The 72089-nt window shown below is 37.6% G+C and overlaps 2 protein-coding genes and 2 pseudogenes across 2 annotated transcripts; all 4 read left to right on the top strand.

Annotated features, from left to right (window-relative positions):
* Positions 1 to 15818: 15818 nt before the first annotated feature.
* LOC112579353 lies at positions 15819 to 19463 on the top strand (annotated as a pseudogene).
* A 9433-nt stretch (positions 19464 to 28896) lies between these two features.
* Positions 28897 to 29886, top strand: LOC112579352 (olfactory receptor 52A5-like). Its single transcript, XM_025265713.3, has one exon. It carries the CDS (start codon positions 28930 to 28932, stop codon positions 29884 to 29886), a length of 957 nt encoding a protein of 318 aa, XP_025121498.3. The 5' UTR covers positions 28897 to 28929.
* Positions 29887 to 35640: 5754 nt separating this feature from the next.
* On the top strand, positions 35641 to 37912 carry LOC112579479 (annotated as a pseudogene).
* A 12924-nt stretch (positions 37913 to 50836) lies between these two features.
* Positions 50837 to 51787, top strand: LOC112579478 (olfactory receptor 52A1-like). Its single transcript, XM_025265924.3, has one exon. It carries the CDS (start codon positions 50837 to 50839, stop codon positions 51785 to 51787), a length of 951 nt encoding a protein of 316 aa, XP_025121709.3.
* The last annotated feature ends 20302 nt before the right edge of the window (positions 51788 to 72089 follow it).

The following is a 72089-nucleotide window of genomic DNA, read 5'->3' as shown; positions in this document are numbered from 1 at the left end:
CTCACCAGGAATTTGTGAAAATGAATTGTCCAGGTACACCATGTACTATGAAATATTCATCTTTACTAGCTGAAGCAGCAAAAAGTTTCCTACTCTATTACTTCTATGGGTATTACCACAGGTGATAATTGGTAAGTCTTTGGGCTTGAAACTCTGCACTGAGTGTTGGGAAATGGAGAACACAAATACCATGTGATCCAATAAAATGCCAAGATGATTTTAAAGTATCTGTAGAATCTTACAGTTCAGTTGAGTGTTCAAACACTAGGAAGACTGAGTCTCCTGATTTCCAGAAGGTTTCTAAATCAGTTAATGACATAATGGGTGTTACATTTTAATGAGGTTGACAACTGGGAGGACCTCTAGAGAATATTCTGGGCAGATAAATGGATGAAAAGCTTATTTGTTAACAGGTTAGCAAATAATACCCATTTAGGCCAGGAAAGATTCATGGGGAATGAGGCCCTTGAAGTCATTCATGTGACATGCTCATCAGGTATATAAAGTTATGGGAAAGAGAGGATGAACTTCTATGGATTAACATCTGGCATTTAGTGACAGAAAAATACATTCTCCTATATATTTTAAAAATTATTTACATGAACTAAGTCATTGATTCCTTGTAATCACATTAGAATGTATTTCAATTTGTGAGCATTGTTTTAGCAACAAAAAAATGGAGACAATTTGAAGTTAAGTTCTATAACTGGATGTAGATTGTACAAAGTAAGTAGTGGCATCCAGGATTTAAACTCTCTTGACTAATTTCAGATCCCATTCAATAAATCATCATGATCCATGGTTGATGGTATTTTTTGGAAGATAGATTCTGGATTTTTATGAAAAATTAAGAAGGAGACATTTTGGTACTCAATGTAAAGACAGCCTATGTGATATTTGGAGTTCTTGCCACGTGTCAAGCTATCTCAGAAAACAGAGTTCTCTATCAGTGGAGGACGAGCTCAATGATGGAATGTCAGAGAATTCATAGAGGGAGAATATTTGTGAGGTGTTTGTAGTTTGGATTTGCTGCTGCTGCTAAGTCGCGTCCAACTCTGTGCAACCCCATAGATGGCAGCCCACCAGGCTCCCCAGTCCCTGGGATTCTCTAGGCAAGAACACTGGAGTGGGTTGCCATTTCCTTCTCCAATGCATGAAAGTGAAAAGTGAAAGTGAAGTCGCTCAGTCGTGTCCGACTCTTAGCGACCCAAGGACTGCAGCCCACCAGGCTCCTCTGTCCATGGGACTCTCCAGGAAAGAATACTGGAGTGTGTTGCCATTTCCTTCTCCAGGGGATCTTCCTGAACCAGGGATCGAACCCAGGTCTCCCACATTGTAGGCAGACTCTTTAAAGACTGAGCTACAAGGGAAGTATAACCCTAATCTAAAGTATGTTCAGCTAAAATAAATGAATTTCTCTCTAACAACATTTAAACCTGCATAGATAAGGAATGACAAAAAACAGCAGTTGATTCAAGATAAATTCCGAAGACCATGCCACACTTTAATATTGGTTGGGCCAAAAGAATCATTTAGTTTTTTCATCAGATTGTATGAAAAAATCCAAATGAACTTTTTAGCCAACCCAATATTTCAACATGTTGACCCAACACATAGCTGTAATTCTGGCCATGTCTCATTTTCTAATATCTACTTGTAAATCTATATTTTAAAAAAATTTAATCACATCTATTTATAGATATGTCTCTTTATAGATGCCTGCTTTTTATAAAATACTGATACACATAAAAATAATATAAAATCAATAATACCAATATCAGCAACATAAAAACTGTAAAATATTAAATAGAGTCTGTAAACATTGAATATTTTGGATACGAAAGATAGCAAAAAATTGATTAAAATTAATTAGGTCTATTCACAATTGTTGCTGTTGTTCAGTCGCTCAGTCATGTCTAACTCTTTGTGACCCCATGGACTGCAGCACACCAGACTTCCCTGTCCATCAGCAATTCCTGGAGTTTGCTCAAACTCATGTCCATCAAGTTGGTGATCCCACAAAAACATCTCATCCTCTGTCATCCCTTTCTCCTCTTGTCTTCAGGCTTTACCAGCAAAAGGCTCTTTTCTAATGAGTCAATTCTTCACATCAGAGGGACAAAGTATTGGAGGTTCAGTTTCTGAATCAGTTCTTCCAATGAATATTCAGGATTGATTTCTTCTAAAATTGACTGGCTTGATCTTCTTGCAGTCCAAGGGACTCTCAAGAGTCTTCTCCAACATCACAGTTCAAAAGCATCAATTCTTCAGTGCTTAGTCTTCTTTATGATCCAACTCTCACATCGATACATGACAAATGGGAAAACCATAGCTTTGACTATATGGATCTTTGCACAGTCATGTTTCTGCTTTTTAATACATCGTGTAGTTTGTCATAGCTTTTCCTCCAAAGAGCAAGTATCTTTTAATTTCACAGCTGCAGTCACCATCAGCAGTGATTTTGGAGTCCAAGAAAATAAAATATGAACTGTTTCCAATGTTTCCCCATCTATTTGCCATGAAATGATGGGACCAGGTGCCATGATCTTCATTTTTTGAATGTTGAGTTTTAAGCCAATATTTTCACTCTTCTTTTTCACTTTCATCAAGAGGCTCTTTAGTTCCTCTTTGCTTTCTGCCATAAAGGTGGTGTCATCTGCATATCTGAGATTATTGATATTTCTCCAGGCAATCTTAATTCTGGCTTGTGCTTCATCCAGCCTGGCATTTCACATGATGTACTCCGCATATAAGTTAAATAAGCAGGGTGACACCATACAGCCTTGATGTAGTCCTTTCCCTATTGGAACCAGTCCATTGTTCCATGTCTGATTCTAATAGTTGCTTCTTGACCTGCATACAGATTTCTCAGAAGGCAGGTCAGGTGGTCTGGTATTCCTGTATCCTTAAGAATTTGTACCGTTTGCTGTGATCCATGCAGTGAATGGCTTTAACATAGTCAATGAAGCAAAAGTAGGTGTTTTTCTGGAATTTCTTGCTTTTTCTATGATCCAGTGGCTATTGGCAAGTTGACCTCTAGTTCCTCTGCTTTTTCTAAATCCAGCTTGAACATCTGGAAATTCTTGGTTCATGTTCTGTGGAAGCCTAGCTTACAGAACTTTGAGAATTGCTTTGCTAGTGTGTGAAATGAGTGCAATTGTGTTTGAACATTCTTTGGCTTTGCCTTTCTTTGGGATTGGAATGAAAACTGATCTTTTCCAGTCCCATGGTCACTGCTGAGTCTTCCAAATTTGCTGGCATATTGAGTGCAGCACTTTAACTGCATCATCTTTTAAGATTTGAAATAGCTCAACTGGGATTCCACCACCTCCACTAGCTTTGTTTGTAGTGATCCTTTCTAAGGCCTACTTGACTCCACACTCTAGGATATCTGACTCTAGGTGAGTCATGGTTTTCTGGGTCATTATCTCATTTATATAGTTCTTCTGTGTATTCCTGCCACCTCTTCTTAATATCTTCTTCTTCTGTTAGGTCCATATAATTTCTGTCCTTTATTGTGCCCATCTTTGCATGGAATGTTTGCTGGGTATCTCTAATTTTCTTGAAGAGATTTCTAGTCTTTCCCATTCTATTGTTTTCCTCTATTTCTTTGCATTGATCACTTAAGAAGGCTTTCTTATCTCTCTTTGGTATTGTTTGGAACTCTGAATTCAGATAGCTTTATCTTTCCTTTTCTCCTTTGCCTTTGGCTTCTCTTCTTTTCTCAGCTATTAGTAAGTCCTCCTCAGAGAGCCATTTGCCTTGCAGTTCTTTTTCTTGGAAATGGTTTTGATCACTGCCTCCCATACAATGTTATGAACCTCCATCTATAGTTCTTCAGACACTCTGTCTATGAGATCTAATTTCTTGAATTGCTTTCTCACTTCCACTCTATAATCATAAGGAATTTTATTTTGGTCATACCTGAATGGCCTACTGTTTTTTCCCTACTTTCTTCAATTTAAGTCTGAGTTTAACAATTAGGAGTTCATGATCTGAGCTACATTGAGCTCCCACTCTTCTTTTGCTAACTGTATAGATTAAGAACAAAAACAGCATCCATAGTTAATTAGAACACACCCTTCCAGAGGAATATATTTTAATACTCTTACCCAGTTTGAGTTTTACCTATATTTGAATGTTTACTATAGAACTGAAAATATCAACAAATACATTCCACTGCATTTAAAAATCAGCTACTGCAAGTGTCTATAGGAAAGTAACCGTGTCTAATTTACACTTGTATTAATGATACATAGATTTCCCTGGTGGCTTAGCTGGCGAAGAATCTGTCTGCAATGCAGGAGACCAAGATTCCATCCCTGGGTTGGAAAGATCTGCTAGAGAAGGGAATTGCTCACTCTAGTATTCTTGCCTGGAGAATTTCATGAACAAAGGAGATTAACAGGTTGTAGTCCATGGGGTCACAAAGAATTGGAAATGACTGAGTGACTAACACTGATAATACATAGGATAATTCCTGAGACTTTCTAGAACTTCAGTAAAAATGGTATTGCATAATGAAAAATTTAAATATTTCTCTGGTGTTTATCAATGGTATTCAAGAGCAACTAACCTGGAGGCTTTAAAGCAACATGTAGCACCATCTTACAGAGAATCAGTGTACTAGAGAGTTTATTCCAATATTATTAATGTAAACAATGATGATTTGCTTCCCTGGTGGCAATAGTGGTAAAGAATCCACCTGCCAATGCAAGAGACTTAGAGCTGAGGGTTCAGTCCTTGGGTAGGGAAGATTCCTTGGAGAAGGGCATGACAACCTGCTCCAGTATTCTTGCCTGGAGAATCCCATGGACAGAGAAGTCCTGTGGGCTACAGTCCATGGGGTTGCAAAGAGTCAGACAAGACTGAAACAATTTAGCACGGTACAACATGGCAGACAATGATGGTGCTTGAATGAATCAGGATATCATCTTAAAATAAAGTATGGCCTTCAGTCAAAGCTGTCATGTGATAAACTGACTTCTAAAACAAAGACCAGATTTTTTTAATTTAATTTATTTTAATTGGAGGCTAATTACTTTACAATATTGTTGTGGTTTTTGCCTTCAGATGTTTTTTTCAGTCTCTGCTATTCCTCTGCCCACACAACTTCATATTCTCAGAATTTTGTCCCTGTAGAGATCTGGTTTAAATTTTCTTCAATCAACATTTAAGACTGAGGACTAAGAGTTTTTAAGAAAAACCTAGTACACAGGGAGAGATATCTGGTCTCTAATTTTAGTCTGATGTTTAATTCTCAAAAGAAATAATCCAAAAAAGAGCCCACTTTAATAAAAGGAAGAGAGCATATTATTAAAGATGGGTAGGTAGAATAAAATTTGGAATGACTTCTTATTAATTAACACGTAAATGGAAATGAACCATAATGTATTTGAGTTTAATAAAATTTTGTAACATGAACTATATGAAGCAAGACATGAAAATATACCACGTAAGAAGGAATAAAAAATGTATTAATGGATAATCAGACATACATAACAGATACATGACTAAATAAATAGCAAAAATTGACTATATGTTTTCTACTGTATTGTCATAGGATTTAAGATTTAAGAACACGCATAAGCTGAAAGTGAAGGCATAGAGGAAGAAATTTTATGCCAATGGTAAACAAAAGGAGGCAAGAGTGGGCATAATTTTATTAGTCAAAACAGGCTTTTAATTAAAACTGTCACTGAGAATTCCCTGGTGATACAATTGTTAGGACTCTGCACTTTCACTACCATGGACCTGGGTGTGATTCTTGTAGGGCAATGAAGATTCTGAAAATCTTGCAGGAAGATCAAAAAGAAAAAAAAAAGTCACAAAAAGCAAGTTAGTTAGTGTTACTTGCTCAGTTGTGTCTGAGTCTTTGAAACCCTTCAGGCTCCTCTGTCCATTGGAATTCTCCAGGCAAGAATACTGGAGTGGGTTGCAATTCCCTTCTCCAGGGGCTCTTCCCAATCCAAGGATTGAATCTGGGCCTCCTGCATTGCAGGCAGATTCTTTACCACCTGAGCCACCAAGGAAGCAAAACATCACATAATATTAGAAGAGTGAATTCATCTTGAAAATGCATTACATGTACTAGACAACCCAAATATATGAAGCAAACTAAAGGGAGACATAGACAGCAGTACATATATAGTAGGAGACTTTGATACCCCGTTTTAAGTAGTGGATGGGACTTGCAATTCATATCAGAATTTGCCTCATTGAAAGGAAATGTCACAGAATACTTACTTAAGTAGAATCCATTGGGGTAGAACATGTTTATATTTAAATAGACTTTTAGACTTATTTGCAAATGAGGGCAACAGAAATGGAACTCAGCCTAAAAAATAATGCTGTGTATAATCTCTGTATTTAGCGTGTGGAAAAAAGGAAAAGGAAGAATAAGGAGGTATAAGCAAGTTTTAGTAAAGACTTCAGGGAGGGTTACATGTAGATAACCCAAGCGGGTATAATTAAAAACTCCTGGACCTCTTGTAGTTTAGCTAGTGGCTAATAAGTCTCTTATTTCATGTTCATAACTCCTCCTTCTCCACAAATCCATTCAGTTCAGTTCAGTTCTGTCACTCAGTGGTGTCCGACTCTTTGCGACCCCATGAATTGCAGCACGCCAGGCCTCCCTGTACATCACCAACTCCCGGAGTTCACTCAAACTCATGTCCATCGAGTCAGTGATGCCATCCAGCCATCTCATCCTCTGTCTTTCCCTTCTCCTCCTGTCCCCAATCCCTCCCAGCCTCAGGGTCTTTTTCAATGAGTCAACTCTTTGCATGAGGTGGCCAAAGTACTGGAGTTTCAGCTTTAGTATCAGTCTTTCCACTGAACACTCAGGACTGATCTCCTTTAGAATGGACTGATTGGATCTCCTTGCAGTCCAAGAGACTCTCAAGAGTCTTCTCCAATGCTACAGTTCAAAGGCATCAATTCTTCGGTGCTTAGCTTTTTTCACAGTCCAACTCTCACATCCATACATGACCACTGGAAAAACCATAGCCTTGACTAGATGGACCTTTGTTGGCAAAGTAATGTCTCTGCTTTTGAATATGCTATCTAGGTTGGTCATAACTTTCCTTCCAAGAAGTAAGCGTCTTTTAATTTCATGGCTGCAATCACCATCTGCAGTGATTTTGGAGCCCCCAAAAATAAAGTCTGCCACTGTTTCTACTGTTTCCCCATCTATTTCCCATGAAGTGATGGGACCAGATGCCATGATCTTTGTTTTCTGAATGTTGAGCTTTAAGCCAACTTTTTCACTCTCCTCTTTCACTTTCATAAAGAGGCTCTTTAGTTCCTCTTCACTTTCTGCCATAAGACTGGTGTCATCTGCATATCTGAGGTTATTGATATTTCTCCCAGCAATCTTGATTCCAGCTTGTGTTTTTTCCAGCCCAGCGTTTCTCATGATGTACCCTTAGGAAACATTAAAATTGGTGACTAAAAGCTTTCTTCTTCTAGTCAAGCTTGATAAATTGATGTCATGCCCCAGAATAACACAGATCTTGTTTTGGGTTTTGTTGGAGAATGAACACAGAAACATGATCTCAGACAACCTGATAAAAGATGAAGAGTATCTGTACTGCAGAAACAACAGAAAAGTATGAAAGATTGTCCCAGAGAGGTGAACTCATTGCAGATGGCCCCAACCACCACATGGATTAGAGTTCCTGACATTGATTAGGTGCTCTTACAGAGGGTGCAGATGCAAAGAAGAGGCATTGTAGGCCAGAATGTAAAGGAATGAGACTGCAATCTCAGGAGAAGGAACGAGTTGATTAGCAATGAGAAATAGTTATATGAAGAACTGGTATTACTTTTCAGATATCAGGCAAGAACAGCCATGGCTCCCCACAGCAATTGACAAGTAAGTCCTACTTACTAGTAATGAATTCCTAAGTTTACCCCATATTAATTGCCAACTTTTTCAGTAATAATCACTCCATCCCATCAGTCCTGTACTCACTTATGTATATCCACCTGCCATCCTATTGTCTATGCTGTCATCTGATGCTAACATGCCAGCTTCTTATCTTTGAATAAGTCAGATACTATGTTCATACTTAAAGGAGTCCTATTCTCATTCTGATCTTTTCTAAAAAAAAAAACTTTGCCCTTATTAGAAGGAGTCAGCCATCTATGGATTAGAGAGTCACTGAACTAAGCATTGGGGATCAAACATGCCAAAATCAAACTAGCTAATTCTATTCACTGACTGAGTCTATTCTAACTATATGTCAGCTGATACAGGGTTCCTATCATGAAATGGTCTAGCTGACTTCATTTTTTCACTTGATGTTTATCAGCATAAATCATGGCTGTCCCTGCATTTCTGGTATGTTTGCTAATATTCAATATTGTTGATAGTTCAGTATCCTGTTAACTGATAGAACTTGCTGATATAAAGTAACTAGTTCTATATTTGACTCCTTTTCAGAAACCTGTTCTTTCATTGTTTATTTTCTTACTAATCTAATCTCTTATCCTTGAGCTTAAAAAATGATTCATCTTCCAAACTATGTATATTTCATTAAGAATTAATGAGCTCAAATTGGACTAATTTCAATATCATGGGGGTTATGACCAATGTAAACCAAGAAATTAGCCTCAATTTGCCCAAGTTACTCATGTACTCATTTTCCCATATCCAGTAGTTATCAAGAATGAGTCCTCCTGTCCTTATTATTTCTGCTGCTGATTTTTTTAAATCCTAGACATTCCTCCTTTTGTACTAATATGTGTTTCAGAATTGCAACTACTTTGAGAATACAACCATTTTTAAGATTTCAGGTGAATAAATATAGGCAGACCAAGAAACTTTGACCCAGGTTTGCCAAAAATATGTCCACTTGAATGACCTTTTCTTGCTCTTATTTTACATTTTTTTGAAAAGTCATCCAGTTTTATACAGAAGAAAAACATAAATAAATATGTAAGTATATTATTCTCATTGATGACAAATGTATCTTTTCCTCTATTTTCTTTCATGGGGAGCCTACATTAAATTATTCATCAGAGTCTGAGAACCTACTGGTCCAAACTGATTGTATCTGATTTAAAGACAAACTCTTGCCTAGAAAATTCCATGGATGGAGGAGCCTGGTGGGCTACAGTCCATGGGGTCACGAAGAGTCAGACATGACTGAGCTGACTTCATGACAAAGAATTAACAGAGTCTTGAACAGTAGCTAAAGGATACTCTATGGAGGGATTCATCAAACTCTGATAAAAATACAATTTACAAGCAAAATAAACAAGTCTAATTGATTTGATGTTACAGAACTCCCTAAATACTTTAAAAGTGTAGGTTCTTGTAATCAGGCTAAGTAGAACTGGAGTCATAAGTAACACTAGTGTTTCAGGGTTTATGCTGCGCATGAGGTAATGTGGTTTCCACAGCCTATGAATTCAAAAAAGGAAGCTATTTGTCAACTGGCTATCTTATTGAATTTTTAACAGGGAGAAGGGCTGTTTTGCCACCTGAGATTTTGAAATTATTTGATTTAAAATAGTACCTTTATGTCCATTGAATTGGTGATGCCATCCAACCATCTCATCCTCTGTCATACCCTTCTCTTGCCCTCAATCTTTCCCAGCATCAGGGTCTTTTCCAATGAGTTGGCTCTTTGCATCAGCTAGCCAAAGTATTGGATCTTCAGCTTCAGCATCAGTCCTTCCAATGAATATCCAGGTACTTTTTCTGAAATATATATATATATATATGATATAAAATCAACATATATACATATGATATAAAATCAATAATACCACATATCATCAACATAAAAGCTATATGATATAAACTAAAGTCTGTAAACATTGAACTTTTTGAGGAAGAAATATAGCACAAAATAGGACTGATGAAAATAAATTAGGCTTATTCAGAAATAAATATTTTTAAGGAAATAAAATTATCATCAGTACTTAAATAGAACACACACTTCAAAAGGCACACATATTAATACTTCTTCCAGTTTGAGCTTTGTCCATATTTGAACATTTAAGTTATAGAATTGAAAACATAGACAAATAAATTCTACTGCATTTAGAAATCACCTACTGCAAGTATCTAGAGGACAATAATTGTGTCTTATTTACACTTTTATTAACAATACAAAGGATAATGCATCAGACTTCTTAGAACTTCAGTAAAAATTGCATTGTATGATAAACAATTTAAACATTTCTCTGGTGTTTATCAATGGTATTAAAGAGTAACTAATCTGGAGACTTTAAAGTAACATGTAATGTTATCTTACACAAAATCAGCATACTAGAGGGCTTGTTCCAATAGTATTAATGTAAACAAAGATGGTGCTTTGAATGAATCAGTATATCATCTTAAAACAAACTATGGCCCTCAGTCAAACCTGCCATGTGAGAAATTGACTGCTAAACAAATACTTCAAATATTTCTTCACTCTTTGCTGTTCCTCTGTCCATGCACTTTAATCTTCACCCAGGATGCTGTACCAGTAGTGATCAGGTTTAAATTTTCTTCAATCAAACTTTAACACTGAGGACTCATAACAATTTTTAAGAAAAACCAAGTACACAGGGAAAGAATTTGGTCTGTAATTTTAGACTGGTGCACAGTTCAAGAAAGAAGTTACCCAAGAAAACATCCCATTACAATAAAACAAAGAGAGCACAATATTAAAGATTCAGAGGTAGAAAAAAAATTGGAATGGTATTTTGTTAAATAATGCAGAAATAAATTTGAGCCACAATGTATTTGATTTTAGTAAAGTTTTGCAAACATGAATTACGTTGAGTGACAGAATTTATTTTCTTGGGCTCCAAAATCACTGAAGATGTTTCTGCAGCCATGAAATTAAAAGATGCTTGCTCCTTGGAAGAAAAGCTATGACAAACCTAAACAGTGTGTTAAAAAGCAGAGACATTACTCTGCTGACAAACATATATATAGTCGAAGCTATGGTGTTTCCAGGAGTAATGTATGGATGTGAGAAAGTGAAAGTGAAGTCACTCAGTTGTGTCCGACTCTTAGCGACCCCATGGACTGCAGCCTACCAGGCTCCTCCGCCCATGGGATTTTCCAGGCAAGAGTACTGGCGTGGGTTGCCATTGCCATGTGAGAGTTGGACCATAAAGAAGACTGAGTGCCAAAGAATTGATACTTTTGAACTGTGGAGTTGGATAAGACTCTTGTGCATCCCTTGGACAGCAAGAAGATCAAACTAGTAAATCCTAAAGGAAATCAGTCCTGAATATTCATTGGAAGAACTGATGCTGAAGCTGAAGCTCCAATACTTTGGCCACCAGATGCAAAGAGCCGGTTCATTAGAAAAGACCCTGATGCTGGGAAAGATTGAAGCCAAGAGGAGTAGGAGACAACAGAGGATGAGATGGTTGGATGGCAGCACTGACTCCATGGGCATGAGTTTGAGCAAGCTCTGGAAGATGGTGAAGGACAGGGAAGCCTGGTGTTCTGCAGCCCATGGGGTTGCAAAGAGTAGGACACGACTGAGCGACTGAACAACAACAGCAAAAGACATGAAAAAATCCAGTGAGAGAATGAATAATAGTAATAATAAAAACTTTTAAAGGATAATGAGTCATATGTAAAAAATATAAGTAACTAAATGAAAATTAAAGTATATGTTGTCTATAAGAATGCCATAGGATTTAAGACTTAAAACACATGTAGAGGCTGAAAGTGAAGAAATAGAAGAAGAAATTTCAAGCCAATGGTAAACCAAAGAGGGAGTAGTGGATGTAGTTTTTTAAGTCAAATAGGCTTTTAATTAAACTGTCACTGGGAATTCCCTGGCAGGTCAGGGGTTAGGACTCAGTGTTTTCACTGCTGTGGGTCAGGTCAGGACACTAGGATTCTGCAAGCCCCATGATGTTGCAAAAAAAAAAAAAGTTGTTACAGAAAGCAAAGATATCATGCAATATTTAAGGTTGAATTCACATGAAAATATATTATAAACCTTAGAGTGTCAAATATATGAAGCAAACATTAATGTTACTAAAAGGAGAAATAAATAGCAACACAAAAATAATAGGGGTGTTCAATACCCCAGTTTTAATAGCAGATAGAACATATCAGAATTGCCTCATTGAAAGGAAGGATCATGGGATATTTATTTAATAGAATTTATTGGCACTGGAGCATATTTACATTTAAGTAGACTTTTGATTTATTTGCCAATGAGAACAGAAGAAGGGGAACTCAGTCTTTAAAAAAAAAAATCAGTGTACATAATTATTTCCATATTTAGCCTGTGGAAAAACAAAACAAAACAAAAGAACAAGGAAATTGTACTAAGGATTTCAGGGATATTAATATGGATGAACCCAAGTGGGTATCATCAAAACTTGCAGGACCCCTTGTGGTTTAGCTAGTATCTAATAAATCCCCATTTTGTGTTCATAACTTCTCCACAAATCCATCAGGAAACATTAAAATTGGTGGCTGGCAACTTTCTTCTATTTAAGGTGAATAAATTGAGGCTATGCTCCAGAATAATACAGATCTTATTTTGAGTTTTGTTAGAGAATGAACACAAAAGCATGATCTCACATAGACTTATAAAAGATGAAGAACATCTGTAATGCACAGACAACAGAAAGGCATGAAAGATTTATCTCACTGATATCCATCCATTGCAGATGGCCCAGCACCATATGATTTAGAGTTCCTGACACTGACTGGGTGCTGTTACAGAAGGTGCAGATAGAAACAAGGGGCATTTCAGGACTCATAATGGAAAATAATAGGAAGAATTAAGAATTCTAAACCATAGGTGATAGTGATATGAAGCTGACTGCATGCTTCAGGCATCTGGTAAGAGCAGAACCAGCTCCCAACAATTGTCAAGTGAGTCTCACTGTTCTCAAGTTTATCTCCATAACTTTTCAATACCAGTTTTTAAAATAAGAATCACCACATCTCATCAACCTTTACTCACTCATGTACTTCCCACCTGACACCCAACTCTTTATACATGTCTGATCATGCTCAAATGTTGCTCCTTCCTCTTGAAAAAGTCAGACACAGTGTTTGTTCTCAAAGGACTCCTATTCTAATTCTGATTATCCTTTTTGTCTGATTATCCACGAAAGAAAATTTGATTTCTATTAGAGTCAGTGATGTAAAGCTTGGTCATAAAATTAGTCATTGGGGAGCAAACCTATGGGTATTCAACAGCTTACTTTAATGACTAGTCTATTCTAAATATGAAAACAGATACAGGGATTCTACATTAAAATTATCTCTTCATTCTTTTACTTGAGATTTAGCATCATGAATCACAACTTCTGCCTGCATTACAGTCCTATCTGTTGACTTTCAATATAGGATTATTTTATCATGAGATTACTGATTTACAGAAACTTTAGAGGAGAATCTCTGAGACATTACCTGAGTTTATATTTACAGAATTACGAACATGCCTCTAATGTATTGTTTTGAGAATTTCCTGGTTCTAATTACATAATATTTAACAACTGATACTTTCAATTGGAAAAAAACATTAACATAAGGCATGAACCCAGGTTCTCAGAAAAATTAGTTCTCAGTGAATTGAGAAATAATGAAAATTTTCTCAGTTTCTCTGTAGCCTCTGTTGAGTTACCTCTGGTGCCCCAACACCACCCCTCTGCCTTCCATTTCTAATTCTATGTTTAACTCCTTTCGAGGAACATATTCACCCCTTCAGTCTTTCACCCCTTCACTGTTAATTTCTTATGTCTGGGTTCACAAAAAAAAGTGATGCAAGAATTCCAGATTATCTATTTCATTAAGAGTTGATGAGGCTAAATTAGCCAGATCATATGGCAATGGTAGCTGTGAATAAAGAAAAAACAAGGCTTTATTCCAATCAAGTAACACATTTACCCATGTTCCTATATTCTTTAGTTGTTAAAAATGATAGGTGACAAAGGTTTAGATAAATGATAAATGATCATAAAATGACAAATAGTAAAGGTTTAGCTAAATATGTAACAATACTATCCCCACCACTGCAGAGGAAGACATTCATTTTCTACTGCTTAGTTTTATGTTTGCCTTTTCTTATCAACTTTGTAGACTATCAGCTGATCATATAGATGTGGGTATTCTTCCAAGAGTTCCATTCTGAATCACTAATCTAACCTTATATCCATGATGATCCCAAAATGTCTTGATTATTATGGTTTTATATTGAGTACTAATTGAAGATATTGTAATAACTCAAAACTTATACTTTTCTAAAGATTACTTTGGATCTGTCACCTTGAGTTTCCTTATAAAATATAGAATCAGTTTCTGAATTATTGGCAAAATATGTGTTAGGATTCTTATAGGATAAATTGAAAGGAACTGACATCTTAACAATATTCCAAGATATATATAGGTGACATAGCTCTCTGTTGCTTTAGTTCTTGTCTACTGTCTCTCAACAATGTTTGTAATTTTCAGTACAGAATTTTGTATTTGTACACAGAATTGTATTTTAATGTAACATGTTTTTATTCTCTATTACTAATTATTATTTTTTGCTTTCCAGTTATTTTCTCCAGTAACAAGAATTATTATATAAAAATTATATGATACAAAACACTTTTCATATGAACCTTATATTTATAACCTTGTTAATATCACTTATGACAAAGGCCATACTTTTATTAATATACTCTTTAAGACTTTTCAAATTAAAAATTGTGCCCATTACAAATAAAGTATAAATTTGGCATCATGTGTGTCAGCCTTGCACACAAATTAAAATATTACCATTCTCTGATCCAATGTTCTATTCTTCTGGGAGTTATGAACCCATTCCAGTATTTTTGCTGGAGAAATCCCATGGACAGAGTCTAAGACTGGTGAGCTACAATCCTTGGGGTCACAAACAGTTGGACATGACTTAGCTCTGAGTACATCAATTCATAAAATAAGAGTTATAACTATTTATCAGAACCTTATCATAACTTTTAATTTCTAATTGAGTTCTTTTAAACCACTGGATTAGTGAAGATTCTCCAAAGTAGCAGAGCCAATAGGATGTAGATGGATAGACAGATTTATTGATGGATTTAGAGACACAGAGAGATTGATTGGGCTTCCCTGTTGGTTCAGCAGTAAAGTATCTGCCAGCAATGCAGAAGATGGGGGTTTATTCCTTGGGTGGGTAAGATCTCCTGGAGGAGGGCATGGCAACTCACTCCCGTATTCTTGCCTGTAGAACTTCACGTACAGAGGGGACTGGTGGGTTACAGTCCATAATATCTCAAAGTGTAGGATACGACTGTTAGCATGCATGTACACATGTAATAAAAGAACATTACAGGTTCAGATTTTTCTTTCCAGAATTCTTCATTGAAAGGAAGAGTCAAATATTTAAAATATTTATTTAAGAAAAATTAAAAACATTCATTTTGATTACATTTAATTAAAAACATTTAAAAACTGAATTCATTGGCAAAGGAGCATGTCTATATTTAGCTAGACTTTAGACTTTTTTTGTTAATGAAAACAGTAGAAAAGGAACTCTGTATGAAGAAAACTTGTATATATAAATATCTCTTATTTAGCTTTTTAGGAAAGAGAAGAGTAAGGAGGTGTCTGCAAGTTGTGGTAATGATTTCAGGGATAATAGGTGTGGGTGAACCCAAGATGACATAACTAAAATCTGCTCGGTCTCCTGTGGTTTGACTGCTGGCTAACAAATCCCTCACTTAAGGGTTATAAACTGTCTTTCTCCACACATTCATTAAGGATATTAAAATTGATAGCTAGCAGCTTTCTTCTTCAATTCAAACTGAATAAATTGATGTTATGCCTCCAAATAATACAGATCATGGTTTTATTGGAGGAAGAACACAAAAACATGATGTCAGACAAACGTATAGAAGATGAAGAAGATCTCTGTATTACAGAGATAAGAGAAAAGCATGAAAGACTGTCCCTGAGATGTCCACCCATTGTGGATGGTTCCAGCACCAAATGGATGTGGGATGTTGACATTGGCCAGGTGCTGCTACAGATGGTCCAGATAGAAAGCACTGCAGGATATATAATACAAAAATATTAAGAAGAATTGGTGTTTGATAAGAGTTTAGTGCAGTTGATATGAAGGACAGTGCTCTTCAGATATCTGGTGAGAGTAGAATCAGTTTCTAACTTTTGACAAGTAAGCTCACTATTCCCAAGTTTACCTCAGTAACGTTTCGTTACCAGCTATAATCACTCCATCCTATCAACCCTGTACTCACTTATGTACTTCCCACCTGCCATCCCACTATCTGTACTTGTTAGACCATGCTCAAATGTTGCCTCTTCCTCTTGAAAAAGTGACACCCTGATCGTTCTTAAAGGATTCCTATTCTATCCCTGATTATCTTTGAGACAGAAAAACTTTACTACTTTTAGAGTCAATGATGTATGAACTGACCATAAAATGAGTCATTGGGGTGCTAACCCACAGGTATCCAACAGCTTAGTTTAGTCACCAATCTATCCTAAAATGCACGGCAACTGATACAGACTTCCTGCATTAAAGTGATTCTGGCTGACTTGTTTCTTTCACTTGAGGTTAAAGCACCACCAACCACAGCTGCTTCCTGCATTACTGCCCTATTTGTTGACACTCAGTATAGTGTTAGCTGATCATGAGTTTACTGACACAAACCAATTTTACTGAAAAGTCTATGAAAGAATGAAATAACCTAATCTTAGTTTAACAGCTTTACTAATATTTCTCTAATATATGGTTTGAGAACTTCTTGATTCAAAATATATAATCGTTAACAGGTAATGATTTTGATCAGATAACTTTCATATAACACATAAGATCAAAAGCTTTCAGAAAAAAATCCAATTATCAGTGAATTGAGTATGATTAAATTTCTTGCTTATTTTAAATTTATCTTCTTAAACATTTTCCCTCTCAGCTCTCTGTCTTCCATTTATAGTTCTATATTTAATTTCTTTTAAGGAACATGTCCCTCCAAGCCTTCATTTTCTATCAACTTCTTATGCCTGAGCCCACAAAAATGACCCATGTTCCAGATTATCTATTTCTCATTAAGAGTTAATGAGCCTAAATTAATCAAGTCTCATGGAAATGATAGCTCTGGAAAGTTTAAATGCAAGAACAAAGTCTCTATTCTGATTAATTTACCCATTTACTGATGTTCTTTGGCTTCCCTGGTGGCTGGGACATCAAGAATCTGCCTCCAATATGAGAGACCTGGGTTCAATCCCCGGATCAGGAAGATCCCCTGGAGAAGGGAATGGCAAACCACTCTAGTATTTTTGCCTGGAGAATCCCATGGACAGAGGAGCTTGGTGGGCTACAGTCCATGGGGTCACAAAGAGTCGGACATGACTGAACAACTAGCACACACACAACAGATGTTCCTATATCCTTTAGTTATAAAGGATGAGTCCCTCCTTACCTCTACATTTGTCTGCTCTTCTCTTGCTTCAAGGTCCCTCCACTCTAATTACCTTGTTATGTGTATTACAGAATTTATTTTATATATTTTAGCCACAGAAATTTAAGTATTTCCACTATTAGAAACATAGCAAAAACTTACCACAGTTTTATTAGAAAAGTAAAAACGTAGCAAGAAATCTTGACCCAGATTCTACAAATGTACACAGATTTGAATGACCTTTCCTAAAACTCTTCCTCACATTCTCCTGAAAAGACATCTCATCTGACACAGAGGCAGAAAACATACATCCATACATAGACAAAAACAGTTTGCTTTTAAGTAACAAAATGTATGTTTACTCTCTTTCATAGAGAGCATTCTGCAGTAATGTAACAGTTGAACTCTTACTAGCCCAGACCAGCTGTTTTCCACTGAGAGACAACTGAGAATAACAGAATGCTAATGGCAGCCCACTCCAGTACTCTTGCCTGGAAAATACCATGGATGGAGGAGCCTGGTAGGCTGCAGTTCATGGGGTGGCTGGGAGTCAGACACGACTGAGCGACTTCACTTTCACTTTTCACTTTCATGCATTGGAGAAGGAAATGGCAACCCTCTCCAGTGTTCTTGCCTGAAGAATCCCAGGGACAGGGGAGCCTGGTGGGCTTCCGCGTATCGGGTTGCACAGAGTTGGACATGACTGAAGTGACTTAGCAGCAGCAGCAGCAGAAGCAGTAACTGGAATGTGAAATATGGAGAGAATCACCAACCTCTGATTAAAACATAATTGCCAAGTAAAATAAACAAGTATACTTTTTTGGTCCAAAGTTCTGAAATGAAATAACAGACAAGACAGCAGTTGATTCCCTTACTTAGGAATTTAGCCGGTTCTATGTAACACAGTTGCACATCATATTTTTTGGTCTTGTGGATGCCTTTCCTAAAAAAAAAAGATGTGTCTTTATGGATCTTTCTTTTACCTTCTATATATGAATGAGGTGGATGATGTGTTCTGAGCTCTACCAAAATCATATACACTCAGTACGATGACTTTGGATGAAAATAGGAAGTAGCAGAGGGAGTAGCACTAAGAGAGAAACGTTTTTTGTTTGCGTCAGGAGACCCAAGGACACTGCCTGTTTCCAACATCATAGTCTTCATGCCCTCTGTGTTGACACTAATAGGGATCCCAGGCCTAAGTCTGTGCAGTGTTGGATTGGGACTCCATTCTTTGTCCTGTATCTCATTGCTATGTTCAGAAATGCCTTGCTTCTGATCATCATCAAATGAGATCCCAGCCTCCATGAGCCCAAGTACATGTTCTCAGGCATGCTAGCAGTCACAGATATTGTACTTCTTCCCAGTATTGTGCCCAACATGTCATGTACCAGAAATATATTTTGATTCTTGCCTGCTTCAAATGTGGCTCATTCACACATTTCAGGGCATAGAATCAGACATCTTGCTGGCCATGGCCCTGGACCACTATGTAGTCATCTGTTATCCACTCAGAAATGCTGCCATCTTACCCACTTTCTAGTCACCCAAATAGCAGCCGCAGTAACACTCAGGACTGCCATTCTTGTAACGCCATCCATAGTACTGCCATAGTACTGATAAAGCTCCAGTTTCAGTTTTATTATAGAGAAGTCATCTCCCACTCCTACTGTGAGCATATAGCCATTGTGAAACTTGCTGCAGAAAATATCAGGGTCAACAAAATCTATGGTATGTTTGTGGCTTTCAACATCGCAGTGTTTGATCCCACATTCATTACATTGTCCTACCTGCAGATGTTTATCACAGTTTTTTGATTTCCCCAAAAGGAGGCCAGGTTGAAAGCATTCAATACTTGCAACGCTCACATCTGTGTCTTTCTCCAGTTCCACCTCCTTGGTTTCTTCTCCTTCTTTGCACATAGATTTAGTTCTCACATCCCATCTTATATTCATATCCTCTTTCCTAGCACTTATCTGTTGGTCCCTCCATTTCTCAATCCACTTGTCTATGGTGCAAAGACCGAGAAGATCTGTATCCATAGGGTAAAAATGTTCTGTTTATAAAGTTTACCATGAATAATACTTTCAGGCTTTTCCTTTTGTGCAATAGTAACAATCTTTCAAAACAAAACAACAAAAATCCGTGTTATTTGTGAATCCAGAATATTCTAATTGTTATTTTTTACTGTTGTTATTTTTAATCTCCCAGCATGTAAGCTGGTTTCCAGATTCTATTTGCCCATGACAATTTCTGTCAGAAGGATTGTGGACTCTACTTGGTTAATGAGAATAAGAAACATAAAACAATACAATAGTGAATGTGTGCCTTTTCCTTTTCTTGCAGAAATTATGATGCAATGAAAAATTCAGGACGGGGTTTGTAGGTGCAAATAGTGTTATATTACTCAAATGGATTGTTACATATTTATGCTTATATTGTGTAAAATTATTTAAGCTTTAAAACAAATGATTTGTGTACATGTGTTAGACTTCAACATAAAGCTTTAAAATAGCAAGAAAATAAATCCTTAGAAATGAAAACAAAACATAGAAGAAAGTCTGAGGAATTCCTGTAGGTTAAAGAAGTCTAAAGAGATATGAATATTAAATGCACTGTGTTGATCCTGAATCAGATTTTGGACAGTTAGACTATTTGTCTGCAGAAGGAAATGGCAACCTCCTCCAGTACTGATGCCTAGAAAATTCCATGGACAAAGGAGCCTGGTAGGCTGTAGTCCATGGGGTCACAGAAGGACTGAGCAACAAACATGTCACTTTTCCTCTCTCAATCTTATGAAAAATAAAATGGTTTCTTTCTCATCTTCCATTTGCTTGGGTTTTTTGTTGCTTAGTCACTACGTTATGTCCAACTGTTTGCGACAACATGGACTGTAGCCCATCAAGCTCCTCTGTCCATGAGATTTCCCAGGCAAGAATACTGGAGTGGGTTGCCATTTCCTTCTCCATGGGAATCCTGACCCAGGAGCTGAATATCCATTTCCTGTGTGTCTCCTGCATTGTAAGAGGATTCTTTACTGTTGAGTCACCACAAAAGCACCTGGCATTTTCATATAAACACTGTTGTATTTTCAACATAAAGTATAAAATTTGTTGATTCTATACCTTATTCCTAATATTACATATGAAAATGTGCATCTCCCCCACCCCCCCCCCCACCGCTTGACTGCTTTCTTGCTTTTAGATTCTACTTAGGCATTTCCTTTAAGGAGTTTAGCCATTTTCCTTGTTTTTTCTCTACCCCTCCTAGTAGCACTCATGCTGTGTATAATATAGATCACTCTAATTTATTTGTATATTCATGACCTACACATACACGACACACTTTAATTATGAATAAATGCATAATGAATGGAACATTCAGAAAATACATGCATAAAAATGCTACAAAATTTTCATAATAAGCATTTATTCTCAGAACAGTAATAATAATAATGACAATAATTTACATGATTTCCTAATGAGGGAATGTAGAGGAAGAGGTGTTCCAAACTCAAAAAACTTATTTTCACAGCTATAAAATGATATTCCCTGCTTTTTAATTGTTTTTAATTTATTTAAAATTAACAGTTTTAGGTGTTTACCAAAAAGTTGAGTAGAATGCCAAATTCCAATATAAACTTTTTCCCCAGGATAAATATTTAACAACTATATTTGAGCTTAGCTGCCATCTTGATCATTAAATCACATCACCACAATTATTTTATGTATTCTAAATTTAAAAGCATATATCTAATAATTTTTTTAGTATGGTTTCTGCATACTATAATGAATCAATTTTTTTTTTAATTTATTGAGATATAATTTACATACCATGTAGCACAATCTTTTAAGAGTATACAACTCTGGTTTTTGAATGTCCAAAAAATTGGACATTCATCACAATTATCAAATCCCTGAACATTTTCATCATCCCAATAAAGATATTCCATCCCCCTTTAGCAGCCACTCCCCATTCTCTTGCCCCCATTTCATGGCACACATTAATTGACTTTCTGTATCTGTGATTTCACTTCTCTGGACATCTCATATAAGTGAAATGAAACAATATTTGGCCTTTTATGACTGGCTGCTTTCACTTAGACTAATGTTCCCAAGGTTCATTTGGATTGTAGCATAAATAAGAGTTTCATTTATCTTCATATTTGAATGATATTATAATGCATGAGATACCTGAGTCTACTCTTGCACCAAGGAAACAGAGCTCTGCCGGGGTCCAGCCCCAGTGGATCCAGGGAATTCTAAGGGGAGATGGCTTCGGTGATCAGGATATGATAGAATTAAAGATATAAAGAGTGATCAAATAAGGATAGCTCTGTGAGAAAATTCAGTGGAGCAAAGAGGCTGAATAACTTGGTTTACGTGGAAAGCTAATAAAATTCCAAAATAAGGAATTTGTCTCACCTACGTAGGCCGCAGGCATCCTCCTGTTCTCCCGAAGGAGAAGAGACACTAAGGCCTCCCTGGTCAGATCTTAGAAGCCCAGGCACAATTAGTAGGCTTGATGAGCCTCCACGTTCCAGATGGGAATTCAGCCAGAAGGTGAGAGAAAGAAGACATGGGGAGACCAAACTTCGGTGAACAAGGACCGCACTTTATTTTCCAAAGTAGTTTTTATACCTTAAGTTGTGCATAGAGGATAATGGGGGAAGGTCAGCAGTCCTTGATCCTTATCAAAGCCAGGCTTTCAAACTTATCATATGCAAAAGTTTAGGTGATTTACATCATCTTCTGGCCAGGGGGCCTGTCAACATTTTAAGATCCTTTCTTCAGAAAACTTATTTTTCTCTAAAGGTGATTATTCTAAAGTCAGGCGCCACCCTCCAAAAGCATTAGATAAAGTTGCATTCCTATAGGGCAAAGGTGTGGTGGGCTATAACAAGAAAAGAATTAACTCAAGGGTCCAAGGTTACAAACATTAAAGCTACTACTTACATTGCTATACACCAATTATATTAATCAATACACTGCCAAGGACACAGTAGGTAAGGGATATGGAAACTTAGCAGCAAACATTGGCCCAACAAGTGAAAACCCTTCAAAACAATTTCTAATCAATCTTTTAACTGCTCAAAGGAATCTGTATTTAGACAGTTTAGAACATCTCATATCTCTCACGGTTGGGAGGCTCTGAACAATCACATGTAGCTGGAAGAACCTGTTCAGGCAGGCTAGAGGACTTCTAAAGGAGTTTGTAGGTTGAAACACTCTTGTCACACCCAGGAATTTTATTAACTGGAACTGTAAGTTAACTCTTTTTCAGAGAGAGGTGGTGGGGGACAGCCCCCCCCCCATAAAGTCAGAGGTGTAGGTGAGAGCACAAAGCAGTAAAGTAGGCAGACTCTGGTTTTGGGGGTAGATGCTCGAGAATTTCCAGGGGGACTCCTGGAAAAGGCTTGATCCTGCCTTTTCGTATGCCGAGCCTCCTTCCTCATGACCTTTGCCACGGTCAGAGTTCCTCACGCTGGCTCCCAGCAGATCTCTCTCCAAATAAGCTTTTCTATGATCCCTCTCTCTCTGCCTGGTAATGACATCCATTTTCACTCAGAAAACTCCACAAGGGATGTCCAGGCTTGTTTTTATTTTTCACATTTAACTTAAACTTATTTCTTTTTATTTGATTATGTGCACTGGTTTTGGTTTTTATTTCTCCTGTGCAGATACTCAGCTGTGGCTGATTTCAATCTACTGATGTGAATCACTGAGTGGCCAGGTGTGAAGACATGCACATACTCTGATCCAGGCTCAGCTGGCTTATCTGTATATCTACCTTCAATCCTATACCATTGCTTTTTCTAAGATGATGATGATTTTATTGCTGTTTAATAAGAGGATGTGGTCATTGAGTCTCTTAATTCAAAAGGAATAGAGCTTCTAAATAGGGCCTGACCCAATGACATAGGGCAAAACCAGTGTGAGTTTAATTAAGGCCTTTAGGTAATCCAGGGTTGATAACTTCTCTCTTGTACTTTTCAGAAAATTGAAAGGTTTTCCTTCCTCCTTTTGATGCTAAAGTTTAAAATCCCTACTGTGAGTCATAAACCTTGATTAAACCAAGTAAATATAATACCTGACATAAATAACAGTTTCAGGTTGGGAAATTGATATCAATTTTAGAAGGACACTAAAATTTTAGAAAATGTATACTATTTTTTCATGATCACTCTGAACATAACTGGGACAGTTTGGAGAGAGATGGTTTGGAATCAGAAAAGATTTGTGTCACCAGATTTTGCCCAGAAGAAGATCAGAAACTGACTGGTAACTGAGGCTCTGAGGTGAACATTCCCAGTCAGTCTCAACCCTGTGCATAAATAAGAAATATTGGTATCCCAACTAGAATTAAATTACAAAAATACATATTTTCACTTCTCTGTCAGCATGTCCATGCTGATCAATCTGAGTATCTCAAGATGTTATTGTCTACCTTTATTATTTCATTATTTTTTAATAAGCATCATTGATTTCTGTGTGTGTGTGTGGTCTTGGGACACTGTCTTCTCTTTTAAAAGGAGGCTCATTTTATTTCCCAGTCCCAGAGTAAAACCAAAGTTTGAGAAATTTTTCTAGGTGAAAAACCATTAGAGAATAAGTCTTGTACGTTCTGAACAACTGTGTGCCTTCTTCATTCTTGTCTCCAGTGAACCCGAAAGCTCACCAGAGACTGGTAAAAACCAGTCCCCCAGGTGCATGCTACAGTACAAAACATTCATCCTTCACTATCTGAAACGTCAGATCATTTTTGCTTTATGATTTCAACCTGTTTCACCACAGAAGATTCCTGGTAAGTCTTTGGGTTTGAAATTCTGCTCTGAGTGTGGGAAACTGGAGGCTTGCTTTTATTATACACACACACACACACACACACAACTTGATCATATAATTCCAGGATAAAAAATATATAATCTTACAGTAATTAAGTGATGAAACGCTAGGAAGATGTCCTATGCTTTTCACAGCATTTCAGAATCAATTAAGCCATGCTTGGTGACAAACTGTTAAGTGAGGTTGACAAAATGAAGGACCTTTAGAGAATAATATGCGTGCTGATAGATGAATGGAAAGCTTATTTGTTAAGAGATCAGGAAATTATACATGTTTAGACTAGAAAAGATGCAGGAAGAAAAGTTACCCTTCAAGTAATTCAGTAGAAATCCTCTTTCAGATAAAATGCTCTTTTAATATGTCGAGTCATTTGTGAGAAAAAGGTAAAAGTTCATTTATTAAAAACTAGCATTTATTGACAGATCAATACATCTTATGTTTCCTTCCAAATATTTAGATGGATTATGTCATATAATACTCACAATCACACTGTAATATGTTTCTATCCACGAATATGTCCTTAGTAATGAAATCGAGACCATGTGAAGTTTCATAACTGTCTGTGTTGGATTTAAACTCTGTTGACTGACTTCAGATCCTGTGCAATTAACTGCCATGACTCGTAGATAATGTGCATCATTGGATTGCAGATTTGGGAATTTAATAAGGAATTTAGAAGGAACCCATTTAAGGATGTTGTACAGAAGATCTGTTTGACATTCAGAGCTGACCTGAAATGTGGCAAGCTATCTGAGAAAACAGAGAGTCCTCTCTCACTGGAGGACTTGAGATAGAGCTTAGTGGGTGAATGCCAGAGAGTTCATTGAGGAAAAATTCCTGAGATTGTAGGGAGTGTGGATTTAGAGCCCTGAATTCCTTAAACCTTTTAGATCCTGAAATTCAGCTTGAATCAAAATTGGACCTGTATGTAACACTAATAATTCAAGTTTTATGCTATAAAGATGACCAAAGTATATTTACCCTTATGAATTTATGAATTCATAAGGGTAAGGCTTATGAATTTCAACGTTTAAGATATCTTTCTTCTCTTTCTAAACAAACACATCTATACACACAAAGTTCCTTTCAGCTTGTCTTTTGTCATTCATTGCTATAATTCTCAACCAAAGAACACTCAGCCTCATCCCTTCCAATTTCTGTTACATAAAGACAATGACTCCAACAGATTTTGCATTCTTTTTATTCTTTTGCTAGACCACATCTCCTCATAATATAATGTATGGACTGTCACAAATACCTTTCTGACTTAGTCTCCCATCCAAGTCTCATCACACTGAGCTGCCATGTCTTTCAAGCCATTCATCGAGCTGCTAGAAGATGAATTTTTTTACCTTGCAAAAAAAGATGATCTTAAATCCTAAAATGTTAAATCATTTGGTTTAAAACATTAACTTCACTTTTTATATTCTTTGCTTTTTATTATCCATCATTTCTGCTTATGAAATATATTATATATGAAACACGTTTTTTTTATATACAGCCCTGCCATAGCTCACAATCTTCTGTGGTTTTTGTACAAACTATTTTCTCTTTGAGTGCCCCCCACATCTCTTTTATCTGATTATGATTCCACTGAAAAATGATTCCACTTCCTAGGCAACTTATTCTCCCAATTTTATTAAAGGCACATAACTGTTAATTCTTAACCATTAAAGACTCTCTCTTTTTTTTTTTTTTTCTGACCTGTAAGAAAACAGGAGAAGGCAATGGCAACCCACTCCGGTACTCTTGCCTGAAAAGTCCCATGGACGGAGGAGCCTGGTAGGCTGCAGTACATGGGGTCGCAAAGTCAGACACGACTGAGCGACTTCACTTTCACTTTTCATTTTCATGCATTGAAGAAGGAAATGACAACCCACTCCAGTGTCCTTGACTGGAGAATCCCAGGAACAGCGGAGCCTGGTGGGCTGCCATTTATGGGATCACACAGAGTCGGACACACCTGAAGCAACTTAGCAGCAGCAGCAGCAGTAAAAAAAAAAATTTAATAACTAAGGAAGCCTTACTATAGAAGAATATTAGGACTCATGAAGTTAGTGTCAACGAAAAAAACTAATCTAAGAAATATAAAGGGCTACAACATAGTAAAGAGCAAAGCCATTGCTTTGCTGACAAAGATCCGTATGGTCAAAGCTATAGTTTTTCCAGTAGTCACGTATGTATGTGAGAGTTGGACTATAAAGAAGACTGAGAGTCAAATTGATGCTTTGAAACTGTGGTATTGAAGACTCCTGAGAGTCTCTTGGACTACAAGGAGATCAAACCAGTCCATCCTAAGGAAATCAATCCTGAATATTCATTGGAAGGACTGATGCTGAAGCTGAAGTTCCAATACTTTGGCCGCCTGATGTGAAGAACTGACCCATTGGAAAATACCCTGATGCTGGGAAAGATTGAAGGCAGGAGGAGAAGGGGATGACAGAGGGCCAGATGAGTGGATGGCATCACTTACTCAATGGACATGAGTTTGAGCAAACTCCAGGAGACAGTAAAGGACAGGGAAGCCTGAAGTGCTGAAGTCCATGTGGTTACAAAGAGTCAGACATGGATGAGAGACTGAACAACAACAAGAAATAGAAAATGTAATTTGAGCCAAATTGAAGATTATAACTCAGGAATAGCATCTTAAAAAGCTATCAGAATTTTTCCTCCTATTAGAACTCAAAGCTGCTGCTCTTAAGTCACTTCAGTAGTGTCCAATTCTGTGTGATCCCATGGACAGCCCACCAGGCTCCCCCATCCCTGGGATTCTTCAGGCAAGAACACTGGAGTGGGTTGCTCTTTCCTTCTCCAATGCATGAAAGTGAAAAGTGAAAGTGAAGTCCCTCAGTTGTGTCTTGACTCTTAGCCAACCCATGGACTGCAGCCTACCAGGCTCCTCCATCCATGGGATTTTCCAGGCAAGAGTACTGGAGTGGAGTGCCATTGCCTTCTCCGAGAACTCAAAGCACAGTTATATACATTTTTTGAGACAGACAACTGTACCTCAAAAGATGTATTTTTGACAGTTTACATGATCCAGATCTATAAGTACAAAGTCGTGGGTTATTCTGAGCCCTTAGAGTTGGACACGACTAAGCAGCTTTCATCAGCAGGCAAGAAAAACCCTGAAGACTTTGGAAAATGATAAGACAAAGCCACTCATAGGAGGCCCTGGAAGCATACAGTGTTATGGGTGAAGTAATCACTGAAGGGCAGAGACTAAGAGATGATTCTGCTCCTATGAAAAACAGCTGTATAAAATAAAAAAGTTTACCTGGATAGAAATTGTAGTTTTGGTGGCTATAAGATGCCCGAGGCTTTAAGTAAAGGAAACATTAAATTTCATAGAGAGTTGTATGTTACTGCAAATAGTTAAGAAAAGCTAAATATTCAGGCGTAATGTTTATTGATAATGAAAGGGAGGCATAGGAGGTATAAGTTGGTACTTGAAATTGAATACAAGTGATTTGCACACAACAGGCATAGTGAGAAAGATCTAAAAGGGAGATCTTCAAGCTAAAGATAAAGGGTAACTTGAAGGATGATGGAGAGGTCAAGAACATAAGATTTTCCTTCAAGCTATCCTTCAAACTAAGGATAAAGGGTAACACCCATTATGTAAAAAGAAATTATACAAATGAATTTATGTACAAAACAGAAACAAACTCATAGACTTTGAGAATGAGATTAGGGTTGCTGGGGAAAAGGAAGAGGGAAGGGAGTTAGGGAGTTTGGGAACAATGTGTACAGACTATTATTTTATAATTGATAACCAAGAAGGACCTACTGTATAGCACATGGAACCCTGTTCAATGTTTTGTGGATGGAATTCTGTTCAATGTTATGTGGCAGCCTGGATGGGAGGGGAGTTTGGGGGAGAACGGATACATGTATATGTATGGCTGAGTCCCTTCACTGTTCACCTGAGACTATCACAACATTGTTTGTTAATTGGCTATATCCCAATACAAAATAAAAACTTTTTTAAAAATAAAAAATAAAATAAAGTAATGGATTTGTCTTATCAGAGTTTAAGAAACAGAAGGTAAAGATGTAGAGCTTGTCTTTGGGAAAATACTGAAAATTTGAAAAATTAGATTTAAAGCAGTCTAAGAGTCTATTACAGAGGGATCCAATCATGAAGAGACTAACCTAGGAAAATAAAAAGTGAGTTTCAAAATGAAAAAATATTCTCATTAAACTTGTTTTCTGATTATAATCAAGCAGAATGATTTACCACTGATATAGATCCTTCATGTCTAACCTAGGTACAGTTTAGTTTTTGAAATTCTTTACTCTGAATTAAATGAATTGTTCCCTCAATTTGAATTGGCGGGTCATAAAGACAGCACTGAGGGTGATTAGCAAACACAAGCTAAAGGGAATTTATGTGTTCCGATAGTCAAGGACTAGAAAGAAGTTATCCAGTCCACTTAATTTTTCTCATTGAAAATGATAAAGGCATGCAGAAACATAGAATTTCATAATTGATCATTGAAAGACATTGGGAAAAGAGATGGAAAATTAGAGAGCAGCCATTGGAACCGATAAAATGGTATCCTCCTAATTGAACTAAAGTATGTTTTACTTAAATAATTTATCCTTATTTTTAATTTTTGAGACTTAACAGGGAATAGGAGATGAAACAGCAATATCCCTACTTGAGTCTACTGACCAAATCGCCATGCTCGGACCCAATGGCTCAGTCTTCATGCCCTCTGTATTAACACTCATCGGGATTCCTGGCCTGGAGTCAGTGCAATGCTGGATCGGGATTCCATTCTGTGTCATGTACCTTATGGCAGTAATTGGGAATACTCTAATTTTGGTGATAATCAAATATGAAAACAGCCTCCATAGTCCTATGTACATTTTTCTCGCTATGTTGGGGGCCACAGACATTGCACTTAGCACTTGTATTCTCCCCAAAATGTTAGGCATCTTCTGGTTTCATTTGATAGAGATTTCTTTTGAAGCCTGTCTTCTACAAATGTGGCTTCTTCACTCATTTCAGGGAATTGAATCAGGTGTCCTGCTGGCGATGGCCCTAGATCGCTATGTGGCCATCTGTAATCCCTTGAGACATGCCAGCATCTTCTCCCCAAAACTCTTGACTCACATTGGGGTTGGGGTGACACTCAGGGCTGCCATACTTGGAGCGCCATGCCTGGTACTAATCAAATACCGTCTCAAATTCTACCGAACCACAGTCGTCTCCCACTCTTACTGTGAGCATATGGCCATTGTGAAGCTGGCTATTGAAGATATACGGATCAACAAGATCTATGGTCTATTTGTTGCCTTCACTATCTTAGGATTTGACATAATCTTTATCACCTTGTCCTACATTCAGATCTTTATCACTGTCTTTCAACTGCCCCAGAAGGAGGCAAGATTCAAAGCCTTTAATACATGTATCGCTCATATTTGTGTCTTCCTGCAGTTCTACCTCCTTGGCTTCTTCTCTTTCTTCACACATAGATTTGGTTCTCACATACCACCATACGTTCATATCCTTTTATCTAACCTTTACCTGTTAGTTCCACCTTTTCTCAACCCAATCGTCTATGGAGTGAAGACCAAACAAATCCGTGACCATGTGCTAACAATATTTATATGCTCCAAACATCTTAATCATTAGTGGATCTTTCTAAAGAAAATTTAGGTTAGTTCAAAGTAGCAACATCAATATGCTGAAAGCTAGGTCTTCTACACATTTCTACATCTGAAAAAATATTTTAAATCTCAGATACTCATAATGGAAGGAGACACTTAATGAATCCTCCAATATTTAAGAACTTTGGTTTACTACTCTAAGAAGCTCTTATATTGTGATTTCCAATTGTTTCCATTATTGTTTTTGCCCTGTCCCTTACAACCTAGAGCTTTCTCTTGAGTAACACTTAGACATGCACAGATAAGTAACTTGTAGAAAACAGCAGTTGATCCCAGATAACTTCTAAGGATCATGTCAAACATTCCTATCTTCAAACTGTTAATCCAACACTTAGCTGTAATTCTGGCCATGATTCATTTTCTGATATCTCCTTGTGAATCTATATGTTGAAAATTTTAATGACATATATTTTTGTCTATTTTTTGTCTGAAATACTGATATAAAAATAATGTAAAATCAATAATACCAATGACAACACAAAACCTATAGGATGTAAACTAAATTCTGTAAACATGGAATTAGTGGTATAAGAAAGAAAACACAAAAAAGATTTATAAAATTAAATTAGGTGTATTCACAGATAAAATGTTTTTAAGAAATAAAATTATCATAGGACTTAAATAGAGCACATCCTTCAAGAGGCATTTTAATATGTTAACCCAAATTTGAGTTTTACCCAAATTTGAAGGTTTAAGTTGTAGAATTATAAATAGAGACAAATAAATACCAGTGCTTAAAAATCATCTACCGCAAGTATGTAGAGGACAGTAACTTTGTCTTATTTATACTTGTATGAACAAGGATAATACCTGAGACTTCTTAAAACTTCAATAAAAATGGCATTGTATAATGAACGATTTAACATTTCTCTATTTTTTATCAATTGTATTCAAGATCAATTAATCTGAAAGCTTTAAGATAACATATAACATTATCTTATCAGCAACATTATCTATCAGCATTATAGAGAATTTAATCCAATATTATCAATGTAAACAATGATGATGCTCTGAATGATTTAATATATAATCTTAAAATATGAGCTAAAATCAAACCTGTCATGGGAGAAACTGACTTCCAAAAAAAGACTTCAGATCTTTCTTTGCTCTTTGCTATTCCTCTGCCCATGCACCTTCATGTTCTCCCAGGATGCTGCACTGGTAGAGATCATGTTTAAATTGTCTTTAATCAATCTTTAACACTGAGGACTCATAAGAGTTTTTAAGAGGAACCAAGTACACAGGGAAGGACATCTCATTTCTAATTTTGGACTGATTCACAGTTCAAGAAAGAAATAAACCAAGGAAACACTTTACTACAATAAAGCAAACAGAACACGCTATTAAAGATATGGAAATAGAAATTTTGGAATGACATCTTGTTGAATAATGCAGAAATAAATTTGACCCATAAAGTATTTGGCTTTAAAAAGCTCTGTAAATATAAATCATGAACCAAAATGTGAAAAAAATACAGTGAGAGAAGGAATACAAAACTTGTTAATGGATAATCAGATATATGTAAAAGATATATGACTAAATAAAAACTAAATCTAACTATATACTATCTACAAGACAGTCAATGGATTTAAGAATTATGAACACATAGAGGCTGAAAGTAAATGCACAGAAGAAATTTCATGACAATGGCAAACAAAAGGCAGGTATGGGGATGCTTTTATCAGACAAAATAAGCTTTTAGCTAAAATTGTCAGCATGAGTTCCCCTTAGGTCCAGTGGATAGGACTTAGCACTTTCACTGCCTTAGGCCAGGGATTTGGTCCTTGGTCAGGGAACTAAGCACTTCCCAGGTGGCTCAGTGGTAAAGAATCCCCAGCCAATAAAGGAGACACAGGAGATGTGGGTTTGATCCCTGGGTTGGGAAGATCCCCAGAGGAGGAAATGGCAACCCGGTTCCAATATTCTTGCTTGGAAAATTCCAAGGACAGAGGAGCTTATAATCTAAAGTCCATGGGGTTAGTCTCTGGGCTATATTCCATGGGGTAGCAAAGAGTCAGACAAGACTGAGCAACTAAGCATGCACACAGAGAATTAAGATCTTGTAAGCTGCAGAGCATGGCAAAAAAAAAAAAAAAAGTCACTTAAAAGCAAAGACATCACGTAATATTAAAAGGGAGAATTCACTATGAAAATGCATTATAAATACTAGAGACCCCAAATATGTGAAGCAAGCATCAATATAACTAAAGGGAGATATACACAGCCACACAAAAATAGTAGGAGAGTTCAATATGCCACTTTCAATAGTGAATGGAACATAAAATTCATGTCAGAATTGCCTCATTAAAAGGAAGGGTCACATAGAAGGAATTCTATTTAAATAGAATTCATTAGCATAGAGCATGTTTGCATTTAAATAGACTTTATACTTATTTGTCAATGAGAACAACAGAAAAGAAATTCAGCCTATGGTGCTCTGGGAGGGATGGGGTGAGGAGGGAGGAGGGAGGTGGCTTCAGATCAGTGGGACACATGTATATAGCCATGGCTGATTCATGTTGATGTATGACAAAAGCCACCATATCGTAAAGTAATTAGCCTCCAATTAAAATAAATAAATTAATAAAAAAAACCCTCTGCCTATTAAAATTATATCTCTGTATTTAGCCTATGTGTGGTGTGGAGGTGGAGAATGATAAGGAATTATCTGAAAGTTGTAGCAATGATTTCAGGGATATTGCATTTGGTCCTATCACTTCATGGGAAATAGATGGGGAGACAGTGTCAGACTTTATATTTTTGGGCTCCAAAATCACTGCAGATGATGACTGCAGCCATGAAATTAAAAGACGCTTACTCCTTGGAAGGAAAGTTATGACCAACCTAGATAGCATATTCAAAAACAGAGACATTACTTTGCCAACAAAGGTCCATCTAGTCAAGGCTATGGTTTTTCCAGTAGTCATGTATGGATGTGAAAGTTGGACTGTGAAGAAACCTGAACGCTGAAGAATTGATGCTTTTGAACTATGGTGTTGGAGAAGACTCTTGAGAGTCCCTTGGACTGCAAGGAGATCCAACCAGTCCATTCTAAAGGAGATCAGCCCTGGGTGTTCTTTGGAAGGACTGATGGTAAAGCTGAAACTCCAATACTTTGGCCACCTCATGCGAAGAGTTGACTCTTTGGGAAAGACTCTGATGCTGGGAGGGATTGGGGGCAGGAAGAGAAGGGGACGACAGAGGATGAGATGGCTGGATGGCATCACCAACTCGATGGACATGAGTTTGGGTGAACTCCAGGAGTTGGTGATGGACAGGGAGGCCTGGCATGCTGCGATTCATGGGGTCTCAAAGAGTCAGACATGACTGAGTGACTGAACTGAACTGAGGTGCAAATAACCCAAGTAGGCATGATTAAAACCCCTGTGTCATTAGCTAGTGGGTAATAAATGCCTCATTTTGTGTTTATAACTCCTCCTTTTCACAATTCCATTAGAAAACATTAAAATCAGTAGCTAGCAGCTTTTTGTTTTAATTCAAGCTGAATAAATTCATGCTATATACCCCAGAATAACACAGATTTTATTGTGAGTTTTACTGGAGAATAAATGCAAAAACATTATCTCAGACAGACCTACAAAAAATGAGGGATCTCTGTATTGCAGATAAAAAAGAGAAGCATAAAAGGTTATCTCAGAGATGGGCACCCATGGCAGATGGCCCAACACCACATAATTAAAGTTCCTGATGTTGACTATGTGCAGTTACAAAGGTACAGGTAAAAGGAAGAGGTATTTCAGGACACATTCTGCAAAGGATAAGACAAGCTGAGGAGTTCCAAGCCATGGGTGATAGTGATATGAAAATGACAGTACTCTTCATGTGTCTAGTTAGAGCAGAACCAGCTCCCAACAGTTGGTGAGTAAGTCTCTTTACTCCCAAATTTATCTTCATAGTTTTTCATTACCATTTTTTTCAATAATAATCACCCCATCCTATCATCCATGTATTCACTTACATACTTCCCACCTGCTAGTCCTCTCTCTGTACTTGTCAGATCATGCTCAAATCCTACATTAAAATTACCTCTTCATTCTTTTACTTGCATTTTAGCGCACGAACCACAACTGCTTCCTGCATTACTGCCCGATTTATTGACTATTCATTGTAGGATTAGCTTCTCATGAGATTACTGACATAAAGCAAATTTATTGGAGAGTCTATGAAAGAAAGAAATAAGTTAACTTTATTTTCTCAGAATTATAAACATTTCTACAATGTGTAGTTTTAAGGATTATTTGATTGAAATTTATGTCACATTTAACAAGTAATGCTTTTGATCAGAAAAAAAAATATTAATGCAATTCATGACCCAGGTTTTCAAAAAAATTAATTCTCTGTGAATTGATAAATGATCAAAAAGTCCTCAATTTCTCTCTGCTCAATTAGTCCCAATGTCAATCCTCAGTCTTCTATTTCTATTCTATGTTTAACTCCTTTTAAGAAACATATCCTTGCATTTCTTCATTTTCTATTAATTCTTTATGTGTGGGTTCACAAGAATGATGCAAGTATTCCAGATTATCTATTTCATTAAGAACTGATAAGCCTAAATTCTTATCAGTTCTTGCCTGGAGAATCCCATGGACGGAGAAGCCTAGTAGGCTGCAGTCCATGGGGTTGCACAGAGTCGGACATGACTGAAGTGACTTACCTGCAAGCCTAAATTATCCAGATCTTATAGTATTGGTAACTTTGAACTGTTTAAACCCACAAAACAAGGCTCTATTCTAGTCAAGTTACATATTTACACATGTTCCTATATCCTTGAGTCTTTAAGAATAGTCTTCTTACTGCTATACATGACTCCTGATGCTGCTCTTGTTTCCTTGGAGATTGCTCCCTCTATGTATCTGTAATATACATTACAGTTATTAAAGAATTTGCAATCTAATGTAAGGGCAAAAACATTAAGGATTTAAACTTTTAGAATTATAGGCAAAAATATAGGTTTAATAGAAATGTAAGCTGTAGCAATGAACTTTAGCCCAAATTCACTAAATCTTTATGGATTTCAATAACCTTTTTTTTAAACACTTCCTTCACATTCTGAAGAATATTCTGTCTTACAGAGGGACAGATAGTATAGTTTGATAGATGGATATATCCATCTATCAAACTATACTATCTGTTATATATATAACTTTGGGTCACAAGTACTTCTATCTCTATTCTCTTTCATAGGAAACTTTTCACTCTCATATATTGGTCAGAGTCTGAGTATTTGCTGGTCCAAACCAACTCTTTCTGATTTAGAGACAACTGACAAAAAACAGTAGCAAAGCAATTAAGTAGAATGTGGAGAAATTCATCAAACTTTGATTAAAATAAAATTTTCAAGAAAAATTATTAAGTCCATTTTTTGGTCCAAAGGTATAAAATTAAAACCATCAAGTCAGAAGTTTATTTTCTACCTTAGTTGTTTTGCTGGTTTTAAAATATTGTATAAAAGATTTTACTGTGGTACAAGAACTGTGGATTTCTACTTATGGGATATCTTTCTTAAAAAGAGTGATGTACATCTTTGGATCTTTCTTTAATACTTTAGATATGTAAATGAGATGGATGATATGATCTCAGATTTCTATAAAATCAGAAGGACTCAATATGTTGACTTTGGGTGAAAATAAAAGATAGAAAAGGAAGTAGTAGCTTTAACTGAAAAACATTTGTTTGCATCAGAAGACCCAAGGACACTATGTCCATTTCCAACATCACAGTCTTCATGTCTTCGGTGTTGACCCTAATAGGGATCCCAGGCCTAGAGTCTGTGCAGTGCTGGATTGGAACTCCATTCTGTGTCATGTATCTCATTCCTATGATTAGAAATTTCCTGCTGTTTATCATTATCAAATCAGAACACAGTTTCCATGAGGCCATTAACATTTTCCTAGGCATGCTAGGAGTCACAGATATTGCCCTTCGTACCAGCATTGTGCCCAAGATGCTTGGAATCTTCTGGTTTCATGTAACAGGTTTATTTTGATTCCTGATTGCCTCAAAAGTGGCTTATTCACACATTACAGTGCATAGAGGTGGGCATCCTGCTTGCCATGGCCCTGGACCACTAAGTCACCATCCACTGAGACATACTGCCATCTTCACCCACCCTTTAGTTACCCCAAATCAAGGCAGTGGTACCACTCAGGGCTACCATTCTTGAGTCTGCATGTGTGCTAAGTTGCTTCAGTTGTGTCCATCTCTGAGACCCTATGGACTGTAGCCTGCTAGGCTCCTCTGTCCATGGGATTCTCCAGGCAAGAGTACTGATATGGGTTGCCATTTCCTCCTCCAGGGGATCTTCCCAACCAAGGGATTGAACCTGCTTCTCTTACATCTCCTACATTGGCAGGCAGGATCTTTACCACTAGCGACACCTGAAAAGACTCTGGTGCCTAATACTGATAAAGTTCTAGTTATAATTTTATCATACAAGTGTTATCTCCCACCCCTAATGTGAGCATATGGCCATTGTGAAACTGCTTGCAGGAAATGTCTGGGTCAACAGAATCTATGGTTTGTTTTTGGCTTTCACTGTTGCAAGAGAGTTCCAGAAAAACATCTATTTCTGCTTTATTGACTATGCCAAAGCCTTTGTGTGGATCACAATAAACTGTGGAAAATTCTGAAAGAGATGGGAATACCAGACCACCTGACCTGCCTCTTGAAAAACCTGTATGCAGGTCAGGAAGCAACAATTAGAACTGGACATGGAACAACAGACTGGTTCCAAATAGGAAAAGGAGTACGCCAAGGCTGGATATTGTCACCCTGCTTATTTAACTTATATGCAGAGTACCTCATGAGAAATGCTGGGCTGGAGGAAGCACAAGCTGGAATCAAGATTGCTGGGAGAAATATCAAAAAACCTCAGATATGCAGATGACATATGCACCCTTATGACAGAAAGTGTAGAAGAACTAAAGAGTCTCTTGATAAAAGTGAAAGAGGAGAGTGAAAAAAGTTGGCTTAAAGCTCAACATTCAGAAAACTAAAATCATGGCATCTGGTCCCAACACTTTATGGCAAATAGATGGGGAAACAGTGGAAACAGTGTCAAACTTTATTTTTCTGGGCTCCAAAATTACTGTAGATGGTGATTGCAGCCATGAAATTAAAAGACACTTACTCCTTGGAAGGAAACTTATAACCAACCTAGATAGCATATTCCAAAGCAGAGACATTACTTTACCAACAAAGGTCCATCTAGTCAAGGCTATGGTTTTTCCAGTGGCCATATATGGATGTGAGAGTTGGACTCTAAAGAAAGCTGAGCACTGAAGAATTGATGCTTTTGAACTGTGGTGTTGGAGAAGACGCTTGAGAGTCCCTTGGATGGCAATGAGATCCAAACAGTCCATCCTAAAGGAAATCAGTCCTGAGCGTTCATTGGAAGGACTGATGTTGAAGCTGAAACTCCAATATGTGGCCACCTGATGTGAAGAGCTGACTCATTTGAAAAGACCCTGATGTGGGTAAAGATTGAAGGCAGGAGGAGAAGGGGACAACAGAGGATGAGATGGTTGGATGGCATCACCAATTCACTGGACATGAGTTTGGGTAAACTCCGGGAGCTGGTGATGGACAGGGAAGCCTGGCATGCTGCAGTTCATGGGGTCGCAGAGTCGGACATGACTGAGCGAATGAACTGAACTTCACTGTGCAGGGTTTGGCCTTACATTCATTATATTGTCCTGTGTATATTTATCACAACTTATTCTTTTGACCCAGAAGGAGGCAAGGTTGAAAGCATACAATACTTGCATCGCTCATATTGGTGTCTTCCTCCAACTCTACCTCCCTGCCTTCTTCTCCTTCTTTGACATAGGTTTGGTTCTTACATCTCACCTTACATCCACATCCTCATTTCTAGCATTTACTTGGTGTTCCCTCCATTTCTCAAGCTACTTGTCTATGGTGCAAAGACTAAGCACATTCTTATGCATATGGTAAAAATATTCTGTTCATAAAATTTACTATGAATAATGCAACCGAGCTTTTCTCTTTGTGCGTGGTAACAAAATTTCAAAACAAAATAAAACTACAAAAATCCATGTTATTGAAATTCTTTAGTTTTGTATTTAATTTTTATTGTTCTTAATTTGCCATCATAAGTCAGTTTTCATAATCTGGCATGACAGCTATGTGACATAGATTCGTGTACTGTACCTGGGTAAAGAAATTAAAAAACATAAAAGAGTAAATAGTGAACATATGTCCTTTCCTTTTCTTGCAGAAATGGTGATGTAATGACCAATTCAGGAAGAAGCTTCTTGGTGAAAATAATGTTATAAACCTCAGTTGGGTTGTTACACATTTATGACTCCTTTGCAAAAAACAACGTAAGCTGTACAAAGTTTAATTTCTGTACTTATATTAGACTTTAATATAAAGTTTAAAATATAAAGTAAGTGAATCCTCAAAAATGAAACAAAACAAAGGACAAAGGCAAAAAGCCTGAGGAATTGCTATAGGTTGAAGAAGTCTAAGGAGACATGAATATAAAATGCATAATATAATCCTGAATTGAATTTTGGGCAAGAAAAATATACATATAGGTCTTTGAACTATTTTTAACCTTGGATATGGACTAATATTTAGGTTATAATATCACTTCAGTGCTAAATGTCCTGATACTGTCTATAATACTACAGTTAGGCAGTAGACTATCATTTTCCTAGGGAAGCACATTTAAATATTTAGGAGCAAAGGAACACTATGTCTCAAATTTACTCATCAGTCCAGTTCAGTTCAGTCACTCAGTCGTGTCCGACTCTTTGCGACCCCATGAATTGCAGCACACCAGGCCTCCCTGTCCATCAACAACTCCCGGAGTTCACTCAAACTCATGTCCTTCGAGTCGGTGATGCCACCCAGCCATCTCATCCTCTGTTGTCCCCTTCTCCTCTTGCCCTAAATCTTTCCCAGCATCAGGGTCTTTTCCAATGTGTCAACTCTTCGCATAAGGTGGCCAAAGTACTGGAGTTTCAGCTTTAGCATCATTCCTTCAAAGAACACCCAGGACTGATCTCCTTTAGAATGGACTGGTTGGACCTCCTTGCAGTCCAAGGGACTCTCAAGAGTCTTCTCCAACACCACAGCTCAAAGGCATCAATTCTTTGGTGCTCAGCCTTCTTCACAGTCCAACTCTCACATCCATACATGACCACTGGAAAAACCGTGGCCTTGACTAGACGGACCTTTGTTGGCAAAGTAATGTCTCTGCTTTTCAATATGCTATCTAGGTTGGTCATAACTTTCCTTCCTCATAAACACTTCATAAAAATTATGTAACTATCATATATCTATCCATATATCTATTGAATTGTTCAGTGGTAAAGCAAAATTGAGAAAAATGTAAAAAAAAATACACAAATCTGGGTAAATTGTATAAGGAAGCTTCTTACAATACTCTTGACAAATTCTGTACATCAATGTAAGATGTGTTTGTATCAAGCACTGTTCTTTAAATATCTCAATTTAGCAATGGCTGCCTTTATTCACTCAGTCAACCAATCCAGAAACATCATTTACCTTTGATGTTGGCATTGTACCAACAATGTCCCAACATTGTAGCAACAATTGTACCAAAGGTGTACCTTTAACATTGTACACCTAACCAATCATCTGATCTTAGTATATATCTCTAAAGTATCCTCAAATAATTTATCTTCTCTCCATTAGTCACTATCTATTCTTTTTTTTAGTCTTACATATGATCTTATGAAAAATAAAATACTAGGTTTTTCATCTTTCATTTGCTGGAAGTTTTCATTCAAACAACGTTATATTTTCAGCAAAAAGTACTTGATGCATCTGTATCTTATTCCTGATATTTTGCATGCAAACATGTATTTTTTGCCTAGCTGATTTCTATCCTACATTTAGAATTTAGTTAAATATTTCCTCTTAGAAACTTAGCCATTTTCCTTATTTTTTTTCTCTACGTCTCCTAATAGCGCTCATAGCATGCATCACAGCACCTCTTCATTTTTTCTGTGTGTAACTTCTTTTTTCATATAGGTCACATGTGTAATCTATTTGTATACTCCTGACTTACACATACATATTACATTTTAAATATGAATAAATGTATATTGCATGAAAGATTTAGAAAATAAATGCACAAAAAATTCTACCAAGCTTTTCATAATGAATATTTATTCTCACAATCAGGTCAGATCCGACCAGTCGCTCAGTTGTGTCCGACTCTTTGCGACCCCGTGAATCGCAGCATGCCAGGCCTCCCTGTCCATCACCAACTCCCAGAGTTCACCCAGACTCACGTCCATTGAGTCAGTGATGCCATCCAGCCATCTCATCCTCTGTCGTCCCCTTTTCCTCTTGCCCCCAATCCCTCCCAGCATCAGAGTCTTTTCCAATGAGTCAACTCTTCACATGAGGTGGCCAAAGTACTGGAGTTTCAGCTTTAGCATCAGTCCTTCCAAAGAAATCCCAGGGCTGATCTCCTTCAGAATGGACTGGTTGGATCTCCTTGCAGTCCAAGGGACTCTCAAGAGTCTTCTTCAACACCACAGTTCAAAAGCATCAATTCTTCGGTGCTCAGCCTTCTTCATAGTCCAACTCTCACATCCATACATGACCACAGGAAAAACCATAGCCTTGACTAAATGGACCTTTGTTGGCAAAGTAATGTCTCTGCTTTTGAATATGCTGTCTAGGATTGGTCATAACTTTCCTTCCAAGGAGTAAGCGTCTTTTAATTTCATGGCTGCAGTCACTATCTGCAGTGGTTCTGGAGCCCAGAAAAATAAAGTCTGACACTGTTTCCACTGTTTCCCCATCTATATTTCTATTCTCACAATAGAATAATTTAAATGGTTTCCTAATGAAGACATATGGAGGAAGAGTTGTTCCAAACTGAAATAACTTAATCATTTAATGTTTTACTATTTGTGGAATGATAATTTTTTTCTACTATTAAATTAGTTTCAATTAATTTCCTTTACTTTTTAGAGAGTTTAAGGTTTACAGAAAATTGAATAAAAAGCCAGAATTCCCATATTAACTTTCTCCGCAGAATGAATGTTTAATAATTACACCTGAGTTAAGCTGCATTGTCTGTCACAAAATCATGTCACCACATTTATTTGATATATCTTAAATTTAAAAACATATATCTAATATCTTTTTCCTTAAGGTCTGTGTATACCATTCTAAGTAAGTTTTTTTTTAATTTATTGAGATATAATTTTCATACCATATAGCACACTCTTTAGAGAGTATTAATCTCTGGCTTTTGACATAACCAAAAACCTGTGCAATTATCACTACTATCAAATTCCAGTACATTTAATAAAGATACTCCATCCCCCTTAGCAGCCACTCCCCATTCTCCAACCCCATTTCATGGCACACATTAATTGACTTTCTGTGTCTGTGATTTCTCATCTCTGGACATCTTATGTAAGTGAAATGAAACAATATTTGGCCTTTGAGTCTGGTTTCTTTGACTTAGAATAATGTTCTTAAGATTCATTTGAGTTGTAGCATAAATAGGAATTTCATTTACTTTTATACTTGAATATTGCATGAGGTACCTGAGTCTACTCTTGCACCAGGAAGCAGATCTCTGGCCGTCTTATCCATAGTCCCCTTCTCTCTCTGCTTGGTAAGGATGTCCATCTTTATTCAAAAAATTCCATAAAAAGTATAAGCATGTCTAGACCCTTTAGATTTATATTCCCCAGATTTCATTTAAATTTATTTCCTTTTATTTGATGATGTGCACTGGTTTTGTGTTTTATTTTTTTCTGGTACAAATCCTCAGCTATGGCTGATTTCAATCTGCTGATATGAATCACTGAGTGTCCAGAAGCAAAGATGTACAAACAGCCTCACCCTGGCTGAGCTGGGTTCCTTCATATAACTGCCCTTGATCCTATACCATTGCTTTCTCTGGGAGGATGATAAGTTTATGGCAGTTTAATATGAGGATGTGGTCAGAGAGTCTTAATTCAAAGGGAACAGGACTACTGAATGGGGTCTGACCCAATGACACAGGACAAAACCAGAGTGACTCCAAGTCAGGTCATCAGGTAATCCAGGGTTGTTAGCCTCTTTCTTGTATTCTTCAATGAATCAAAGTTTATTTCTTTCATAATATTAAAGCTTAAAATCCTATTGGGAGGCACAAAGTCTTCTTTCAACCTAGTAAATACATGTCATAAATAACAGTTTCAGGTTGGGAAGTTGATATCAATTTGTGAAAATATATACAGTCCTTTCATAATAATTCTGAATATGACTGGAACAACTGAGAGAGAGATAATTTGGATACTGGAAAGATTTGTGTAATCAGCTCTTGCATGGAAGAAGCCCAGAAATTGTAACTGAGGCTCTGAGGTGAATGTTCCAAAGTCAGCACCTATTAGGACCCTAAATAAGTCAGTGAGCTTAAATAAGAAATATAGAATTAGATTAAAAACATATTATTTTATTTCTCTGTCAGTATGTCTATGCTGACTAGTCTGAATATCTCAAGCTGTTTTTATTTTACCTTTATTGTCTCATTATTTTTGTAAATAAGTGTCACTGATTTGTTTTGTCTGGTCTTCAGCACTGTCTTCTCTTAGGAATTTTAAAAAAGAGGCTCATTTTGGTTCCCAGTCCTAAAATGGAACCAAAGTTTGAGAATTATTTTTAGATGCTAAACCAACTATTAGAGAAAAAATCTTGTATGTTCTGAATGATAGTGTGCTTTCTTTTCCATCCTTGTCCCCAGTGAAATTTAACACGCACTAGAGATTTGTGAAAACCAGTCCCCAGGTGCATCCTATAGTATAAAACATTCACTCTTCACATCTGAAACGTCAGAACATTTTCTCCTTTATGGCTTCTTTGTGTATTATCACAGATGATCCCTGGTAAGTCATTGTGGATAGAGATTCAGCACTGATTATGGGAAACTGGAGGGTTGGTTTCAAAAAGAATGTGTATGCCATGTGATCCAATATAATTCCAGGATGGAAAAAAAAAAAAAAGCTATACATTCTTATAATAGTTGAGTGTTCTGTCACTAGGGAAATGTGTCCCATGTTTTTCACAGCATTTTTGGATCAGTTAATGCTACACGTGGTGACAAGTTGTAAAGCAAGTTTGAAAAAAGAAAGATTTTTGGAGAATATCTGTGTTGATAGATGAATGGAAAGCCTGTTTGTTAAAAGGACAGGAAATTACACACGCTCAGACTGGAAAAGATGCAGGAAAAAAGATACCCATCAAGTAATTCTGTAGAAATGCTCTTTCACATAAAGGACTCATTTAATATCTCAAGATATTTGTGAGAAAAAGATAAATGTGCATCAATTAATATCTGGCATTTATTGACAGATCAATGCACCTTATGATTCCTTCCTAATATTTAAATGGATTATATCATGTAATACAATCACATCATAATTTGTTTCTATCCATGATATTTCTCTGTAATAAATAAACCGAGACAATGTAAAATTTCATAATGGAGTACAGGGCAGGCAAAGCTAAGTAGGACCATCCAGGATTTAAATTCCGTTGAGTGACTTCAGATCCTTGACAATTGACAGCCACGACCCATGGCTAATGTGTATCAATGGAGCATAAATTTGAGACTTTAAAATTTTTAAAAAGAGGCAATTTAAGGTTCATTTTATTTATTTTTATTTTTAATTTACATTTATTTTTTTTAATTAGAGGCTAATTACTTTACAATATTGTATTGGTTTTGCCATACATCAACATGAATCCACCACGGGTGTACATTGAAACATGTATAATATCATATAAGGTTCATTTTAAAGAATACCTATTTGTCATCTGGAGCTTTCCTAAAACATGATAAGCTGTTTCAGAAAACAAAAAGAGTCCTCTGTATTCACTGGAGTACTTGAGGCAGAGATCAGTGGATGAATGAGATCAGTGGAGACTTTCAAGAGGAAATATTCCTGAGATTGTAGAGAGTATGGGATTAGAGTCCTGGATTCCTTAAATCTTTCAGATCCTGGGATTTGGGCTGATTTAAAATTAGAGTTGTAAGGTTACCGGGGTCCAGCCCCGGTTGGATCCAGGGATTCCCTCAGGAGGACGGCATAGGTGACTGAGAGAAATAGAGAAAGAGATAAGGAAAGAATTTTGCAGTTAAGAAAATAAGGGAGAGAAAAGAGGCTGATATTCCTTGGTTTATGCAGAAAGCCAATAAAGCCCCAGCACGGGACTTGCTCTGTTCACATAGGCCGCAGGCGCCCTCTCAAATCGCTGAAGGTGCCCCACCTTAGGCACCTTCTCAAGTGGGTCTTAGAAGCCCAGGCAGGAAAGTGAACTCAGAGGGCCCCTGCACTCCAGGGAATCAGCCTGAAAAGGAAAAGGAAAGAGAAAGAACGACATGGGGAGACCAAGCTTGATGAGCATGGCCCACACTTTATTTTCCAAAGTAGTTTTTATACCTTAAGTTGTGCGTAGAGGATAATGGGGGGCGGGGCAGGTAGAGTCATGCAAGGTCAGCAGTCCTTGATCCTTATTGAAGCCAGGCTTTCTTTCTGCAAATTTATCATATGCAAAAGCTTTAGGTGATTTACATCATCTTCTGGCCAGGAGGTCTGTTAACATTTTATGACCCTTTCTTCAGAAAACTTATTTTTCTCTAAAGGTGATTATTCTAAAGTCAGGCGCCACCGTCCAAAAGCATTAGATAAAGTTACATTCCTATAGGGCAAAATTGTGGTGGGCTATAACAAGAAAAGAATTAACTCAAGGGTCCAAGGTTACAAACATTAAAGCTACTACTTACATTTCTATATACCAACTATATTAATGAATACACTTCCAGGGACATAGCAGGCAAGGGATATGGAAACTTGGCAGCAAGCATTAGCTCAACAAAGAAATCCTCTACTAGTTCTATTCTAACAATTCTAACTCTCTGAGAAGCTCTGCATTGTTAGAATATCTTAAGCTTCCCATGCCTCTCGTGTTGGGAGGCTGTGAACAACCACATGCGTAGCTGCAGGAGTCTGAACAAACCTGTCAGGCAAGCTAGAAAATCATCAGAGGGCTTTGAATTGAAACACTCCTAATTATGCCCAGGAGACTTATTAACTAGAGCTCTAAGTTAATTTCTTCAGAGAAAGGTGGTCGGGGGTAGCCCCCCATTAATGTCAGAGGAGTTGGTGAAAGTTGTGAAATAGTAAAACAGACAGATTTTGGTTTTGGGGTAGATGCTCGGGCAGGTCCAGGGGGGCCCCTTGAGCCCTGACTAGCCTTTGCATATCAGGCCTCTTCACATGACCTTTGTCATGGGTGGGAACTCCTGTGCTGGCTCCCAGCAGTAAGGAATACTAATAATTCAGATTTTATGCTGTAAGATGACCGAGGTATATTTACCCAGGCTTATGAATTTCAAGAGTTTAAGATATCTTTACTCCCTTTCTAAACACACAGAGTGTCTTTCAGCTTGTCTTTTGTCACTCATTGCTGTAAATCTCAAACCACACACTTTTAACCTCATCTCCTCTAATTTCTGCTACATAAGAATGAGTTTCACATATTTTCCATTCTTATTATTCTTTTGCTGTACCACATTACTTTACGATATACTTATGCACTGTCACAAGTGTGTTTGTGACTAGATCCCTTTACACTTAGCTGCCACATTTTTAAAGCCATTAATTAACTTCCCAGCAGATGATATTTTTTTACCTTCCACAGAAACCTATTCTTCAACCCCAAAGTGAAAAATCAAATGGTTTAAAATACTAACTTCACATGTAATATTCAATCCTTTATATTAACCATCATTTCTGCTTATGAACTGATTTATATGTGATAAATGTTTATTGATATTGTATATCAATAAACAGCCTCACCATATCTCACAGGCTTCTGTGATTTTTGTACAAACCATCTTGGAGTGCCCTTCTCCATCTCTTTTATCTGGTTAATTTCTATTGAAAAATGATTCCCTTTTATTAGCAATTTATTCTGCATATTTGGATTAAGTCATAAACCTATCAATTCTTATACATTAAAAACTGTTTGTTTTTTTTTTTTCCCTGCTGTATAAAACTATACAACAATGCTTAGCAACTGAGGTGATGTGCTATTCCTTTCACATCCAGGAGATATTTGGTGATACCGGAATATATTTTTCATTGCCAAAACAAGAAAGAACTACTGACATCCAATGTTTAGGAAAGAGAAATGTTGCTAAACCTTCTACAAAGCAGAAAATTACCCCAAAACAAAAAATTGATCTGAACTATATGTCAACTGCACCAAGGTTAGCAAACCCGGGGCTTCCCTGGTGGATCAGACAGTAAAGGCTCTGCCTGTGATGCAGGAGACCCAGGTTCAATCCTTGGGTCTGGAAGATCCCTTGGAAAAGGAAATGGCAACCCACTCCATTACTCTTGCCTGGAAAATCCCATGACAGAGGAACCTGGTAGGCTATAGTCCATGTGGTCACAAAGAGTCAGATATGACTGAGTGATTTCACCTTTTTTCTTTTCTTTAGGAAGCCCTGCCCTAGAAGAGTATCATCAGGACTCATAAAGTTGTGTCAATGAAAAAAGTAATCTAAGAAGTGGAAAATTTTATTTGTGCCCAATTGAACATTGAGCTTCCCTGGTGGTTCAGATGGAGAAAATTCTGCCTGCCATGTAGAAGACCCAGGTTTGATCCCTGAGTTGGGAAGATCCCTAGGGAAGGGAATGGTTACCCACTTCAGTATTCTTGCCTGGAGAATTACTTGGATAGAGGCCCCTGACAAGTTATAGTCCATAGGGTAACAAAGAGCCTTTCTTCACTCTCCACCGCTAAAAGTCTTCCTTGGTGACTCAGATGGTAAAAAAGTCCCCTAGGAGACCAAGGTTGAAAGAAAGTAAGCGAAAAACACTAGGCCATTCAGGTATGACCCAAATCAAATCCCTTACGATTATACAGTGAAAATGACAAATAGATTCAAGGGATTAGACCTCATAGACAGAGTCCCTGAAGAACAATGGACAGAGGTTCACAACATTGGACAGGAGGCATTGACCAAAACCATACCAAGAAAAATAAATGCAAGAAGCCAAAATGGTTGTCTGAAGAGGCCTTACAAATAGCTGAGAAAAGAAGAGAAATGAAAGGCAAAGGACAAAAAGAAAGATATAACCAACTGAATGCAGAGTTCCAAAAAATAGCAAGGACAGATAAGAAAGCTTTCTTAAGTAAACAATGAAAAGGAGGAGGAAAACAATAGAATGGGAAAGAGTAAAGATATCTAGAGAATTAGAGATACTAAGTGAACACTTCATGCAAAGATGGGCACAATGAAGGATAGAAATGGCAAGGACCTAACAGAAGCAGAAGAGATTAAGAAGACATGGCAAGAATACACAGAAAAACAATATAAAAAAAGGTCTTAATGACCCAAATAACCAAAATGGTGATGTTATTCACCTAGAGCAAGAATCCTGCAGTGTGAAGTCGACTGGGCCTTAGGAAGCATTACTACAAACAAAGCAAGTAGAGATGATGAAATTCCAGCTGAGCTATTTAAAATCCTAAAAGATGATGTTATTAAAGTGCTGCACTCAATATGCTCCCTATTTTGGAAAACTTGACAACATTTTTGTTTGTTGAGTTGTCCACAACAGCCACAAGACTGAAAGGGGTCAGTTTTCATTCCAATCCCAAAGAAAGGAAATGCCAAAGAATGTTCAAATTATTGAACAGCTGTGCTCATTTCACATACTAGTGAGGTAATGCTCAAAAATCCTTCAGCTAGGCTTGAACAGTACGTTAAGTGAAAACTTCCTTATGTACCAGCTGGATTTAGAAAAGGCAGAGGAACCAGAGATCAAATTGCCAACATCTGTTGGATCATAGGAAAAAGCAAGAGAATTCCAGAAAAACATCCACTCTGCTTCATTGATTCCACTAAAGCCTTTGACTGTGTGGATCACAACAAACTGGAAAATTCTTCAAGAGATGAGAATACCAGACCACCTTACCTGCCTCCTGAGAAATCTGCGCACTGGTCAAGAAGCAACATTTAGAGCCAGAGATGGAGCAATGGACTGGTTCAAAATTGGAAAATGAGTACATCGACTCTGTGTATTGTCACCTTGTTTCTTTAACTTATATGCAGTGTACATCATGTGAAATATTGAGCTGTATGAAGCACAAGCTAGAATCAAGATTGCTGGGAGAAATATCAATAACCTCAGATATGCAGATGACACCATCTTAATGGCAGAAAGTGAAGAGGGCCTAAAGAGCCTCTTGATGAAGGTGAAAGAAGACAGTGAAAAAAATTGGCCTAAAACTCAACATTCAAAAAACGAAGATGATGACATCTGGTCCCATCACTGCATGGCAAATAGATGGGGAAACAATGGAAGCAGTGACAGATCTTATTTTCTTGGGCTCCAAGATCACTGCTGATGGTGACTGCACCCATGAAATTGAATGACAACTGTCTGGAAGTTGTCATTGGAAGAAAGCTTATGACAAACCTAGACATCTTATTAAAAAGCAGAGACATCACTTTGCTAACAAATGTCCATCTAATCAAAGATATGGTTTTTACAGTAGTCTTGTATGGATGTGAGAGTTGGAACATTAAGAAGGCTGAGGGCCAAAGAATTGATACCTTTTAATTGTGATGTTGGAGAAGACACTTGAGAGTCCCTTGGGCTGCAAGGAGATTGATCAAACCAGTCCATCCTAAAGGAAATCAACCCTGAATATTCAATGAAAAAAAATTATGCTGAAGCTGAAGTTTCAATACTTTGGCCACCTGATGGGAAGAGCTGACTTATTGGAAAAAACCTTGATGATGGGAAAGACGGAGGGCAGGAGGAGAAGAGGATGACAGATGGTGACATGGTTGAATGGTATCACTGACTTGATGGACATGAGTTTGAGCAAGTTCTGGGAGATAGTGAAGGACAGGGAAGCCTGGTGTGCTCCAGTTCATGGCATTGTAAAGAGTCAGGGATAACTTAGTGACTGAAAAACAAATTGAAGATTATAAACCAGGAACATCATCTCATAAAGCTCTGAGAACTGTACCCCCTATTAGAAGTCACAGCATAGTTATATAAAATTTTTGAAACAGAGAGATGTACTTTAAGTGATGTATTATTGAGAGTTTACAATATTCACATCTGCAAGTACCATTTGGTTGGTTGTTGTGACCCCTTACAAGATCATGAATCCCATTTTCATGCTCCCATTACACAGCAACCATTAAATATTCCAGATTATCTATTTCATGAAGAATCCATGACCCTCAGTTAGGCAATTCTCATATTAATGGCAGCTATGTGAAAGTCACTCAGTCATGTCAGACTCTTTACGAACACATGGACTACACAGTTTATGAAATTCTCAGGCCAGAATACTGGAGTGGGTAGCCTTTCCCTTCTCCAGGGACTCTTCCCAACCCAGGGATCAAATCCAGGTCTCCTACTTTGCAGGCGGATTTTTCACCAACTGAGCTACCAGGGAAGCCCAAGTATTCCAGATTATCTATTTCATAAAGAATACATGAGCCTCAATTAGACAATTCTCATATTAATGGCCATTATGGACATTTTAAACCCAAGAAACAGCCTGTATTTCAGTCAAGTTACACTTTTGCCGATGTTCTACGCCCCTGAGCCATTAAGAATGAGGCCTCTTGCCACTATACATTGCTGCTGGTGTTTCCCTTATGTCCTAGGGATTCCATCTCCTCATGGATGGAAGAGCCTGGTGGGCTACAGTTCACAGGGTCACAAAGAGTCAGACACGACTGAGCGACTTCACTCACTCACTAGGTGTCTTATACTACATATAAAAGACATTTTTTAAACTTTGATTTGAAATCTTTAATTTTTAAGCACATGATAAATTTTATGTAACTCAGCTTTTAGAAATATAGGCAAAAATAGTACAGTTTTATTAGAAATGTAAAATGTAACAAAGAACTTTTGCCCAAATTTGCTAAGTGCACATGGATTTGAATGACCTTTCCTTCAATTCTTCCTTCACATTCTCATAAAGGACTACCAAACTTACATAAAGACAGAGTGCATTGATTGGTAGATAAGCGTATTATGCTTTTGAATGACAAGAGTTTCTACCTCTATCATCTTTAATAGGGAATTTTTCATTCTAATATACTAATCAGAGATTGTGTATTTGCTGGTCCAAGCCAACCATGCCTGATTTAGAGACAACTAAGAAAAAGAGATGCTTCCCAAGTGCTCCTAGTGGTAAAGAACCCGCCTGCCAATGTGGGGGACTTAAGAGATGAAGGTTCTATCCCTGAGTCAGGAAGATCCCCTGGAGGAGGTTATGGCAAACCACTCCAGTATTCTTGCCTGGAGAATCCCGTGGACAGAGGATCCTGGTAGGTACAGTCCTTGCGGTCACATAGATTCGGACATGACTGAAGTGACTTAGCAAGCAGCCAATAGAGAAAAACAGACTAGTAAAGCTGTTAACTGAACTATGTAATGTGGAGAGATTCATTAAATTCTGATTAAAATGCAAATTTCACACAATATAAACAAGTCTATTTTCTTTGCCCACAGGTCTGGAATGAACTAATAGTCAATACAGCAGTTTATTTCCCAATTCAGTTATTTTTCAGCTTTTAAAGCATTGCCCAGCTGTGCTCATAATATTTTATTGTGGTACAAGAACTATGATACTGTGACTGTGGATGTCTTTCCTAAAAACAGTGATATCTCTCTGTTGACCTATGTTTTACCCTTTACAAGTAAATGAGACTGATGATATTATCCAAGATTTCTGCATAAATCAGAAAGACTCAACATGATGATTTTGGGCAAAAACAGGAAGATGGAAAGAAAGAGGAATTGAATGGGAAACTTGGGTTTGCATCAGGAGACTCGAGGATTATGTCCATTTCCAACGTTACAATCTTCATGCCTTCTATGTTGACCCTTATAGGGATCCCTGGCCTAGAATCTGTGCAGTGCTGGATTGGGATTCCATTTTGTGCCATGTATCTAATCGCTATGATTGGAAATTTCTTGCTTTTGATTATCATCATATCAGAACACAGCCTCCATCAGCCCATGTACATTTTCCTAGGCATGCTAGGAGTCACAGATATTGCTCTCAGCACAAGCATTGTGCCCAAGATGCTTGGAATCTTCTGGTTTCATGTAACAGGGATATATTTTGATTCTTGCTTGCTTCAAATGTGGCTCATCCACACATTTCAGTGCACAGAATCAGGCATCCTCCTAGCCATGGCCCTGGACCGCTATGTAGCCATCTGTTATCCACTCAGACATGCTGCCATCTTCTCTCACCAGTTAGTCACTCAAATAGCAGCTATGGTAACACTCAGGGCTGCCATTCTTGTAACAGCATGCCTAATACTGATAAAGTTTCGATTACAATTTTACCATACAACAGTCATCTCTCATTCCTACTGTGAACATATGGCTGTTGTGAAACTGGCTGCAGAAAATATCAGGGTCAACAAAATCTGTGGTTTGTTTGTGGCCTTCACTGTTGCTGGGCTTGACATTGTATTAATCACGTTGTCCTACATACAGATATTCATCACAGTTTTTCGTCTGCCTCAGAAGGAGGCTAGGTTGAAAGCATTCAACACTTGTGTCGCTCACATCTGTGTCTTCCTCCAGTTCTACTCCCTTGGTTTCTTCTCCTTCTTTGCACATAGATTTGGTTCTCACATCCCTCCTTATATTCACATCCTCTTTTCTAGCACTTATCTGCTAGTCCCTCCATTTCTCAATCCACTTGTCTATGGTGCAAAGACCAAGCAGATCCGTGTCCATATGGTAAAAATATTTTGTTCAGAAAATTTACTGTGAGAAAAACTTTTATGTTTACCTCTTTGTGAGTAGCAACACTATTTCACAACATGTTAAAACAACAAAAAGTCTTTGTTATTGGAAATGCTCAAGTTTTCTATTTAATTTTTTTCAACTTGTCAGCATGTTAGCTGTTAGCTATTAGGGCATGAAAGCAGTCAATAGGATTGTGGATCCTAGCTGGATAATGAGAATGAGAAGCATAAAGGAGGGAAATAGTGAATGTTTCTCTTTTAAATTTCTTTTTCATTTTTCTTTTTTAGTACATGCTCAAGTGTCCTCTTATAAATATCCAACTCTGCAAAGATTCACAAATTATGGATCTCTCAATGAATTTAGATACACCCAAGGCTTAATGTTCTGCAGTGTCCAGGTACTCAATAAATCTAGTTCTTGATTTTGTTTTTTGGTCATCTGGGTCTTCTTTTAAAAAAAAAATGTAGGAAGTGTATGTTACTCTTCTTATCAATAACAAAACAAAAGAGAAAATCTATCTTTATGTTAGTAATGAGAAAATAAAATCTAAAAATTTCAGTATATTTTCAGGGTCATTCAGGAAGTTATAGGCACAAAAAGCATGAGCAGTAAAGTGCTTGATTTTCCACAACAGCACTTTTTCTGCTGTTTTCATCATTTACTTTCTATTAATTCATCTAATGTTATTAAAATCTTAGGCCATTATAAATACTATGCTACGGAATAGCAGCATAATGGCAAATTTGACACAGTGATTAATTATATTGAGTTTATAAACTTTGTAGCCTTATATTTCTTAGCAAATGAGAGGAAAAGAGACACATGACAGTAAGAGAGAAATGGTTGTAGAATGCACAAATAAATCTCCAGATTTTATAGGAATTTAAATACCTAGAGGACCAGAGTGTCAGTCTCTCACATTGTGAGAAATATCCAATCTTCATGGGAATTTTATTGTTCTGACTCCCTTGGGTCCAGGTGTGGAAAGTCATAATATACTCTCCCAAGATCAGGGAATAAGGAAGCTACAGGACAAATCATGAATGCCCTCCCTCTATAAAATGCTAAGATTGGAGCAGGAAATGGAAAATCGTGGGCAGGAGAGATGATAGTCAGTAGTAGCGCTAGAGACAAATACAACTTAGTAAGCCTTGGCAACTATTAGAAACTTAGTGAATTTTTCTTCAGCTTTAGGTTTTAACTACAATTCTGAGAAAACAGAAAAAAAATTAATTCTATATTATCTTCTCTATGAAATGGATACTAAAAATCAACCTTTAATTTATAGCCTAAAGTTTTTATCCTATCATAGCAAAGGAGATTTTAGCAATTTGGGAAACTATTCCAGAACAGTTTTCAGTTAACAATAAGTAAAGGTGTACATTAGGGCAGGTAATTTGACAACACTAATTAAAATTTAAAATGTGCACAATCTTCGGTGCCAGGAAACCTCAGTTCAGTTCAGTTCAGTTCAGCTCTCAGTCATGTCAGACTCTTTGTGACCCCATGGACTTCAGCACGCCAGGCTTCCCTGTCTATCACCAACTCCCAGGGCTTGCTCAAACTCATGTCAATTGAATGGGGATGCCATCCAACCATCTCATCCTCTGTCATCCCCTTCTCCTGCCCCCAGTCTTTCCCAGAATCAGGGTATTTTCCAGTGAGTCAGTTCTTTACATCAGATGGCCAAAATATTGGAGTTTCAGCTTCAGCATCTGTCCTTTCAATGAATAGTCAGGACTGATTTCCTGTAGGATGGACAGGTTCATCTCTTTGCAGTCCAAGGGACTGTTAAGAGTCTTCTCCAACACCACAGTCCAAAAGCATCAATTCTTCTGCACTTAACTTTCTTTATGATTCAACTCTCACATCCATACATGCCTATTGGAAAAACCATAGCTTTGACTAAACAGACTTTTGTCGGCAAAGTAATGTCTCTGCTTTTTAATATGCTGTCTAGGTATGTCATAGCTTTTCTTCCAAGAAACCAGTGTCTTTTAATTTCAGAGCTGCAGTGTCCATCTGCAGTGATTTGGAGGCCAAGAAAATAAAGTCTGTCATAGTTTCCATTGTTTCCATCATTTCTACATGTCATGAAGTGATGGGACCGGATAGCATGATCTTTGTTTTTTGAGTTTTAAGCCAGCTTTTGCACTCTTCTCTTTTACTTTCTTCAAGAGACCCTTTAGTTCCCTTTTGCTTTTTGCCATATGGGTGGTATTATCTGCATTTCTGATGATATTTCTCCCTGCGAGCTTGATTCCAGCTTGTGCTTCCTCCAGCCTGGCATTTCCCATGATGTACTCTGCATATAAGTTAAATAAACAGGGTGACAATGTACAGCCTTGATGTACTCCTTTCCCAATTTGGAAACAGTCATTGTTCCATGGCCGGTTTTAACTGCTGCTTTTTGACCTGCATACAGATTTCTCAGGAGGCAGGTAAGGTGGTCTGGCATTCCCATCTCTTGAAGAGTTTTCCACAGTTTGTTTTGATCCACACAGTCAATGGCTTTGGTGTAATCAATGAAGCCGAAGTAGATGTTTTTCTGGAACTCACTTGCTTTTTCTATGATCCAACGGACATTGGCAATTTGATCTCTGGTTCCTCTGACTTTTCTAAGTCCAGCTTGAACATCTGGAAGTCTTTGACTGACATACTGTGAAGCCTAGCTTGGGAGAATTTTGAGCAGTATGTTGCTAGAGTGTGAGATGAGTACAATTGTGTGGTAGTTTGAATATTCTTTGGCATTGCCTTTCTTTGGGATTGGAATGAAAACTGACATTTTCCAGTCCTGTGGCCATTGCTGAGTTTTCCAAATTTGCTGGCATATTGAGTGCATAATTTAACAGCATCATCTTTAAGATTTAAAATAGTTCAACTGAAATTCCATCACCTCCACTAGCTTTATTCATAGTGATGCTTCCTAAGGCTCACTTAACTTCACACTTTAGAATATCTGACTCTAGGTGAGTGATCACACCATCGTGTTTATCTTGGTCATGAAAGTCTATTTTGTGTAGCTCTCCTGTGTGTTCTTGCCACTTCTTAATATCTTCTGATTCTGTTAGGTCCATACCATTTCTGTCCTTTATTGTGCCCATCTTTGCATGAAATGTTCCCTGGGTGTCTCTAAATTTCTTGAAGAGATATCTATCATTCCCATTCTATTTTTTTCCCATCTCTTTGCATTGATCACTGAAGAAGGCTTTCTTATCTCTCCTTGCTATTCTTTGGAACTCTGAATTCAGATGGGTATATCTTTGCTTTTCCTCCTTGCCTTTAGCTTTTCTTCTTTTCGCAGCTACATGTAAGGCCTCCTCAGACAACCATTTTGCCTTTTTGCACTTTTTCCCCCCTTGGGAATGGTCTTGGTTACTGCCTCCTGTACAATGTCACAAGGCTCTGTCCATAGTTCTTCAGGTGCTCTTTCTATCAAATCTAATCCCTTGAATATAATTGTCACTTCCACTGAATAATCATAAGGGCTTTGATTTAGGACATACCTGAATGGTCTAGTGGTTTTCCCACTTTCTTACATTTAAGTCTGGATTTTGCAATAAGGAGTTCATGATCTGAGCCACAGTTCGCTGCCAGTCTTGTTTTTCCTGACTCTATAGAGGTTCTTCATCTTTGGCTGCAAAGTATATAATCAATCTGATTTTGGTATTGACTATCTGGTGATGTCCATGTCAAGTTGTCCCTTGTGTTGTTGGAAGATAGTGTTTTCCATGAACAGTTCATTCTCTTGGTAAAAACTTGTTATCCTTTGCCCTACTTCATTTTGTACTCCAAGGTCAAATTTGCCTGTTATTCCAGGTATCACTTGGCTCCTACTTTTCCATGCCAGTCCTCTATGATGAAAAGGATAGTGCTTTTTTTGGTGTTAGTTCTAGAAGGTCTTGTAGGTCATCATAGAACTGTTCAACTTCAACTTCCTTGGCATTTCTAGTTGGGGCATAGACTTGGATTACTGTGATATTGAATGGAAATGAACAGAGATCATTCTGCCATTTTTGAGATTGTACCCAAGTACTACATTTAGTGGCCGCAGGACTGGAAAAAGTCAGTTTTCATTCTAATCCCAAAGAAAGGTAATGCCAAAGAAGGCTCAAACTACCATACAATTGCACTCATCTCACACGCTAGTAAAGTAATGCTCAAAATTCTCCAAGCCAGGCTTCAGCAGTACTTGAACCATGAACTTCCAGATGTTCAAGCTGGTTTTAGAAAAGGCAGCGGAACAAGAGATCAAATTGCTTTATTGACTATGCCAAAGTCTTTGACTGTGTGGATCACAATAAACTGTGGAAAATTCTGAAAGAGATAGGAATACTAGACCACCTGACCTGCTTCTTGAGAAACATGTATGCAGGTCAGGAAGCAACAGTTAGAACTGGACATGGAACAACAGACTGGTTCCAAATAGGAAAAGGAGTGCATGTAGGCTGTATATTGTCACCCTGCTTATTTAAATTATATTCATCATGAGAAATGCTGGGCTGGAGGAAGCACAAGCTGGAATCAAGATTTCCGGGAGAAATATCAATAACCTCAGATATGCAGATGATACCACCCTTATGGCAGAAAGTGAAGAAGAACTGAACAGCCTCTGATGAAAGTGAAAGAGGAGAGTGAAAAAGTTGGCTTAAAGTTCAACATTCAGAAAACGAAGATCATGGCATCTGGTCCCATCACTTCATGGGAAATAGATGGGGAAACAGTGGAAACAGTATCAGACTTTATTTGGGGGGGCTCCAAAATCACTGCAGATGTGACTGCAGCCATGAAATTAAAAGACACTCCTTGGAAGGAAAGTTATGACTGAACTAGATAGCATATTCAAAAGTAGAGACATTACTTTGCCAAGAAAGGTCCATGTAGTCAAGGCTATGGTTTTTCCAGTGGTCATGTATGGATGTGAGAGTTGGACTATAAAGAAAGATAAGGGCAGAAGAATTGATGCTTTTGAACTGTGGTGTTGGAGAAGACTTTTGAGAGTCCCTTGGACTGCAAGGAGATCCAACCAGTCCATCCTAAAGGAAATCAGTCCTGGGTGTTCATTGGTAGGACTGATGTTGAAGCTGAAACTCCAACATTTTGGCCACCTGGCGTGAAAAACTGACTCTTTTGAAAAGACCCTGATGCTGGGAAAGGTTGAGGGCAGGAGGAGAAGGGGATGACAAAAGATGAGATGGTTGGATGGCATCACCGACTCAATGGACATGGGTTTGGGTGGACTCCAGGAGTTGGTGATGGACAGGGAGGCCTAGCATGCTGCGGTTCATGGGGTCACAAAGAGTCGGACACGACTGCGTGACTTAACGGAACTGAACTGAACTATATTTGAGACTCTTCTGTTGACTGTGAGAGTTACTCCATTTCTTTTATGGAATTATTGCCCACCCTAGTATATATAATGGTCATCTGAATTAAATTCACCCATCCGGTCCAATTTAGTTCACTGATTCTTAAAATGTCGATGTTCATTCTGCCATTTCCTGTTTCACCACTTCCAGTTCACCTTGATTCATGGATCTAAGATTCCAGGTTCCTATGTAGTATTGTTCTTTACACCATCAGACTTACTTCCATCACTAGTCACATCCACAACTGGGTGCTGTTTTTGGTCTGGCTCTGTCTCTTCATTCTTTCTGGAGTTATTTCTCCCCTCTTCTCTAGTAGCATATTGAGCACCTACCAACCTGGGGAGTTCATCTTTCAGTGTCTTATCTTTTTGACTTTTCATAATATTCATGGGGTTCTCAAGGCAAGAGTATGAAGTGGTTTGCCATTGCTAGGAAACTTGGAAGACTACAAATCAAACTGCTAAGACTTGTTACAACTATAAGACTGAGGTGTGGAAGAACTGATCATTTTTATGTTAGTATCTCTGTAATTCTTAAAGTTTTTATATAAAGCACAAGAAAAAAAATTGCATAGACCTAAGATGAGTATCATGATGTCCAAATTGAAAATGAGGTGACTTTTTCTGGGATTGTAAGAGCAACTTAAGCAATAAGAGGTTAGAATAACAGACATAATATTGTTTTCAACCCTAAACTGTACTACTTTGAGAATTAAGAAATGATTCTTTGATGCCATATAATATACTTCCTCAGCAATTAATAATTGCCTTTGGTATCATCCAAAACAAGTAATTATAAATCTCTTGAATATACATTCTCCCCATATATACATATTTATAAACCATTTCCTCAAAGTGTCACAACTGCTGGGTTTTATCAGACTTTAAATCTTCAACGGTGTGAGGGATGAAAAGTTGAAGTATCATTGTTGATTAAAATTTTATTCCCTTATTAATAAGGCTGGACACATTTGCTATTTACTGACTGGGAAATATAATAGGGGGTAATTAAAAGTGGAAGTTTTAAAGCAGTAGTCTTCAATCATTTTGGCTCTAATACTCCCTAAAATTTTTGAAAACAGCTTTGTATTATTTATATTTTATGTTTTCATTTATATTTTTCATTGTACATCTAAATGGATATAAAATATATTATTTTTGTAATATTTTATTGCATATGTGATTTAAATATATTTCTGCTAAATCTCTGGATCTGCAGTGGAAAAATGCTAAATGCATACCCATTTTATAGCATTTAGTTCTCATTGTAGAAACCAGATTGACATTGTTAGAAAAAGTATGAATTTATTCTTTAAGTCAAACATGTTAATATGCCCTCAAGATTTATGACCACTTGTAAATTTTTTTTTAATTGAAGATAATTGCTTTACAGAATTTTGCTGTTTTCTATCAACATATGTCCTCTCCCTCTTGAAGTTCCCTCCCATCTCCCTCCACATCCCATTCCCAGGTTGGTACAGAGCCCCTGTTTGAATTCCCTGAGACATACAGCAAACTCCCATTGGCTATCCTAAAGGTAATCAGTACTGAATATTCACTGGAAGGACTGATGCTGAAGCTGAAGCTCCAATTTTGGCCACCTGATGTGAAGAACTGACTCAGGAAAAGACCCTGTTGCTGGGAAAGATTGAGGGCAGGAGGAGAGGGGGCCAAAGAGGATGAGATGGCTGGATGGCATCACTGACTTGTTGCACATGAGTTTGAGCAAGCTCCAGGAGTTGGTGATGGACAGGGAGGCCTGTCGTGCTGCAGCCCATGGAGTCACAAAGAGTCAGACACGACTAGGTGACTTACCTGAACTGTATTGAATCTATTTTACATCAGTTCAGTCCCTCAGTCATATCCAACTCTTTGCAACCCCATGAATTGCAGCATGCCAGGCCTCCTTGTCCATCACCAACTCCCGGAGTTCACCCAGACTCATGTCCATCGAATCAGTGATGCCGTCCGGCCATCTCACCCTCTGTCGTCCCCTTTTCCTCCTGTCCCCAATCCCTCCCAGCATCAGAGTCTTTTCCAATGAATCAACTATTCGCATGAGGTGGCCAAAGTACTGGAGTTTCAGCTTTAGCATCAGTCCTTCCAAAGAAATCCCAGGGCTGATCTCCTTCAGAATGGACTGGTTGGATCTCCTTGCGGTCCAAGGGACTCTCAAGAGTCTTCTCCAACACCACAGTTCAAAAGCATCGATTCTTCGGTGCTCAGCCTTCTTCACAGTCCAACTCTCACATCCATACATGACCACAGGAAAAACAATAGCTTTGACTAGACGAACCTTTGTTGGCAAAGTAATGTCTCTGCTTTTGAATATGCTATCTAGGTTGGTCATAACTTTCCTTCCAAGGAGTAAGCGTCTTTTACTGCATGGCTGCAGTCACCATCTGCAGTGATTTTGGAGCCCAAAAAAATAAAGTCTAATACTGTTTCCACTGTTTCTCCATCTATTTCCCATGAAGTGATGGGACCAGATGCCATGATCTTTGTTTTCTGAATGTTGAGCTTTAAGCCAACTTTTTCACTCTCCTCTTTCACTTTCATCAAGAGGCTCTTTAGTCCTTCAGTTTCTGCCATTAGGGTAGTGTCATCTGCATATCTGAGGTTATTGATATTTCTCTGGCAATCTTGATTCCAACTTGTGCTTCATCCAGCCCAGTTTTCTCCTAATGTGTTCTGCATATAAGTTAAATAAGCAGGGTGACAATATACAGCCTTGATGTACTCCTTTTCCTATTTGGAACCAGTCTGTTGTTCCATGTCCAGTTCTAACTGTTGCTTCCTGACCTGCTTACAGATTTCTCAGGAGGCAGATCAGGTGGTCTGGTATTCCCATTTCTTTCAGAATTTTCCACAGTTTATTGTGATCCACACAGTCAAAGGCTTTGGCATAGTCAATATACCAAAATAGATGATGTTTTTCTGGAACTTTCTTGCTTTTTCAATGATCCAGTGGATGTTGGTGATTAGATCTCTGGTTCCTCTCTGGTGTCTTTCTAAAACCAGCTTGAACATCTAGAAGTTCATGGTTCACATACTGCTGAAGCCTAGCTTGGAGAATTTTGAGCATTACTTTACTAGCATGTGAGATGAGTGCAATTGTATGGTAGTTTGAGCCTTCTTTGGCATTACCTTTCTTTGGGATTGGAATGAAAACTGATCTTTTCCAGTCCCATGGCCACTGTTGAGTTTTCCAAATTTGCTGACATATTAAGTGCAGCACTTTCACAGCATCATCTTTCAGGATTTGCAATAGCTCAACTGGAATTCCATCACCTCCACTAGTTTTGTTCATAGCGATGCTTGCTAAAGTCCACTTGACTTTGCATTCCAGGATGTCTGGCTTTAGGTGAGTGATCACACCACCATGATTATCTGGGTCGTAAGGCCTCCCCAGGCAGTCATTTTGCTTTTTCGGATTTCTTTTTCTTGGGGATGCCCTTGATTCCTGTCTCCTATACAATGCCATGAATCTCCATCCATAATTCATCAGACACCCTATCAGATCTAGCCCCTTAAATCTATTTCTCACTTCTACTATATAATCACAAGGGATTTGATTTAGGTCATACCTGAATGGTGTAGTGGTTTTCCCTACTTTCTTCAATTTAGTTCCAAATTTGGTAATAAGGAGTTCATGATCTGAGCCACAGTCAGCTTCTGGTCTTGTTTTTGCTGACTGCATAGTTTCTCCATCTTTGGCTGCAAAGAATATAATCAATCTGATTTTGGAGTTGATCATGGTGATGTCCACGTGTAGAGTTTTCTCTTGTGTTGTTGGAAGAGGGTGTTTGCTATGACCAGTATGTTCTCCTGGCAAAACTCTATTAGCCTTTGCCCTGCTTCATTCTGGACTCCAAGGCCAGATTTTCCTGTTACTCTTGGCGTTTCCTGACTTCCTACTTTTGCATTCCAGTCCCCTATAATGAAAAGGACATCTTTTTGGGGTGTTAGTTCTAGAAGGTCTTGTAGGTCTTCATAGACCCGTTCCACTTAAGCTTCTTCAGAATTATTGGGGCATAGACTTGGATTATCATGATATTGAATGGTTTGCCTTGGAAACGAACATAGATCATTCTGTTGTTTCTGAGGCTGCATCCAAGTACTGCATTTTGGACTCTCTTGTTGACTATGATGGCTACTCTATTTCTCCTAAGGGATTCTTTCCCACATGAGTAGATATAATAGTCATCTAATTTAAATTCACCCATTCCAGTCCATTTTAGTTCACTGATTCCTAAAATATTGACGTTCACTCTTGCCATCTCCTGTTTGACCACTTCCAGTTTACCTTGATTCATGGACCTAACATTCCAGATTCCTATGAAATATTGTTCTTTACAGCATCGGGCTTTACTTCCATCACAAGTCACATCCACAACTGGGTGCTGTTATTGCTTTGGCTCCATCTCTCATTCTTTCTGGAGTTATTTCTCCACTGATCTCTAGTACCATATTTGGCACCTACTGACCTGTGGAGTTCTTCTTTCAGTGTCTCCTCTTTTTGCCTTTTCATATTGTTTATGGGGTTCTCAATGCAGGAATACTGAAGTGGTTTGCCATTCCCTTCTCCAGTGGGCCACATTTTGTCAGAACTCTCCACCATTACCCATCCATCTTGGCTGATGAGCCTACATAGCATGGCTCATATTTTCATTGAGTTAGACAAGGCTGTGAGCCATGTGATTAAATTGGTTAGTTTTCTGTGATTGTGGTTTACATTATAGCTATGTATGCATTAGTATACAATATTTATCTTTCTATGTCCACTTTTAATTCTTAGATATAAATAAGGAATGCAAGAAGAAGAAAAAAGAGAGAAATGAGGGTGATGAGTTAAGGAAAGAAAGAAATAAGGCAAGAAGGATATTAGTTTATAAGCAGAGCTTTCCTGAAAGCCCAACACTCTCCACCATCTTTTTCCTAATCTTGCCGTCAGAGAAGACACCCATGTCCATGAATTGTGTCTTTGTTAAGCATCCTAGAGATTTTCACAACCTGGGACAATGTGCCAAGTTTCTTCTTAATCTTGTTAAGAAGAAGAAGGATATTGTGTAGAGAGGAAGCAAAAGTGGTTGTAATATATGGATGACAATATCACCCTACCACATTGGATCTTTGTAGGGACTGAACATAAAAATACATTAAGTGTCTGGCACATAATAAAAATTTATAACATGTCTAAAAATATGTTAAAATTTTGCCTTTATATATATATTATTTGGGGTCTTCCCAGGTGGTGCTAGTGGCAAAGAACTCACTTGCCAATTCAGGAAACATAAGAGACACAGGTTTGATCCCTAGGTAAGGTAGATCCCCTGGGGAAGGAAATGGCAACCCACTCCAATATTCTTGCCTGGAGAATCCCATGGACAGAGGAGCCTGGTAGGTTACAGTCCATAGGGTCACAAAGCACAGATACTCACGCATGTGATGTTTTATGGTTTCAAATTTGTTATTTGTCAACAATCAGAGAGGTGAACAAGTATGACTCATCTGCATATGAAACACTATAATAAATTTATGCCTGGTTATATTGAGAGAAACTTCTTTGACCAGGCTCTATGAGATGGAGTCAGTCCATGCTGAAGAATGAGAGTAGTCAATACACACAGGAACAGAGCTCAAAGCAAATCACATTCTACCTGATTATCTGAGTACTTCCCCTGAATAATAAATATTTTATCTGAATAAATAAAATTGTATATACTGAGAGAATTTATTGTGTTCAGAGTCAAAGTCCGAATTAATAGTCCACCTCAATCCCATATCAACTCTGTGAATTTAAGGAAGTAGCAGAACTTTCAGAACCTTTGTAAAATCATTCCTAAAACAGTGTCTCCTGATAGTTATGAGGGTAATATACAAATGCACTTCTTGCCTTTCTTTAAAAGATTACCATTGATGTTTACATTACATTCTACTATTAATAGCATTAGGATCCATGCTGTGCTATGCTCAGTCATGTCCAGTTCTTTGTGACCCCATGGATGGTAACCGGGCCAGGTTCCTCTGTCCATGAAATTTCCCCAGGCAAGAATACTGGAGGTGCCTCCATTTCCTTCTCCAGGGGATCTTCCTAACCCAGGAATTAAACCCTTGTCTTTTGTGCCTCCTGTATTGCAGATGGGTTCTTTACCACTAAGCCACCTGGGAAGCCCAAATAGCATATGTTAAATGACTTTCATTCAAATTTAATCACTTGTAAAGAGGACGACAATTATGAATAAATGTGAAAAAATTAGGTATGTGCCATGCCATGTGTAATGCCATAAGGTCATTAAGAATCTGTATGTTCTCTGTAGAGTTCCACCTGATCCTTTGAATGAAGGGGAGGAGAGACTAATTTCTTCCCAATTTCTAGGCCCCATCCTTCCAACCCTATGGCTGTTCCTTTCATAATGGCTGACAGTCTGTCATGTCTCTATTGCCTGACCCCCTTGTTCCTTCTTCTTCCTGCTTTATAAACCTCTTCTAGATTCAAACAAAAAGGCCCAATTATCTCAATTTTTAGCATAGACTAGCCTTGCTAATTGGAAAGTCCATTCCTAGTCTAACATGTAATAGTCTGTGATCAAACACCAAATAAACAGTAGAGTTTTCCAGGCCTTGCTGTTTTCTGCTAAATATGATTTAACCCATTTTATTTTTCAATTCCCAGAGCAATCACACTGAAGCCAACAACTCTAGTAACAGTAAAGGACTGTAACACCAGACTCAGACATACTGACAGGGATGAAGCAATATATATTAATTTTTCACAAATGACACATTAAAAAAAAAATCACCACAGTATACAACCATAACAAAACTCTCCTCAAATTATGAGTGACACATTCTGTGACCAAATTGTCTCCTCATAAGTCATATATAGAAGCCCTGAAGCTTAAACTCTAGTACTTTGGCCACCTCATGCGAAGAGTTGACTCATTGGAAAAGACTGTGCTAGGAGGGATTGGGGGCAGGAGGAAAAGGGGATGACAGAGGATGAGATGGCTCGATGGCATCAGTGACTCAATGGATGTGAGTCTGAGTGAACTCCAGCAGTTGGTGATGGACAGGGAGGCCTGGCCTGCTGCAATTCATGGGGTCGTGAAGAGTCGGACACGACTGAGCGACTGAACTGAACTGAACTTCCAAATACCATGGTCATTGTAGATGGGACCTTTGATAATTAATTAGGTTTACTTGATGTCATAAAGGTGAGGTCTGCATGACAGAATTAGTGACCTCGTGAGAAGAGAAACCAGAAGGTTAAAGTAAAAATTTAAAAAAATTTAATCAAATTTTAATTTGATTTACATTTTAATCAAAATTCAAATTTACATTTTTATCAAAAATTCATAGTAGAATACATGATCAGAAACAAAAAAAAAAACATAGAATTGGATGAGGAAAAAGATGGAAACCACACAGGCTAATGAAGATAAGATGCTATCACAGAAAATAGTACTATTTTTACCAAAGAGACATTTTATACAAATCTCATGGTTTAAACAAATTACAAATCTAGAAAAGAGACACAAAATTGAAAAAAAAAAGAAAGAAAAGAAACAGAGAAGCATTAAAGTAAACCATGAATCTGTAATGGTAGAGAGAAAAACAAGGAAAAAAAAAATGTAGATCTAGAGCTACCAGAAAACAAAAATGATAAAATGGCAGTACTAAGTCCTCATTTGTCAATTTTCACCATAAATAAAAGTGGATTGAATTCAATCAAGAGATGCAGCCTGGTTGGATGAACTAAAAACAGGACAGAATTATATATTACTGACAGGAAACTTAGCTCTAAAGACAGAAGTTGGCTAAAGTGAAGGGATGGAAGATGATACTCCAAAGAAATGGCAGTCTAAAGAAAGCAGCTTTTATTACACTCACACCAGACAAAATAGACTTCAAACCAAAAAAGGTAACAAGAGCAAAAGATAGACATTATATACAGGGTAATTATATACAGGGGAAAATTCATCATAATAACATGAGTTAATAATACCTAATGTGGGAGCACCAAAATATATAAAGGAATTATTGAAAGACCTAAAGAGAAAAAACACTATCACCACATAATAGTAGAGGTCTTTATCACTTATAGCAATGGATATGTCACATTGACAGAGAATCACAAAGACAGGAAGTAATGGCCCTAAATAAAACTTTAAGCCAGATGGATTTATTAGGTTTGAACAAATTATGCTCTCCAAAAGTAGCAGAACACACTCTCCTCAAATGCATGAGCAATTTTCTCAAGAATAGAACATAATCTGAGATGCAAAATAGGGCTCCATAATTTTATGAAAATTTAAACCAACCATATCAAGCATCCTTTCTCACCATAATCATATGAAACCAGAAATAAAAATAAGCTATAAAAAAACTGGAAAAAATACTTGGAGACTAAACAACATGCTATTTAACAGCTAATCTATTAATGAAGAAGTCAAAAGAAAAATTTTAAAAATATCTGAAGATAAATGAGGCTGAAAATATAAATGATAAAAGTCTATGGTATGCAGCAGAAATAGTACTAAAACGGAAGTTTATAGCAACACAGGTCCACTTCAGGAAACAAGAAAGTATAAAAGATCAACAAAAAGACCATATAAAAGGTCAACAAAACTGAGAATAGATACTTTAAAAAGATAAACAAAATTAACTAACCATTACCTAGACTCACTAAGAAAGAAAGCTTAGGTAAATGAAATCAGAAAGAAAAGAGGTGAAGTTATAGTTGACATCACAGAAATACTATAAACAGCTATATGCCAACAAATTGACAACCTAGAAGAAATGAATCCATTTTTAGAATCATTCAGTTTTAAGAATGAATCATGAAGAAATAGAAAACCTGAATAAACTGATCACTAGTAAAGAGTTAGAAATATTAATTAAAAATCCACCCCTCCTCCCCAACAGAAGTTCAGGACCAGAGAACTTCACAGTTGAATTCTATCAAAACATTCAAAGTCAATTTAACAGCTATCTTTCTCAAGCTCTTTTGAAATATTGAGGAAGAGAAAATGATTTCTAAATCATTTTATTACTGCCAATATTTCCCTGAAACCAAACTATTAATAGAAAAGGGCACTAAAATAAAGAAAAATTAAAGGCCAAAAACTCTGATAAATTTGAATGGAAAATCCTCAAAACAAAATATTATCAAACTAAATGATATGTGGCATTAAAACGTGTATAATATCATATAAGAAACGAATCGCCAGTCCAGGTTTGATGCAGGATACAGGAAGCTTGGGGCTGGTGCACTGGGATGACCCAGAGGGATGGTATGGGGAGGGAGGTGGGAGCGGGGTTCAGGATGGGGAACACGTGTACACCCATGGTGGATGCATGTTGATGTATGGCAAAATGAATACAGTAGTGTAAAGTAAAATAAATAAATAAAAGAAAAAGAAAATATCATATATCATGATCAAAAGGAGCCTCCTGCCTACCTTCCCACTACTTCTAGGTTATCACAGAGCATGGATCTGAGCTCCCTGGGTTATATAGCAGCATGCCTCTAGCTATCTAATTTACTCATGGTAGTGTATATGTCAGTGGTGGTGGTGGTTTAGTTGCTAAATCATGTCTGGTTCTTGCAACCATATGGACTGTAGCCCATCAAGTCTCTTCTGTCCATGGAATTCTCCAAGCAAGAATACTGGAGTGGGAAGCCATTCCCTTCTCCAGGGGACCCTCCTGACCCAGGGATTGAAGCTGGGTCTCCTGCCCTGCAGGCAGATTCTTTACTATCTGAGTCACCAGGAAAGCCTGTTTATGTCGATATCATTGTCTCAATTCGCCCCACTTTCCCCTTCCACCCCCTGTCCACAAGTCCATTTTCTACATCAGTGTCTCTATTCCTACCCCTCAAATAGGTTCATCAGTACCATTTCTCCAGATTCAGAAACTAACACAACACTGTAAAGCAATTATTTTTTAATTGAAAATGAAATAATTAAAAATAAATAAAAGAGAGGAACACAAAAAAATTAAAAACAAGAGAATAGAAAAGAGAGATACTAGGAAATACTGGTAAACAGAGGCATTGTCTAACACAGGTGTAGAGACAATCAGCTGTCTTTTAATCAGAGTACATCCCGAGAAGAATGAATCTTCTGAACATTATGTGACATTTCAAGCTATATTTATTGTCACCTCTGTTGTATCACCCATTCAGTCAGTATTCTTCATCCTATGAAACTGATATGTGACAATTTAATAGTCACTACAAAGGTTAGTCTAGTCAAGGCTATGGTTTTTTCTGTGGTCATGTATGGATGTGAGAGTTGGACTGTGAAGAAGGCTGAGCACCGAAGAATTGATGCTTTTGAACTGTGGTGTTGGAGAAGACTCTTGAGAGTCCCTTGGACTGCAAGGAGATCCAACCAGTCCATTCTGAAGGAGATCAGCCCTGGGATTTCTTTGGAAGAAATGATGCTAAAGCTGAAACTCCAGTACTTTGGCCACCTCATGTGAAGAGTTGATTCATTGGAAAAGACTCTGATGCTGGGAGGGATTGGGGGCAGGAGGAGAAGGGGATGACAGAGGATGAGATGGCTGGATGGCATCACCAACTCGATGGACATGAGTTTGAGTGAACTCTGGGAGTTGGTGATGGACAGGGAGGCCTGGCATGCTGCGATTCATGGGGTCGCAAGGAGTCGGACACGACTGAGTGACTGAACTGAACTGAACTTGCCTGGAAAATTCCATGGACAGAGGAGCCTAGTAGACTACAGTCCATGGGGTCGCAAAGAGGCAGACATGACTGAGTAACTTCACATCTCTTATTTACTGATTAACCTATGTGTGTTTGCATGTTCAGTCAATTCAATTGTGTCCAACTCTTTGTGACTCTATGGACTATAGCCCGCTAGATTCCTTTCTCCATGAGGTTCTCCAGGCAAGAATACTGGAGTGAGTTGTCATTCCCTCCTTCAGGGGATTATCCCAACCTTGGGACTGTACCCCTGTCTCCTGTGTCTCCTGAATCTCTGGTGGATTCTTTACTCACTGAATCACCTGGGAACCTTCCTTCAACAGGGAAAGAGGAAATACTATGTCAAAAGTTTATTAAACTTTATTTCAACACGAGATGCTATACCTGGCACAGAAAGAACATGATGCTAAAATTATGCCTTTCATCCATATATGAAATAATTAAAATACTTATTAGGGTAGAAATATTATAGAAACAAAAGAGGCAAAATATGGAACAGTAGAGACTAGGGAAGACTGAGCAATGGAAGAGAGTTTTTCCTGTACAAAAAGGGCAGAAACTTTGCTGTTGCAGCCAATTCTTAGCTTTCAGGAATAAAAGTCCTGTGTTAAAGTGTTTTCAAATAAAACTACATATGTAAAATTTTATGCTATTAAGAATAATAATGATATGATTATTTGAATAAATCTCTAGCATATGCTAAAATTCTTATTCTTCTTGCAGAAATACTAGGAATGGGAATGCTGGGGCATTTGCTATGTGTAAGGTTAATGCACTGGTCATAGCAACACTCTCTTCCAACAACACAAGAGAAGACTCTGCACATGGACATCACCAGATAGTCAACAGTAAAATCAGATTGATTATATTCTTTGCAGCCAAAGATGGAGAAGCTCTATACAGTCAGCAAAAACAAGACTGAGAGCTGATTGTGGCTCAGATCATGAACTCCTTATTGCCAAATTCAGACTAAAATTGAAGAAAGGAGAGAAAGCCACTACACCATTCAGGTATGACCTAAATCAAATCCCTTATGATTATACAGTAGAAGTGAGAAATAGATTTAAGGGACTAGATCTGATAGATAAGATTGCCTAATGAACTATGGACTGAGGTTTGTAACATTGTACAGGAGACTGGGATCAAGACCATTCCCATGGAAAAGAAATGCAAAAAAGCAAAATGGCTGTCTGGGGAGGTCTTACAAGGCTGTGAAAAGAAGAGCAGCAAAAAGCAAAAGAGAAAAGGAAAAATACAAGCATCCGAATGCAGAGGTCCAAAGATAACAAGAAGTGATAAGAAAGCCTTCCTCGGCGATCAATGCAAAGAAACAGAGGAAAACAACAGAATGGGAAAGACTAGAGATCTCTTCAAGAAAATTAGAGATACCTACAGAACATTTCATGCAAAGATGGGCTCGATAAAACAAAAATGGTATGGACCTAACAGAAGCAGAAGATATTAAGAAGAGTTGGCAAGAATATGCAGAAGAACTGTACAAAAAAAATCTTCACAACCAAGATAATCACGACGGTGTGATTATCTCACCTAGAGTCAGACATCCTGGAATGTGAAGTCAAGTGGGCCTTAAGCATCGCTATGAACGAAGCTAGTGGAGGTGATGGAATTCCAGGGGAGCTATTTCATATCCTGAAAGATGATGCTGTGAAAATGCTGCACTCAATATGCCAGCATATTTGGAAAATTCAGCAGTGGCCACAGGACTGGAAAAGGTCAGTTTTCATTCCAATCCCAAAGAAAGGCAATGCCAAAGAATGCTTAAAGTACCACACAATTGCACTCATCTCACACGCTAGTAAAGTAATGCTCAAAATTCTCCAAGCCAGGCTTCAGCAGCACATGAACCATGAACTTCCAATTGTTCAAGCTGGTTTTAGAAAAGGCAGAGGAACCAGAGGCCAATTGCCACATCTGCTGGATCATCAAAAAAGCAAGAGAGTGCCAGAAAAACATCTATTTCTGCTTTATTGACTATGTGAAAGCCTTTGACTCTGTGGATCAGAAGAAACTGTGGAAAATTCTGAAAGAGATAGGAATACCAGACCACCTGACCTACGTTTTGAGAAACTTATATGCAGGTCAGGAAGCAACAGTTAGAACTGGACATGGAACAACAGACTGGTTCCAAATGGGAAAAGGAGTACGTCAAGGCTGTATATAGGCACCCTGCTCATTTAACTTTTATGCATAGTATATCATGAGAAACGCTGGGCTGGAAAAAGCACAAGCCGGAATCAAGATTGCCAGGAGAAATGTCAATAACCTCAGATATGCAGATGACACCACCCTTATGGCAGAAAGTGAAGAGGAACTCAAAAGCCTCTTGATGAAAATCAAAGAGAAGAGTGAAAAAGTGGCTTAAAGCTCAACATTCAGAAAACGAAGCCCATGGCATCTGGTTCCATCACTTCATGGGAAATAGATGGGGAAACAGTGGAAACAGTGTCAGACTTCATTTTTTTGTGCTCCAAAATCACTGCAGATGGTGATTGCAGCCATGAAATTAAATGACAATTACTCCTTGGAAGGAAAGTTATGACCAACCTAGATAGCATATTCAAAAGCAGAGACATTACTTTGCCAACAAAGGTCCATGAAGTCAAGGCTATGGTTTTTCCAATGGTCATGTATGGATGTGAGATTTGGACTCTGAAGAAAGCTGAGTGCTGAAGAATTGATGCTTTTGAACTGTGGTGTTGGAGAAGACTGTTGAGAGTCCCTTGGACTGCAAGGAGATCCAACCAGTCCATTCTGAAGAAGATCGGTCCTGGGTGTTCTTTGGAAGGAATGATGCTAAAGCGGAAACTCCAGTACTTTGGCCACCTCATGCGAAGAGTTGACTCATTGGAAAAGACCCTGATGCTGGGAAAGATTTAGGGCAGGAGGAGAAGGGGACAACAGAGGATTAGATGGCTGGGTGGCATCACCAACTCGATGGACATGAGTTAGAGTTAACTCCTGGAGTATGTGATGGACAGGGAGGCCTGGTGTGCTGCAAGTCGTGGGGTCGCAGAATCGGTCACTACTGAGCAACTGAACTGAACTGAAAAGATGCTGTGATTCTTACATGTGCTTATGTGTTTTTTATATATATATATATATATTTGTGTGTGTTTATGTGAAGAAAGGTAAAAATCTCTGTAACATATTTTTAGAAATATTCCCCAGTATTTCTTAATTTATTAATATTTCTGAGTCTATATGCATTTTAATCAGTTTTCTATCTGATAATGAGCATAACTTTACACTCTACTGTCTTCTGTGCTGCTGCTAGCATCTCATTAAGGGCAAAACTTTTAAGAGTTTCTAAAAAGAATTATTTTTAATGAGTTTTTTATTATTGTGAATGTTTGTGCATTTCCTAAATAAAAAAAAAATTTGACTGGCTATGTATTTTGCAAATATTTCCTCCCAGTAGGAGGTTTTAACTTAATCTAATAGCATGTTAACAGATATTTTTGATTTTCATGAAGCCTAATTTATCGCTTTATGCTCTTGGATTATGCTTTTTGGTCCTTTCTAGGAAATCTCTGCCTAATATGGTAACAAAAGTTTTCTTATGTTTAGTTTTGTAATCCATTTCAAGTTATTTTATATCATTTGTTAAAAACAAAACTAATTTTTTAAAATGGCATCCTGTTGTTTAAATATTATTTGTATGAAAGACCTATTCTCCATTGAATTATCTCAACATTGTTTTTGAGAATCAATTGATATTTTTATGTAGCAATTAATATTGACCTCATATTCTGTATGTTTTTTGGCAGTTTAGCAGATTTTGGAGGTAGAAGTCATTCAATAACTCATATTATTAAAATAAGAGATGGACAGAAAACAGTTCTTAGGTCTTACTCTGCTAATGACCTAGTTTGCAGGACTGATGTTTGCTTCATAATGAATACATATCTGTAATCATGGTAAAGAAGTTAAAATTGATTACATTCTATGTTAAACAATATTTAATAACTTTTCTAAAAAAATGAATAAGAAAAAGAGAAGGGAAAAAGAAAGAAAGAAAAACCCAACAAGTGTAGGATTGATTTAAGTATGGAGGTATTTCTAAATGGTAAAATAAAGAAAAAGTAAATTTATCCTTCTGGGAGCAAAATTAACTGGGGACAGTTTTTCGAATATATTCACATGAACTGAAATCTGAATAAGATATGCTAGCCTTCTATACTGGGAACAGAGTGAAGAAAATG

This window comes from Bubalus bubalis, chromosome 16 (assembly GCF_019923935.1).
Source record: "Bubalus bubalis isolate 160015118507 breed Murrah chromosome 16, NDDB_SH_1, whole genome shotgun sequence".
Taxonomy (NCBI): domain Eukaryota; kingdom Metazoa; phylum Chordata; class Mammalia; order Artiodactyla; family Bovidae; genus Bubalus; species Bubalus bubalis.
Note: the sequence above shows the minus strand (reverse complement) of the source record. Positions and strands in the feature narration are given on the sequence as shown.

What these genes read in the sequence shown, in the direction of transcription:
- LOC112579478 (XM_025265924.3), top strand. Translation starts at nt 50,837, where the DNA reads ATGTCCATTTCCAACGTTACAATCTTCATGCCTTCTATGTTGACCCTT.
- LOC112579352 (XM_025265713.3), top strand. Translation starts at nt 28,930, where the DNA reads ATGCTCGGACCCAATGGCTCAGTCTTCATGCCCTCTGTATTAACACTC.